This window comes from Cyrtonyx montezumae, unplaced genomic scaffold (genome assembly GCF_038088225.1).
Source record: "Cyrtonyx montezumae isolate F1298 unplaced genomic scaffold, pur_monq_1.0 scaffold_8, whole genome shotgun sequence".
NCBI classification, from domain to species: Eukaryota; Metazoa; Chordata; class Aves; order Galliformes; family Odontophoridae; genus Cyrtonyx; species Cyrtonyx montezumae.
Genome location: NW_027072089.1, coordinates 98,509,972 through 98,570,919, shown reverse-complemented (window position 1 = coordinate 98,570,919; position 60,948 = coordinate 98,509,972). Strand labels below are relative to the sequence as shown.

At 40.3% G+C, this 60,948-nt stretch overlaps 3 protein-coding genes across 3 annotated transcripts in view; 1 reads left to right on the top strand and 2 right to left on the bottom strand.

Moving 5' to 3' along the window:
* Positions 1–292: 292 nt before the first annotated feature.
* On the bottom strand, positions 293–31,491 carry EPDR1 (ependymin related 1). The gene is given in 5 exon segments (XM_065752685.1): positions 293–2,567; positions 6,110–6,318; positions 30,783–31,043; positions 31,045–31,236; positions 31,334–31,491. Coding segments are annotated over 5 exon segments (1,011 nt in total). The 3' UTR covers positions 293–2,376.
* A 330-nt stretch (positions 31,492–31,821) lies between these two features.
* Positions 31,822–41,516, top strand: SFRP4 (secreted frizzled related protein 4). The gene is made up of 6 exons (XM_065751778.1): positions 31,822–32,374; positions 32,479–32,559; positions 32,635–32,700; positions 35,413–35,611; positions 38,513–38,576; positions 40,354–41,516. Exons 1-6 carry the CDS (start codon positions 31,822–31,824, stop codon positions 40,540–40,542), a joined length of 1,152 nt encoding a protein of 383 aa, XP_065607850.1. The 3' UTR covers positions 40,543–41,516.
* An 11,218-nt stretch (positions 41,517–52,734) lies between these two features.
* NME8 (NME/NM23 family member 8) overlaps positions 52,735–60,948 on the bottom strand; it is a 16,079-nt gene continuing 7,865 nt past the window's right edge. The window contains exons 9-15 of the mRNA XM_065752882.1: positions 59,190–59,347; positions 58,317–58,495; positions 57,152–57,296; positions 56,766–56,870; positions 55,986–56,137; positions 53,362–53,506; positions 52,735–52,957 (exon numbers count right to left, since the gene is read on the bottom strand). Of these exons, the coding sequence (XP_065608954.1) occupies positions 52,735–52,957; positions 53,362–53,506; positions 55,986–56,137; positions 56,766–56,870; positions 57,152–57,296; positions 58,317–58,495; positions 59,190–59,347 (1,107 nt within the window). The remainder of the gene's footprint in view (positions 52,958–53,361; positions 53,507–55,985; positions 56,138–56,765; positions 56,871–57,151; positions 57,297–58,316; positions 58,496–59,189; positions 59,348–60,948) is intronic.

Below are 60,948 nucleotides of genomic sequence, written 5' to 3'. Positions count from 1 at the left end.
TCTGTTTTTTGACATTTCTTCGACAACTCTATTTATTGAATTTGCAGAGAATAAGGACAAAGACAACCACAATGTTTTAGAGGGACATGCTTAGCCATACAGAAACACCCTGGATGGCACTGCAAGATTTTTAAAGCATGTCTGTCTAACAGACTTCAATTCATGTTTAAAGGAATATTTAATACTATTGCTAGCAATGATATCACTGTCAGCAAAACATAATAAAAGCAATGATTACTCATCTATCTTCTTTACCACAACAAAGTAATCCCAAACAATACAGTACCACTGCTTCATGTTTGCAAGCCAGATTTATTGTATTTTCCAGACTCCAGCAAGAAACAGATATTAAGAAATACATATTAATCATTGCCCTAATGAGAACAATATGCAGTTAGCATTTAGGCTGTCGCATACAAAAGGTAAGTACAGACCAAATGCATTGTAAATTCAAGGAACCCCACACCTTTTTTTTTCAGTGAAATGGTCACAAGAGAGAAAAATTTTAATGAACTATCTAACTTTTAGTGTATATGCTTTTGTTAGGCACATGGCTAAATAAAATTCCATTCTCACCACAACTGTGAAAGGAAAATAACCACTGAACCACTTGCTTATGTACATGAGCATACAAAGCACTGTAAGACTGGCCAACATCTCTCTTCCAGATAGTGGAAGCCTTTGGGTTTGGTCATGATATGATATTATTGGCCAGTAAATTATGTATCCTATTTATGTAAAACTTCCTATCACTGTCAAATTCAATCATTTCTCTTCCCTAAAAGGTACCCTAGAAAAGCAAACTATCTGTGGGTGGAGACGAGTCCAACAGCCACCAAGGAAGTGACAGAGCTTGATAGCTTTCCACAAACCACACCAAACCTCCCAGTATTACACTGTTTTCAGTCGGATGAATACTCTACTACCTGATAGGTGTAAGAGGACAGTGACCTGGCTTTAAATATATTTGCAAATAATAAATAAAATGTAGAAGAAAAAGCCAACTTATTTCATTTGGTAAAATCTCAAAACCCTATCACCATTCCAAAGCTTTGAGGGCCTGAAGGTACATGTAGATTTGGTTTGAATTTTTCTTTTTTAAAGCAAAATATGTGCGCTTCTTGCACTTTTTTCGTTATTTATTGCCCTTACTGAAACTTTTCATTCTGCCCACCAGAATAAGATGTCAAGATAGCAAAGTTTGAAATGCTAACTAAACAACAAATACAGCAGGCATCAATGGAGTAGGTGCAAAAGAAAGCAAGATTGTCATTTTTGCTTAGATCTCAGTGCCTTCCAACCACACCATATACAAGGCATCCAAAACCTCCCTCTCTCCAATTCCTCCTCCCATCTTCCCATACCGGTTACACAACTTGGTCTTTCACAATATCTGGATTGCCAGGCTCCAGCTGAATCCTGATTTAGCCTTAGCTTATTATATACGAAGAATAGGTTTTTATTCCACAACTACTTGGAAGTGTTTCTATACTCACTGAGCAAAGAAAGACTTCTGAAGATAGTTACAAAACATTAAAGCCTTTTAGAGTGCAGTACCTCTTAATCTCTTTGCATAGGTCAAAACTAGTATTGCCTTGAAATGTGAGTGCGAAAGGAAAATATGACAAAAAAAAGTCTCCTTGCATTCTATCAGAATTTTTCACTTGCAAGTGCAAGAAAAATTTGGCTTACTTTTCTGAGGCGTCCCCCTCTCCCCTTACTTTCATGCCCTTCTCTGAAGAAACAAAAGATTCTGCATGTCAGCTAGCATTACATGAACAGGACTACTCCTGTTTCTTTGCAGAAACGAAAAAAATCAGCTCAAACATTAGACTACTGCCTTTCTGAAGGGCAGTAAGAAAAAAAAAGCAAAGCAAAGCAAAACCAAGTGAATGAATTTCCATACTTTTGATGTACACTGTCTAACATGGAATATTTTTTTGGTCAGGGATGAGATCTTGCCCAGGACATTTCCACTCAAGTCTCCAGAAGTAACAACAACAAAATCTAGCTTTTCCTACATTATGTTACCATTATTGCAGTTTGCTTATGCTTTGTCTTCTTGAGAAAATAAATAACAAAACTTTTGCAAAAGGAAAATCAGGCACAGCTTAAATAAATACTATATAAATATTATCTTAGTGGTAACTATATAATACTTCAGCTGCATCACTGAACAGATTAATGCGATGAAAGAGATCTTTTGTGTTACATACTTTACTCAGTTAAATGTTTATGTTCTCTTTCAAGAGAAAACTTATAATTCCCAAAAGAGCAACAATAAGCTTGAAAAATCAGGCTAGACGTCAGCAGTTGGCTATTAATAACTATCCTCCTGGCTAATATTTGTTTGCCCGGGGCAGCCAGTGTCCATAATCAGCATTCATCTTTCATCTTCCTTGGCTGGGCTGTCTGGCAGGTGCTGGGTGGGGTGAACACCGAGGGGTCAGCAATACCCAGCTTTAGATCAAAAAAGCGAGTGGAGGTTGTCACACTGTAGTTCTTCGTATAGGTTTCCTGCACTGGGTAGCAGTCCTTGACTGTGTAAACACCAACCCAAGATTCCACTGAAACAAAGCAGAAATTTCACTAGTTAAGATGACAAGCGTGAAGGAATGTGTTACATTGACATCAGAGCAGCCATCCCTCAGGCAAAACCTATAGGCTGGGACTACACGTATTTCTTTATGGGGCCCTATCTTTCTGAAAGCCTAAATGAAGAAATGAGAAGTAGTTTAGTAGAAGATCTGGTGAAATTTCTGAAAATCCAATGGCATTTGCAGTGAAATAGGTTGACTTTTGTTATCCTACAGGACAATAGTTGCTTATTAGCTCTACGTTCCTATCAATCTGCTTATCATGACAGCATTCCCTACTAGAAGACAGAAGACAACACCAAGAAGCACCACAAATTGGCATAATTTAGAAACTATGGTGATCTTACTCCTCAACATTTTAGTGTTACACACATTTTGAACTGTGATACAATCTTGGCATTGATATGTTGCCATTCAAGTGTATCTCTTCTGAAAATTGTCACTACTGCTTAGTTCCAGATTCAGTTGTTTTGAAAAAATCTGTTTTCTTCTCATCTTTCATGCTATTTTAATGTCAGCACTTACTCTCTTCACCTGTAAAGCACTGTCATGCTCAGGGAGTTGTCTTCTCAGAAGGTGAATTCTGATGCCTTCAATTTGGGTAGTGTAGGGACATATCACTTTACACTCTGGCTGTAACAAGTTGAAAGGTGTGATTACTGAAAACTCCATTTCACATTGTTGGACCTTAACACAGTCTCACGCAGTACAGTTCCCACAACTGTATGAGACATCCAGTTTCTTCCTGTGCATATTTCTGCTCTCACCTACACAACTAATTGATTATCTTCTGCTGTGATGGGGACTTTACACCAGAACTGACATCTTTAATGTCCTGCCTTCACAGCCTTTAGTTAAATAAAGTATTAACCACCATTCTTACCCTGATAACACTCACATCTTTAATTCAAATAAATACAACTTTGCTTCACTTTTTTTTTTTGCATCTTACTGTCTCAAAGCACAGGTTTGTCTCCAAATAAGAGGAATATTCCAAGTACAACTCTTCTCTCTCCCCTCTCTTAACTCATTCCTTCTGTTTACTAATATCTGTTCATATTATCACTGTCATGATCACTTTGATTTTTTGTAATGGCCCTTAAACATTTCTAATGGGTCACTCAGTACTTCTGGACTACATTTAATGCTGATTTCTTCCAAGTACGTGATGCAGCAAGTCTGACTTTTTTTTTAACTTATGTTTAATTCCACAACATGCTTATCTCAAGAATCACTCTGTCACTCTATTCAACCTCTGTCCTCTGTTATCACCTCTATTTTTATTTCTGCCATTAGTACAATCAAGACAGTTTCCTTTGAACACCGTTCACTTTTAAGATCTCAATTTTAAATTTATCTTATTAATCACATGCACCCCTTCTGTGATCTCTCTTTAATCCTTCTAGCATACACCACTTTATCCAATTACTTCATGTGCTTCAGATCTCTTTATAGCAGAAACTCATGAGGTTACAACATGCTTCCTCTGAGTACCATCTGTATAACATTTTTTCCAGTCTCAAGGAGGCTTATTTTCTCTCATTCGGCAGCAATCAAACACTATTTTTCTGTTCCTCCAGTATTGTTTCATATGCTGTACCACAATAGCATTATTGGAAACAGAAAAGCTCTGAGACAAAATGCACGTACAGTAACTAAAAAAAAAAAAGCCAACCAAGCAGTACACACCTCTCCAGGACATCGTAATATACCAAGAATGTCCTAATCTGAGTGAGTTTGCTTTTTAGTGTCCAGAAATGGAGGATTCTTTTCCTCAGCAAGTCCTTAATAAAAATTTTGAACGAAAAAATAAAGCAGCATATAGAGCTACAAAGGTGTCCTGCATCACCACTGAAACCTTCACAGTTTTAACAGCATAATTTCTGGAATCCATCCAGTATTATCTGAAAGGTGAATGAGTAGACAAACTCAAGACACCATTTTTTCAGAATGATCATACATAAAAGCACTGGAAATATAAAATACTACAGGATAAAAATCACACATCATTAACCGAAGGTATCAGGATATTAAGTTCCATAAAAGTTCTCAAAATATTGGATCTGAAAAACAAAATTCTTGGAGTGAGTGATAACTTGTCACTTGTAGAAAACCAGAAGATAGATCGACCTAGTTATAGAAGTCTAATGATCTTACCTTTCATTTTGTTTCTACTTCTATTAAAAAAATATATATTTTCCCCTGGCTAACTGCTCAGGTTCCGAATAATTCCATATATTTGCTGGCTATAACTATAAGTATTGCATTAGCTGAATAATACCATAAATTTCATTGGGTTTTAAAATTATTTTTATAGTTGTCTGGGTCATCACTAAACCACAGACGAAACTGAAGCCAATGTGCTAATAAACTGCTTTGCATCCAAGACCTAACATGCTGTACCTTGGAAAACTCAGCCTACTTTCTTTATGATGCAGGTGTTCACTTGCCAAGTGCAGAACTAAGCCTTGGGAGCAGATGTTTCTTACTGGTGCTGTGGATAACAAAACTTATGTATTAACAATTTCCATTGCTGCACAGCCATGTATTCTATGTCATTTCATACCAGTATGTAGATGCACATTGACAACTGCTCTGTTTCTATTTTATCTTTTAGGAGAGACACACTAGTTTGTGTTCCTAATTATAAGGTCTGCTCCAAAAATAATGCCTCTCATGTTATTATGTTGCCCTATGATGTCAGAGGCAGATACTGTTGGTTTATGGCAGTAGAGATTGCACCTTCTCATCAATATTCTGTTAGATTTTGTTGCTGTGTACCAGATGGCAGCAGCTGGGCAATCTGATCAATTGGCATCTGACATGGAAGTGCATATGAAGTGAAGGTGTGTAAATGTGGAAAAAATGGCACCCACTGACATTCACTGGTACTTGCTGACTGTTTATGGAGACCAAACAATGGATATCAGCACAGCAAGGTGGTGGTACATTTCAGCAGTGACAACAGCTACAGCAGGTCACCTCCGCTGGTGCAGATTTTTAAGAGCACAGCATGCAGGCTCTTGTACATTGCTGGTGAAAATGCATAGTAGCTAACGGTGGTGTCTACAAAGAAAAAAGTGTTTTGTAGCTGAGAGTTTGCCTTATCAAATAGTGTGCTCTTTGTATCTATTGTAATTTTCACAGAAATAAATAGGAGGCATCACTTTCTGAGTGACCTACATATATTACTGGTTATTCTATAGATCAGTTTTGCATTCAGGCTGCTGAATTCAGAGGTAAAATGAAGCTGTTCTATGCCAAACTCTGTACTATACAGAATAAAGTATAAATAAATCCCTCAGGCATACTTGATCCTGCTGAGATACAAAATATTTTCTTAATAAAATACACTGATAATAAAACACTCTGCTATACAGGGGGGATATTTATTGTGTCTTCCTGCAAACTTATGGAAACATGGAAGGCTGAGGTGAAGCAGGAACGATTTTATTTTTCCCCAGATAGTAGATGATTGTTATTATTAAGATTAAACAAAAGCATGCACATACATTTCCTGGCTGGTTTTCTGTCAGACCATTCCTGTACCATAATTTGATCTCCAGGTCCCCCGATGTAGTACTGATCTTCGAATGTTGAATTGGCAGGGATATCATATGGATCCCATGGCTCAGTCAGAGCAATCTTCGAGCAGAGCTTTGTAACTTGCTCAATCTGAAACATCACTGCATCTTTATAGAGCAATATATACTCAAAGAATCTGAAACAAACGGAAACAACAATCAATGTAGATAGTCTTTTATACTAAACAAGGAGCATCACCAATTAAGTAACCTTGCCTTGATTTCTCAGTCTAAGACCATTTTCACTTGTTTTTAACTCTGCCAAATTTTGAGAAAGGCTAACCAGTTCGGCTGAAACTTCCCATGCTGAAAGTTTGTCTCAGGGGACTCTTTCCAAAATAAATAAATCAGGCCGAACTGGCTCAGCCATTTCTGAGAACAACAGAACAACTTTTCTGAGAACAACTAAGAGAAAAACATGTTATTATTACTAGTTTTGTTTTGTTTTTTAATAGCTGTTTCATTAAAAAGCTTTAGTGCCTCCACGTTTTGGAGAAAGAACTACAGAGTTGGCAAGGGAGAGGTTTTTATAAAAAGCTGCCCGTACTTGGCTGCGTTACAAGCCTTCTGAAAAACCTGTTTGCATAGACTGAATAGATTGTAGAGGTCCCTTCCAACCCCTACAGCTCTGTGATTCTGTGATTCAATTCTCCATGAATGTAGTAGAGCCCTTCTTTGTGCTGATTAGATGTAGTATTTGCTACTCTCCAAGATGCTCTTCCATGGAAATCCATGTTGTTTAGTGAGACATGCCGGTGAAGCAAGAATAGATAGTCCCAAATGCAGGTCTGAAGAGCTTTCTCTCCTGTTAGCAAAGTTTGTCTCTGGAGATTACCAGATCATCTTCTGCATTTAGAGTAAGAGCTGACAAAGCTCTGCTCTGACAGTACAAACCTCTTCATGGACATATTCATATAGTCCATACTTACAGAAGTTGCTTCCACAAATGCTGTGACTTTACCTACGAAAAGGAGGTGATACCATTCTGACAGAGATGAAATTATTGCAAGTATGAGCTGATTTTGAATATACAACCAAAAATTCCAGGGGACTAACTTCTCTGGTGTACTTAGCATTATCAACCACATGGCAAGGTGTTCAAAACAGAGTTTAGAGCATCCCCATGAGAGCTCTGCACGTTTGGCAAAGGAGAGTTGGGATCCAAACTCTAAACTCCCCAGAACTGTGAATTCATAATTAGGAGCATCCTGTGAATTTCTCAGCTCAAGTATTTGGATACAGTATGCTGTCATTCGGTGACTCCAGAGAAAATATAGGATAGGATCAACTGCCTAGGACAGCTTCACCTTGCTCATTTTAATAGTGTCTTCCATCTGCAATTCCTTGTCCCCATCTTTTCAGAGGGATTTAAAGTTTACATAACACAGAGTTGACATCAAAACAATTTAAAATGTTAATTCCTGTGCTATACAACCATACGGAATAGGAGTCACTTCACCCACTCCTGACACAGTATCACTTAAAGGTTGCATTATGGGAAGTGTATAACACAAAATCATAGAATGATTTGGATTGGAAGGGACCTTTAAGGCCAGCTAGTTCCAAACCCCCTGCCATAGGCAGGGATACCTCCTGTTAGACCAGGTTGCTCAAAGCCCCATCCAGCCTGGCTGTGAATGCTTCCAGGGAGCTGGCATCCACAGCCTTGCTGGGAACCTGCTCCAGTGTCTCATCACCCACACAGTAAAGAATTTCTTCTTAATATCCAGTCTAAATCTTCCCTGTTCCAGTTTAAAACCATTTCCCCTTCTCTTGTTGATAAAAGCCCTTATAAAAAGCCCCTCCCTATCATTCCCATAGGCCTCCTTCAGGTACTGGAAGGCCACTATAAGGTGCCCCTAGAACCTTCTCTTCTCCAGGCTGAACAGCCCCAGCTTTCTCAGCCTGTCCTTGCAGGGGAGGTGCTCCAGACCTCTGACCATCTTCAACCATGCTAAAAGCACCTCAGCAACAATCCAAAGCATCATTTCTTGTGCTATATGCAGGATTGCTTATGCAGCTGTGTGTGGAAAGATGGGCAAGCTAAATGGAATTAGCTACATTGAACAGCAATGAAGAAAATAAGTGAACAAAGTTGACATGAGGTAAGATGGGGGCAGTCCTCTCATGCCCAACTCTGCACATCAAAAGTAGCTTATTCAGCTTTCTGTGAGGAAGTAAGTCACCAGGCACACTAACAAGATTCACATAGAGGCTGACTGCATATTAGCTTCCCTGTGGTGAACCATTCTCCTGCCTAAATCTGAAATGAAATATTCCTGTTTCTGTGATAACCATGACAGAAAGCTGGTATCAGCTGAAACTCAAAGGCCATCATCTCAGTCAAAGGCAAAGTTGCAGAGCTGAGATAATCTACTGATGAATCACTCTGTTCCTCATAGAAATCCAAGCTTGTTTTCACATAACCACATCTGTAACTTTTGCCTCATGCTCAGACCAGAGAATATAGTCACAAGAAAACCAACATACACTTATTGTTGTTTGTAACAAGGCTCTAATGTCTCAACCACTGTTCATCTGGCTGCCCAGCCACTCTCATGAGAGCAGGATAAGGGAGATGAGTCTAACAACACTTGAGATATCTGAGTAATAATACAGTTATTTTGTGAAATAACAAAACATATATATTAATTAAGCAGTATAAACTATAGGGAATAAAATATATATCTTTCATTTCTTTTTCCCTTTAAATCTTCAATTAAAACTTTTTTTCCCCACAGCAATTTGATTTGCATTTTAAAGATATTTTTTTCATGATTTCTGTTTCTTTATTGTTTCCTTTATAAATTATTTCATAGAATAAGTATATTCTGTTCTATATATTAAAACCCAAGAGTTGACATCCTTACATGAGGGACACATGCCATTTTTACTGAAATGAAACAGAAGTTCACACCCCAATTTGACAAATGCATACATTTAATTTCTAGCACATCGTTGTCTAGCGACACTGACTTCAGTAAAATGACCTAAATAATTGCAGAAAGTTAGAATCCAGAGAAGTCTGCTCTCTTGACTTTGCCTTCTATAGGCAGACAGCAATATGTGCATTACAAAATGACAACAATGACAACAAGAATTTGAAAAATGCAAACAAATCAATCTCATCACCAAACATCTCTGCAGCATACATTCCGCAAAGCAAGAGGTTCCACCACCCACATTTTTGCTTCCTGAAAAGGCAGAGGGAACAACTGTGGCACAAATACCAAAGATATGATTTGATGCACTGCTGTCATCCAACAGAGTGGCTACTGTGGCACACAGACAAGATGAGAACCACAGAGGTGGTTCTTAAACCATGAGGCTTTACTCATGTGAATGACACTGCAGGATAAGCAGGTGAATTCATTTGTACTGTATTCAACTTTGATGTACCTCACATCTAAATTTTAAGTAGAATTGCTCATGTGTGAGTCCTGAAAAGAGTGAGCACAGAAACACAAGATAGCACAGGTTCTAAGTTTAACTGCATATGAAAGGTGAAGGGTTAAACTGTTGTTTTATAAAGGGAACCACTCACCAGCCAAAATTAACAATAAAATGTGTGTGGATATACAAATTACAATCTAGCATATTTTAAAACAAAATATTTAAAAAACATTTCCTCTTTTTTTTCTGCAACAGCCAAGTCCTAAGTGTACTGCCTCTATTTGCTTTAGGCACCTGAGATTTCACTGGCTGCTTGAAGGGAAGCACAGAATCCTGAAAATAGGGTTTGGCAAAGAAACAGAGGAGGAATTATTTTTAATTAGCTTTTTCTTTTTTCTCTCTCTCTAAAGGAGTAACACATTTGTAGACTGTGCCCACTATTTTATTTTTATAACAATTTCATTCTTTAAACTTTAATTTCAAGAAAGTCATAACCCCCTCACATGGCACAATCAGGCAGATTTGCAGAAGTTACTTGGACAAGTTACTTTATTTGTCCAACTGAGATTATTTCCTTTCTTTCCTGTCCTGTTCTGTCCTACTCAGTCCTACACTTCACACCCTTTGTACACTATGCACCTAATGGAACTCTATGGCTGTTCTTAATACTCCCTTTGTCTGGGCCTGAAAATGGATGAATTCCAAGACATAAAGACACACACGTTTCTTGCTCCTATACACCAAATAATTTCTCAACATTGGAGCACATCTTATGCAAACAATCCAACTGACTTTGCTAAAAGCAAGTGGGATGCACACTGTGTTCAGTATCCCACTTTCCTGACTTAAGGAAAGTCCTTTTCTAGAGAAGAGACCAATTAACTTATCTTATTACTTGTATTTTGAATGGATCACTGAACTGCATGTTATTAATGCAATCCAAAACAATTAATTAACTTTTTTAATATTAGTGAGAAACAAAGTCATGAGACTCAAAACCATGCTACCTGCTTTGCTTCGTGTCCTGCCACAAAGGTGTCATGTCCCCGTGGTGGTCAGTGCTGAAGCATCTCAGATAGCATGCAGTCCAGCACATCCTCACCACTCCCATGATTCACTTGTCCACCTCCACATGCTGTCTTCCAACTGCCAAACCTAGAAAGAAGGAGCTGCCTAATGGCCTTTGTATGAACTAGGGGAACAGAAGAGCTGACAGCAGCAATGCCAAGGCCTATGAGATGCACTGAAACACTTCAGACAGGGTCATTTGCTAAAGAGAAACAAAATAGAGGCTTGAGGCTGAGATGGGGTGAAAGAAATTCCTTGTGCTTCAAGTTTGTATCATTCTGTTCTGCAGCTTTGGACAAGTAACTTACAGTATGGGAGCCCTGAGACTCCATTCTTGTTACTTGTTTTTTGATTGCTGTAACACCAAAGAGTCACTAATCAGAGATCAAGAACCAGTTGTGCTAGGCATTGTACTAGCAAAGAACAAAAATGCAACTCCTGTCCCTCAAAACAATAGAACAATGGTTCTCATAAAACACCTTCCTTTCTTGTGAAAGCACATGGGGTCTTATGTGTGCAGGATTTTAATCTGTTGACTCATTTCTCCCAGCTGCAGCTACTGTATCCCTAAAGCTTCCACTCACATTAGTCAGAACAGACTACCCACTAATTGTTATAAAGCAACTGAAGAAAATGAAAGCAAAATTTCATGCATTATTTGTATCGGAACTGTTGTATTGCTCAGCAGGGATTCTGACATCTGACATTTAAGGTATCAAGTTGTGTTTGCTGCAATTATTCCAAAGCTAACTTTGCCTTATTGTTTGAGATTAACCGAAAGCTTGGAACATCTGTCTGCCATTGTAGTATTATTTCATTCCTTGCCAGCTCTATTTGTAAAAGGGAATTATTAAACACTGTGAAAGAAGTCAGAAACATTTCTAACTAGAAGAAATTCTACTAAAGCCACTCCAAACAAATCCTTTGTTCTTGTGTACACACACAGGTACTTCTGTAATTCTAGAATTATCTTATATGCTTTTGATAACGTAGCCCATAAAATTATCATATCAGTACCAGACTTGTTATTGAGGAAAGATGTACCGAGTGAATGGAGACCTCTATTAGAAAGATGACTATAAAATCTCATCTTCTCACCTCCTCAGATCAAGAACATTTTCCAGGGAGCAAAGCTACTAAGCAGACATTCAGACAGTTGATAAACACTCTTCAGGTCAAAAACATTCATCTGCTTTTGGAAAGCTCTGGATATCTCATTTCAAAACTGAGAAGCATTCGCTTCTCAGTATATTTCTGGGAACTCCTTTCCTCTTTCCCACGAAGTTTCGGTAATTTCAGACTTGTGTTTTTCTTTTGGTGTATCAGACCTCAAGAACAACAGTAATTTACCATATTTGATCTCACATGTTTGGCAGCGATGCTTGACTATGGTATATTGTACAAATATAGTATTGTGCAAATACATGTGACAGCAAATGTAATCTGATACTGTGTAGAAGAAGAATTTCTTAGACTAACTTAAATGATTCACAGATTGTAAAGGCCCTTTTTTATTTTCAAGATAACCAAGCCCTACATATCAGGTATCTAACTAGCAAGGTATGTGAGGAACTCTGACAGCATTACTAGTTTTTGAAGCAGAGATAATCAGGCAGGTTGAATTCTGTTAATAATGAAGTTCATGTAGCGGGAAAGTGTTAAAAATAGGAAACAAAAACTGGAAAGCCAAAGCTACATTGCAGATATACATTTCTGAGACTTTAATTACAAAACTCAATACAAATTTTGCAATGTCTTATTCTTCTAATTGTTTATTTATTTATTTGTTTGTTTGTTTTTCCTCCAAAATTACATTAGCTGCTTGGCAAATAGTAAGGGAAATCAAGTTATTCAGTAAAAATGATGTTTCCCTGGCTGTCTCTTTTTGGCTATTTGACATTGTGTAATAAACAACCTGATCCATCAAGTGGCACCCTTGAGTACAACGCATTCCAACTTAAGTCAAAATCCAGGGAAACAATGAAGTATTGTGTATAAGGGAGCTGCGTTTTGCAAGGGTCTAAAAGATGCACTGTCCTTAATAGAAAGCACTTGTACATCTCCATAGGTAACAGTATATTCATAAACTGGAGCCCTCAGTAGACAACAGCATAGCTCAAAACATAAGGAATGAAAGATGCAGGCAGAATACCATAATGCTTTCCAATGAATCAGTGGAATCACCTCTTAGGGAACACTGCACATCCTAGTAGAGCCATATAATAGCAAAATACAGTTGAGGTCATTGATTCTTGTTCTGGGTTTGTAAAGAGGCTTGTGAGGTTTTGCTGCGCTGAGCAGGTTAACGATAGTAAAGTTTACTTGGAAGTCACAGCAGAGCTTGAAGAACCAAAAAGAATGAGGAAGGCCGGGACTCTCAGCTCAATATAAATTAAAGACCTCAGGAAGTACAGAACAGCAAGGACGGAAATGACAGAAGTACAGAACCATTTGTTTATTATGCTTTTCATTCTCTTTGCAATATATACAGAATGAAAGTAAATAATTCAATTGAAGGAACAGATGCTAAAAACTGAGACATAAAATGTTCTTTTGAGAATGCAATTATATCAAGGCACTCCCTGAGCTTGGAAAAACATAAAATAAAAAAAGTAAGAGAGAGCCAGAAAAATCATGCTTACAATGATCTAGAGTAATTCCCAAAATAAAAAAAAGATTCAGAAAAAACATTCCTGTGTTCCTGTTTTTAATTTTACTTGCAATAGTGAGATTTATCTGGAGTTACCACTCTTTTCTCTGAATCAGGCTCAGAGATAGCATATTAATTTGGATTTTAGCTCTGCCTCTGTATGACAGTATCTATTTTACACTTAAGAAAGACATAGCAAATAAGGTCCGTAATCACAAATAAATAAACTTAAACAATCTCCCCCTTGAAGCCATTAATTTTGAAATAAAAGAATAATGAAAAATAAACATCATCTTTGCATCTAGAAATGGGCATGGCACCTTCATATGCATATGTATTTTAGCTTCCACATACAGAGAAGGCTTTTCAGATACTATGAGCAGGGAACACATGAAATCCAAGAGAGCTATGTCACTCTTCACTTAGATTGTAAATTCCATCACCCACGTACTTGGCCAGTTCATTGCTCTTCAGTATGAACTCCTGTATTAAAATAATAAAGAAATTTGAAGAACAGACTGCCCTTTACAACAGATAGTGAGTATGTCTCCCTTCTGATAGAGCAAACTCTTACTTCATGGTGGAACATTCCCTGGAAAAACTTGTGAGGATGTTCACTTGTACCAGATTACTTCCCCAAGATGTAATGATTTCCATCTTCCATCTGCAATGATCTCCTTAAAAGGGATGATTCAGGTCTTTCAGATATCTGTCCAATGTAAAAAAATAAAATAAAAATAAAACACTACATCTATTTTCAAGGGATTTTGGAAGTCAGGCCAGCTAGGATAATAAGACAACACAGTCTGAAAGTTAAGTACACTTTAGCTTTCTAACATCTTTATCCAAAGATATGAGTATACTTTATTTTTAAATGAAATTTGTGGAAGATGGAGATTCACTTCACTGAAAATAAATGCAACCTGAAGTTCTGGCACTGCACTTCATTCTCCCACCCCACCTCCAATGTAAAAGTAACTTCTTTGTTTCATCCATAACTCTTTGTGCAGGTCTTTTTTCCTTCAGCAGCTGTATGTCAAAAATAATACTGTTTGCTGAGCACATAAATTAGTGACTGGATTCGAATACAAAGAGTTGTGTGCATGAAAAAGTCCAGGTGAAGTAGACAGAAAGTGTGGAAAATAAAAGAATGAAGAAGGGAATGTCCATGTGAGAGAAAATGCAGCATTAGAGACAAATATTAACTGCTCCTTGGCTACAGTGCAAATGGCATTTTGAACACATATCTGATGTCCAGTGGTACAATAAATGGCTATTTTTCAGAAAGGTAATTTAAAGTTCTGGGTCCATTAGATGTGCCTTTACTTCATACAGAGATGGACAATGTGCCTTAACAGAAACAGATTTAAGGGTGACGAATAACAAACAGATGTAAGCAGAAGACAACAGAGCAAAGCCCTGAATATAGGGAACATACTGTGATTAGGAAGTTAAAAGCATAGGATTCCAACCCTCATGTACTTGTGGAGTAGTGTCTTACATTTACCTGTTCTTCTGCCCACACCTCAATAAGCACGTAATGCTTTTAGTTCTTTCCCATTATAAAATGAAGAAAGTCCCAATCCACAAGATGCATTACTGTAGGGAAAGAAAATAGCTAAAAAGCTTCCAGTGTCAATACTGAGAAGCCATTTAAAATGGAAATACCTTCCTCCTCCAAAAAAAATGCATCATAGGCCTGGTTTCAGTCATTACTGGCTTTCTTGATGAAGACTGTACTTCAGCACCAAAACAGTTAGAAAGGTTCTCAAGTACTTTAAGAAAGATGAGATTTATCCAGATCATCTTAATCAACTGAAATGTACATGAAAAAAATGATAATCAGCATCACCATGTGCAAATTGTTAAAATGGACATGGAGTATATAAATTCACAAAGATAAAAAGTAGAATTACTCCTTGGACAATAGCATCTGTGAGTCCTGTAGATCACAGACTAAAGATAAATCTGGATATGGACCTGTTGTCAAAAAGTAAATCTCATTCTTAGGCCTATTAACAGCAGCATGATAAGCAAGACGTGGGAGGTCAATTATTAGCCCTAATGAGGTCAGAGTGGTAAGGTTCATTGTTTTGGATGCCATGTAAGGGAACAGATTGGATCTAGTCCAGAGAACAGCAGGAACAATGTGACGTTTAAAGAAGACGACCTATGAAGAAACTGGGTGTGTTTAGTCTACAAAAAACAAGACTACAGCATGACATGGTAAGCTTGTTCATCAGATAATAAGAAGAGAGCTGAGATATTCTGTATGTACAGGTGTTGCAAAGAAAAAGTTTCTTTGCAGTCTTCATAAGTTGCAAATCTTATGAGAAGGAAAGCGAGTGTCAGAGACATCCCAAATAAGCCTTTCCTTCTCCAGTAAGAAGGAACAGTTTTGATGGCAATTCAGGACCTTCTCAGCCTTATATGTAGGTGATGTTAGAATACTGACGGCTGCTTCCTTCTTCTGGTAACAGACAAGTTTCATCACTAAGTTCTGATATTGCCAGCTGTATGACTGACTTGGATCCTCAACACTGCTGCCTACTCAGAAGTACTGAACAAACTTTGGTGGTAATTTTCTGAGTCTTCCCAAAAGCAATGGTAGGGTCAAGGGATCGTGCCTCTCTACTCTGTACTAGTGAAGTCTCACCTGGAGCACAGCATCCAGATGTGGAGTCCTCAGTAAAGAAGAGTAATGGACCTGTTGGAGAGCATCCAGAGGAGAGCCACAAAAATGACCCAAGGGATGGAATGCCTCCCTTACAAGGACAGGGTAAGAGAGATCGAGTAGTTCAGCTGGGAGAAGGCTCCGAGGTGATCTGACAAGAGTCATTTCAGTACCTAAACGGGGCCATAAGAAAGGAGGGAAAGACTCTTTAGTAGGTTATGTGATGACAAGACAAGGCGAAATGGTTTCAAACTTAAGGAGGGTAGATTTAGGTTACATATAAGGAAAAACTATCTTACAGTGAGGTTGGCACTGGAACAGGTTGCCTGGAGATGTGGTAGAAGCCCCGTCCCTTGAGACACTCGAGGCCAGGCTGGACCAGGCTCTGAGCAACATGATCTTGCTGTGGATGTTTCTGTTCATCACAGGAGAGTTGGACTAGATCACCTTTAAAGGTCCCTTTCAACTCTAAGGACTGTACTATTCTATGATCTCTCTTTGCTTTTACAATTAACCCTAACTTCACCATCTCACTGTTTCCAGAGACTGAATGAGTCAAAAGATCTGCACAAACAGGTCTGGGGAGACAAGATTTAAGTGGTACATGCTTAGCATGCAGAGGGAACAATTAAAAGTCCAAACTACTTGTTAAAGCTGATCATCACAAAACTGTAGTGGCTTTTTTTCTTGTTGTGATTTTGAGGTTTTTTTTGTTCTCTATTGAGTCATTGTGCTTCTCATTATTACATCTGCAATTTCTCTACCTTTTGTGCCAGGCTTCCAGCAGTCACCACATGAGCTACTTGTAGGAACACTGTAAGCAATATCCATGACGCACTGCAAGAAACAAACAGGGAACTAGTGGCCACAAAGTGTTCAGAAATAGACACACGTAAGAGCCTGATGTGGTTTCTTTTATCCCATCAATCTTCAGCTTCCTTAAAACAATATCCTAAGGAAATGGTATTTAAGGACAACAGAAGGGAAACTACAGGAGTGAGATTCAATGACGGGTTCATCTGAAAAAAACAACCTAATGAACTGCCTTTAAATACAGTGCTGTAAATGCTACAGCAATGAAACCTGCACCACACTAGTGTCTACACTGAAAATGACAACCTACCAACGTGCTCTACACTGACAGGGCTCAGGATGTTCTAAAATCAACCAGACTGCAAATATATAAATATTGAATAGATTAACATCCATTCCAAAACTCTTTGCTTCAAAATGTTGAGTACTTGCTTGAGGGTACTCACCACAATATTGGCAGAGAATTTGCAGATTATCTGTCAGTTCATCACAGAAACAACAGTTCCTGAAAATCAGCTAAAGTAAGAGTAGCTAAGAATACATTTTTTATTTTTAAGAAGGTCTGTAGCCATTTTAATTGTATTAAAAACCTGCCATATTTATTTTCCATTCAAGGGCAGTTCTAAGAACCAATAGCAAAGAGGACAAGACCTGTAAATAATATCGGTATAAATACACAGCGCTGGCACAGCTGAAAGTTTTCCATGACTCAGGGAAAGGTCACTAGACATATTGAACATGTTTAGACTACTCATGCTGAGTAAAACATGACAGAAATAGGTTTACCATTTAGCATCTGACACGAATACGCACTAAAGTCTTCAGCAAACAGGTATGTCTGCCTCATTTTGGGGTGTTTTCCCACACACAGCTCAGCGTCATGCGTATTATATTACACTGACAGGGAGCCACAGTTGTCTTCAAGCTATATACAATGTTTCCTTTACCACTGCTATAACTTTAATAAATACTATCAAAAAAGAAAATCCTGTTTTCAAAATACAAATGACTGTATTTATATCTACCGTGCCTTATATTTGTATAATGTACCTTTCTGTTGTTAGTAATAGTGTTATTTTACAAATTCAATGAGCAAGATTTTCATATCTGACCAGTGATTTTGAACACCTTCATATTTCGGATATCCAACATTAAGATACTGGAAAAGGGCTAATTCAGAGGAGCAGTAGTCAGCATTTTAGAAAACTCACTGCATCACTGTAACCACTGAAAACTGAGATGCTCCAAATTACCAGACACCGTTTTTTTTTTTCTGTTTGAAGGCAGCATAAGAAACTCCTGAGCTCCCTCTCTAAGCCGGTGCATCTGCACAAGCCACACCTGCTTCCATCAGATTTCCCCTGCAATCTCTCTGTTACCCTGGCTATCAGGAGGTGACTGCTCTTTTCACACTGTAACAGCAGATAACATGCAACTGCCACTGTTTACAACTTCCATTTACCAGCTATGTAATTAGAGATAAATCTGGCCATATAACTCCTCCAAAATTATATATTAACGTGACCCAAAGCCCTGTGAAAGCAGCCAGGAAAAGTTTCATTGCTGTTTCTTGATGTTAGATCAGGTGTTCATTATCTTTTCCACTCAGGAAAACAGAAACAAAAACAAACAAACCTGGGGAATATTTAAAACCTAGCAGAACACAATTACCAATTTATGACAAATGGGTAACATCTTGGGATGCTGGAAGGCAAACATAACATGCACTATGTACTCTCATCTCCCAGAAAATGTGGTTCCAGAAGTTTAAACTGACTTGGAATATTCTGGGTCTCGTGATACTTGTTCTTTTCTTCATAGCTTCCTGAACTTTGTTTTTAGGCAAATTAATTAGTATCTTTATATTGTTAGCTTAAATTATTTGAAACTCAAAATTTCTTATTTATTTTCATTACGATAATATTCAATTATATGATTACTTTTTATTAAAAGCATTAAGAGTTATTTGAAACATCTTTCTGCTTTACAAATACCCTCTTTGGGGCCTTTTTAATGTAGTCACTTGCTACAGCTAACTTGACAAAAATCCTAGAACTCTGAGAGTGTGGAAACTCAGAATTCACCCATGGAAAATCCATGCAGCATTTTCATTTATCTGTTCTCTGGTCTGCTGTGTCTCCTGGCGTACTCTCTCTCTCCTGTGATCTCTGTATGGTGTTAACACTGTTGATGGACTTGGGGAGGGACAGACCTCCTTCAGCAGCACCCAGAGAGGGAGAGGATGAAGATGCAGAAGGCTTTTTCTGCCAATAAGGCCCAGTGTTGGTACTGTCTGCCCAAAGCCTTCCAAATTGCAGGCATGCCACAGGGCAGAATGGACACGATGGTATCCAGTCTGCTACGATCAGCTGCAACAAAGCTTAACTTCTACATTACCAGCTCAGGCTAATAATGACTTAAGCAAAATTTTGGCTATGTCTTTGATGCTTGTTCAGATACTACACTCACTTCTCAGCAAACGTCACACACTGTTTTTTTTGCTTTTCTTAACATTTTATGTGACATTTTCTAAAGCACAAAAGCTATCTGCGGATTTTCACAGCCCAAAATTGCACTCAGATCTTCTTTTGGAGATAAATCAAGACAAGACAGCTTATAAATGAAGCGATAAATAGCAATCAGTAGATAATTCATTAGGCCAATGAGGAAGAGAGTACTGAAAACCTGAAGAATATTTCCATGGCAAAAGAAATAACCCAGAGGACACTGAACATACTGAACAATGTTTATAGTTACTATTGCTACAGTATATAAGCATCTCAGTTACAGTACCTACCCTGCAGAGACATACATGCTTTCTAAGTGATTTTTTCCACTCTTTCAGAGGAAGGACTTTCAGTGAACCAGGCTGTGTTTCAGACATATGTTAGGTTTCCAAACACCAATAAAAGACAAGATCTTTGCAGCTGATCCACTACAAATACATTCACTGAAGCTCAGCTAAGCTGACATGGCACCAACACTTAGTGGTGTCTCCATTGGCAGCTTGTGCCTTCCTTTCACCGTGTCACTTTGACTCTGCTCGACTATGGTAAGCAGTGGGTACCCTGACTGTGTTGAATTACATCCAGTTCTGGCTTCACCTCCATGCAATTGTTTTCTACCTCAATCTAGATTACTTTACATTAAGGATTTACAAACATAAAATACCTTGTGTAAGCGGTATGTCTGTTGTGAAAACCTCTGCTCTTGCTGTTCTGTAACAAACCAAAAATTGTAAGAAAATTCAAAGAATACACAGTAATCCACAGAGAATCAATATCAAGATGTTTACACTTGGTTTTGAGACAGGCAGCCCAAGACAGTAAGTTAGTAACATAGCAAGTCTTTCCTCTTCTGCTATGTGAAGTAGTTTGATTTTGCATTTTCATTCTTCAAGAAAAAAGGGAAATAAATAAACTTAAGGCACGCCTCCCCTCTCCCATCCTTATCTCCTTTTACTGTCTTCCACATTTTTTTCCTCTACAAAAAGTGTAGCAGCCACCACACCTCCACACTTCATTAAGCACCTTACCCAATCTTCACTCTTTTCTGAGAAAGGCAAGGTAACAACCTGGTTTCACTTTGCTTTTCTGTGTTTACATGTATAGGTATTTGACACAATAAATAGAGGCTTCCTAGTCCCCAGATGACACCACAGATAAGAATAAATAAATGAAATTCTTGTACAGAAAATGCAGGCCAAGAAATATGGATCTAATTAAGCAGTGATACATTAATTTGGGAACTAATTGTAGTAAGAATTCCTCATCCTGTATGGAACTCCGTTTTCCAAATAATAAACATCCTCTGAGAATTACCATAACTGCATAGCATGAGTAAACTTTCCAGTGCTGGCTGCCTAACAGTATGGTAGAATCATAAGTTTCCTGGCAAAAAAACTATCTGAATATGATAAAACCACAGTTGCAAATGGCTGCAGGAGATACTGAAAGAATAAAAAATGAAATCTCCGTTGTGCTCACTGCATCAACTCTGTGAACCATACAAGTGTTTAGAAGTCTTTAGCACTGTTAGACACAAATCTGCTCTTCGAAAACTAGGGGAAAACTAGCCATTCCCACTCAGAAACATCCACTTCTAAAGCAAGGTGACCACAAGAGAACAGGCTGCCCAGGGAAGCTGTGGATGCCCAAGCCTTAAAGGTATTCAAGACTAGGTTGGATGGGGTCCTGGGCAACCTGGTGTAGAATGAGCAAGGGACTTGGAACTGGATGAGCTTTAAGGTCCCTTGCAACCCAAACTATTCTGTAATTATATGATTCTACAAAACTCCCAACTCTTCAGGAGCTATACACCTAGCAACAACCTTCCTGGGTTTCTCCAAATTGACAGTAACTGGCAAATGCAAATGTACCAAATGTTTTGGAACACTCTTACCTGCTGAAACACCTGATTTTCACTTGGCGTAGCAACCTTACCCTGAATTCCCACAAAGAAATGACAGGAAGACAACAAACTGCTTGTTAAGCATGACATTACTGGATCCATCAGACATGGGCAACATCAGAGACTGAAAACACACTGTAAGGGTCTTTTCATTGTGATCTCACACCATTTCTGCTCTGTAACTGGTCCCAGGCACAGAATAAGGACAGGACAAAAGCAGAGATCTATCTCCTTTATCCCACTGCTAGATAGTACTATTCTGAGTGGTGGTTTGAGGGAGCCTTCTTTTTTACATCATGAAAGCCTTAAGAAAAGTAAATTCTTCTTAAAAAAAAAAAAAACACAAAAACTATTGGAAAGCAGTTTGTTTGCAATACGCAACCTAGGATATTAGTTACAGATGCCATTCAACTTTCACTTCTTTAATGTTAACTTCAGTGAAGATGTTGACAGTGTGTTTTGAACATGTACTCAAAAAGATGAATTAATGCTTGGCAATAGCTATAAAGATGCGGACTCCCAAGAGCACTTTACTACACAAGAAGTCAATCAACAAGGGCAAGAGAAGCCATTTCTGGCATCACTTTTGAACTATTCAAGTGACCAAAACTGTATTTAATTAATTAATTAATTAATTTTAAATGGGGTAAAAAAAATAAGGTTCACTGTAACCAGCCTTAATATGTGATGTTGCAGTGCATGTGATAAGTTGGACTTCTGCACTGTTTTGTTTTCAGTCACAATATCACATTTCATTATGAACTGTCCTCTGGATACATAATACATGTAGAAAATAAGATATTCAGTAAGCATGCAGTGTTACGAAGGACAATGAAGTTTAATGAACTTCAGGAATATTTCACATTTAAAGACAATTGCAAATGCAATTAAGCTAGATGAAAATTGCTGCAACAGGTTACAGCTTCCAAAGATCCAAAAGGAGGCAGCAATCAAGATTACTACCACTCTTCCATAGCTCTAAAACTTGGTGTTTTTATGTACCCCGTAGCTTTTAGATGGCCCCTTGGGGACATAAGGGTTGGACCAAACATTTATGTAGTTCCACATGTATTTCTATGAAGTTGTGAAACATATTTTTATTTAAAGAAACACCCAGAGAGCTCTGGATTTAGACTGATTTGGTATCTGATTATATCAACAGTATCTAATAATCCAAATCTTCTTAACTGTTTAAGTGTCCCAGTTGTTTTTTTGTTGTTGTTTTTGTTTGTTTTTGTTGTTGTTTTTGTTTTTGACAGACAAATTATTATCAGAAGATCATTAAATTCTTAATTGTTTCATATGCAAGAGAAGCATGCTAAACATACATAGTGTGGCACCTGCACACCTTACTGGTGACTTTTACATTACTTTTCCAGTACAGTAGTGCCAGAAAACAACCAAAGCAGCATGGAGCTATTGAGCTGGGAGTCCCTCTGGGCTGGATTTGGCTCACAAAACACACTCTAGACCATGCTAGAATGTAAGGGCAAATTTCATTTCATAAGAAATGAAAGGGATAAAGTAGGCTTTCAGGGAATGAACAGCTAAGTAGATCCTGAGGCATGTGAAATCTTAATAGTCAAAGACTGAAAAATTGTAATGACTACAGTATGAGTACTGTACAAAAAGAAAGTGCCTGCCAAATTCACGAGCTGATGCCAGAAATTCAGAAAGTCACAAGAATCAGAAAACAAAATCTGAAATAGCAGAAATATGCCCATTGCTACGCTAGAGAAGCAAGTCTTACTGACCATATGAACACTGCTAATAAACTGTCAGAACAAAAACAAGAGCTGCAAAGATTACTACTACCTCGTTCAGTTTTTGTGGCACAAGGGATGTGTCTTTGGACATAAAGCCAGATGTGTATACATAACCTTCAAAAAACAATTAAACTGATTCTCAAATAAATGTTTTTCAAGGATCTATATTTACAAAAAATGAAAAAAAAGTTCAGATGGAAACAAGTGATTCTTTCGTAGTACCACTTGTCAAAAATTAGTACCACCTGTCAAGAATTATTTTCTGGACAAGGACAGTTGTGATGCTGTTGGAAACCTCTCATTTGCTACTGTGTATGAAAGTCTAACAGGTACTAGGCAATACAATGCTGTACACAAGGATTGTCTCACACGCTGAGCTTTCTGTTCTCTGAACTTCTGGCAGAAAACCCTGTCCTTGACCTGTGGCTCTCAGGTATCAGAAAGCAACCACACTATTGGGAAAACAGCCGTGGGAGGACAAAGTTTCTTATGGAACCTAAACTCTCCTCTCAACATACGTGCATCTCTCTCAGGACCTTAAAAATGTGGCAGTAAACAAAAACAACTGAAATAAACAGGTCTGCTTGGCAGTGGTGAGGAGAAGTCTCACTGCCCAGTGTTACATTCAGGTTATGCAATGTTGTGCAGGTATAATGCTCCTTATTCTAGGGGAGCCAAAAACGTTGCACAATGTGGCTGTGTTCCATGCAGACTTCACACCTCCCAGCAGGCCAGACACTATACCATACCTTAAAAACACCCTGAAGAAAATAATTTCCCCTTCAAGTAAAGAAGAGCAACAGATAAAAATACCTTGAGAGAGAGAACTTGGCAAGCTGCAGATGAGATTCCTTGCAAAGCAAGCTGAAGGTCATCTGAAGAAAGCTATGGAGTTGACCAGAAGGAGGGTGAGAAGCTAGAGAAAAGATTCTCTCCTCCGGACCCTATGCTGATTTGATGCTGAAAAACCTGGCTTGAAAAGAAAACCCTGCCCTCAATGTAAAAATAAAAAACTATAATAAGTGCTTGGGGCTTAATAGTTAGAGCACAGAGTTTCTAACCTGTGAATTTCTAACATTCATCATTAGATTGCCAACAGTCCCTTTCTAAAACTGTATCATCTTCTAATCTTACACATCTATTCACATGCCTCTCATTCCTGATCTTTCCTGCCCCTGGGAAGTGTGACATATTTTTCTTTGCTCGCACTCCTTTGAATTTAACTTTCTTCCATGCTACGTGAGAGAGAAGCGTATTTAACAGTTTTCCTGGATCACTCAGTATTATTCAGTATGTCACTATGCTTTCTGTGATTGAATCGTTCTATCTTATGAAATCGAATCATCAGTCCACAGTACAGTGGAGAGGATGGAAAGATATCAATCCTACTTTATGATTTCCCATCAGCTCATGACCTGGACTACAAATAATAGCACAAATTGCTACCACTCCTCTTGAGTTGTCTGTGAAAACACCCTCCAGATGAAAAACCTGCCCTATGCAGTTACTAAATGGACTAAACTGTTGCTACGTGAAGCCAGTTCTCTAACTGGCGCCAAAGATTCTCACAGATTCTCATCACAGGAACAAATCAATAGCAAAAGTAAACAATCACAGCTACAGTCTGAATACTGTTAGCAAACAAATGGATTGCAAAGTGAAATGTGAGGAAGATTAAAAAAAAAAAAAAGCATTTTGTATTTTATTAAAACATCCTGCCTCCTCCCTTAAACACTTCCTGTCCTCTAACTGGCAAACATCTACCAAAATTTATCCTTGGAAGTAGTGGTGTGGACCGGATTCAGAGGCACAGGTTTTATCACCACATCTTCCAATTCCACTCAGATGACACAACATTGAAAGCTGTCCACCAGTTATACCGTTGCTGTCATCAATAGGACTAGAGATTGAATGATGGTTTCATTGTTGGCAGTGGGGATCAGTCTCAGGAACTGAGGCTGTTTGGACTGGAAACAGACCAATGTATTTCTTCTGTATATTTCCCATCCCACATATGTTACAAATGTGCATGTAACGTAAAGCTCTGGGATGTCATCCCTGTGCCAGTGGTGAAGTCCTCATTGACTTCACTAAGCTTGCAGCTCTGTGTTTCAACAATAAGCAAGCAGTCATGTAAAGATCTTCTGCCTGTTAACCTGAACTCTTCAGCTTTTCAGCGTCTCCTAGACTGTAACACACACAGTCATCATACTCAAAACCTTTCCCTTTTTAAGAAAACACACTTCCACTGTACATGGAAGATGAACTCCGAGAGTGAAACATTCAGTGTGTCGTAGGGTCCTCCATTTCTCTCCAAATTCACAGAAGCAGCAGTAGCTCCTACAATCTGATCTTGGGACCGTGCACCATCCACTCCACACTGCAGCAAATTCCCTCACACAGTTTTAACTTTTTGGCCCTTTTACATTCAGGAGACCTAGACCCTCAATTTGAACAGATTACAATCAAAGGACTATTGTAGTAACTAGTGTTGTAACTAAGCGTCCTCTGGATGCTTTTATTCCTCTGATTTCTCCAAAAGCAATGTACAATTTTTCCTCAGCTCACAACAGTGCAAGAACTCCCATAAATTTAAAGGTTACAATTTATCCTTCCAAGAAGATGCTTTTTCTTGGGAGGTGTGATGTTGCCAGTCATGCCATTTGCCTACATCAGGCCTCAAGCTGAATAGAGCTCAGATTAATATAATGAAGATTTCTTTCACTGCGTTGTTTTAGCTGTGCAGTCATGCCATCAGTTGTGAAATCCCTGAATCTACATATTATGACAGGGATTTATCTTGTGAAAACTCTGCTCTTCTGCTTTGAGTTGCAGAAACTCAAAGTGCATATAACAACCCCAGTGGCATCCTGATTTAGCATAAAGCTTTTTCTGCCATGCCCAGTACTACAAAAGAAGCCATAAGTTTCAGTGTCCTGGACACTGCAAACACACATTACCCCTGCGAGTTCAGACAGATGAGGATCATATGATAAGGACATATCCCCACTAACTAATGGCTTCAGATGGATAATAAGGACGCAGGCCAACATCTGCTAATCTCAACAGCAGTATCATGCCAGTGGATCTCATTTAACAATGGTCTTGAGTAAAATAAAACCTCATGACGAGAAACTTTTTAAAGAACATCCAGTCAACTCTATTTGTTACTGATAGGTGGCAACAACCCCACTGCGTGTTTGGCAGGGCACGGTTTCTAAACACACTGACCAGGATCCTGACAAATTATTAGCTTGGGATCATGGACATTGCCTACCTGCACTTTCTTTCCTGTTTTGAAGGGTTTTGGATCCTGGATTTCAGTGCATTTTTTGCAGCTGGTGGTGGTGGTGTGTTCTGGTAGTGCATGAAACAGCTCCACAGTACAGAGCAGAAACAAGGGCTTTGAGAATACTACTCTACACCAAATGTGCCATCCCAAGCAGTGGAATTGTTTCATGCAATCTTGGTTACCCTTGTTTTTCTTTTCTTCTTACACAACTCTGACAGAGATTTAACAGTCCAAGGAAATTATCAAAAGCATAAAACAGAAGACAGTAAAACCACTGTAAAGGCAACAACTCCCAGACTCCTCTGATACAGTCTGCTTGTTTGTTAGCACTGCAATTCAACATCTGAAGATGTTCAACTTTCTCCTCCAAATGGTGCTTTCATCTCTTCCCACTCAGCACGACTGTAATAATGACTAGCGGGGCTGACAACACTGAGAACTTAGAAAATGTTTTTTGCCTCTCATGAACAGAAGCTGCTACGCTGCTTTCTCCAGATTTGGGCCTATCACCAGCATTGGGCACCTGAAGGAATTTGGCATGTATGGGATGGAAGGAAACTTAGGTTTGAATAATCTTCCCTTAGGTCTTATTCTCAAAAGTGACTTACATACATAGCAGCTTATGAAGCATTTCAGATCCCAAGAATGCACATCAGATACAGAGAAACTGCTGAAAACTCAGTTCTTTGTTCCACTGCAAATTAAGGGTCTCATAAGTCTGCATGCTCTACATAATCTTAAAAAATGGGGTTTGGGTTCCCAAGTCTCTTGGCCAATTTAGAAAGTTTTACCCATGACCATATTCCATTCCCCTAAACGTTAAGCTGAAGAAACCACTCCCAAAACCAAGTCTGGGAAACAAATTTGCAGCAACTCGGCGTAGGTCAATACTTAGCCTGTTGAGTCACCATAATGACCACAGAACGGATGGATTATATGATTTTAATAGGTCAGACACCACTGTTTTTTCCTTTACAATCACATATCCTAAAGCAACTAAGAATTAGCTTGAGATAAGTCAGACACACGTGCCCATGTGCTGTTTACTTTGAAAAGTTATCATCTTTTCTCCAGAAAGATGGTCTTACATTTGCACCTGATCAGATAGTGCTTCTCTCCAGTCAAGGACAGGGCTTGGCACGCACATGCAAACAGCCTGCAGGAACAAAGGATGTATTTCTCCATATGCATTTGTCATATATATTGTCACTCTGTTGTACTTGCAGCTTCTGCAGCCTAGTGAGTCAATTCTGCTCAAAACTGTGCTTGCCTTTTGCAGTTACCATAAAAATTAAGGAAATTACCACCATGCAGCTCCATTTTTAAACAAGTGCTTATACCTCTGGTCTGCTTTTTTCTTTTTCCTACTCAGCAGTTGTGCTGTTAAGATGATAAAACACTGCAGTCTCAATTACAAAAGCATCCCAATTTGCTGTGCAGGTACAATAAATGCATGTGGTCCACGGAACTTACTGTTAAAAGGCATTCAACAGAAGAAAGAAATGAACTTTCTTCCTCCAAGTGATTTGCTGATAACACGGAAAAACTTTCTCCCCCTCTACATTTTTTATACGTCGAACTGTGCATCCTCTGAAAATCACTCTGCAAAAAGCACTAAGAGTGAAACACTCTGAATACAGCACATGACAGCTCAACCCTCAAACAATACTGGTGTGCTCTCCATCCCAGCTGAGCACCAATCCCTATGAGTAGCTTCAGCAGTGACAAGATGTACATTTCTTGCTCTATTTCTCCAAGAAGATGAAGGATGATGCATGATGTGTGACATTCTGGAAGACTGAAACTAGCCACAAGGCTGTCAGTTGGGTCTGAGGTTTAGACCTTGGTAGTGACAGGACTTAGTACAGTGAGGGCACATTTAAATCTGAACCCATAGTGAGAGCTCAGCTTACAACAAAGCAAACACCTGGAACCAACAGTAAAGCTGTGCTGAGATCACCACCTGCTCTGTGAAGTGTTCAGTGACCGTGGTCTCAAAAGGCTGGACAGGAGCAAAGTGTAATACACACACAGAGGGGAAGTAACTATGCAGGAGACAATAAAGAATTAAAAGTCACTCCACGTTTAACAGATTCTGTGACACAGCTCCACCTAAGGGCTCCAGGGAACCATTCCAATCATTCTAAACAGGGAAGATACAGTGGGGCAAGGTACACTGGGGAAAATGTAAGGTGAACAGCGAGATGCAGAGCGTAGCAAAGGCTGGAGCTGTAAGACAAGTGAAAAAGAAAGTTTAGTAATGAATCCAGCTGGAATAGGTTCTCCAAAAATCTCAGCTTCAGATCGTAATCAATAGTTAATTAAGCTCCAAGCAGCAGCACAAGCAGTCAACACCACTACCCACAGGAACACCAGTAAGCAAGCTGGAACAACCACGTGGTAGTTGTTCAGGCAGCCTGTGACCAGACAGGACAGCCTCTATCAACCCGATAATTGGACATCAGCTACTCAGGAGACAACTGGTCAGTAAAGAAGTGAAGTTAATGAAGCACTGATAGGCTAATTACCTTATGGTTACTTTTCAGGAGTTTAACAAGAACAGAGGGTTGAAGTAGGTATAAAAATGTTGCAAAGCAAATGACATGAATTTGAAACATACCTCCACAAGGAAAACTGAAGTTTTTAAGTTTTCCAGTGGTTAGGAACCTGCAAACCACTTGACACAGGCAGATCTTTGTGCCCTTGATCAACCTCAGTAACAACAGAGCTGTGTCCCATTGTGTCCCACATTGCTAGAATTCAGAAAACACGTTGTATAGAAATTTGGTCATTGGCCAACCTTGATTGCTGCATCTTATAGGAGCAAATGTGTTTATGAGAATTCATACTGAAACTTCATCAGGGACAAAGACAGGACTATTTTTCTTGTTGCTATCGTAGTCACTGCCTCAGTGTAATACTCCTCTTCTTGCCAGCATCAAAGTAGAGTGAGGGAGATGTTTTTCCCCCAAAGGCAAGATAAATCCTCTTGTCTCTAACTTCTGAAAGCTCTGACTTATGACTCACAGTGTCCATTGTGAAGTGAAGCTGTGCTCTCAGCCCCAGATCCAACCCAACATATGCTAAAATCGATGGGAGCCTTCCCGCTGACTCTGACAGAAGCAGGGTCACGCCCTGCGCAGACATGAGCCACGCTCCTAACAAAACCGCCCTCTGCTTTTGGATGGCAGAAAGCACGGCAGGTCTCAGAACGGCGGAGATGCCTGAGGTCAAGGCTTGTCTGCAATGATAAACCAAGGCAGGCAAAACCAACAGAGCAAGCGGCCAGCACACCTGTCTGCACCCCACCCTGCACTAGCACTATCTTCAGCCCAGACAAAACAGAGTCCAGAGTAAATATTTGTCAAAAACGTAATGAGACTGTATCTTGCCAGAGCCCAGAATCTGGCCCTGAGTGGAAAATGTAAAATAATTAGCCCATCTTAAAATAAAGTCTTCATATAAAATAAACACGGGCCTAAAGAAGGCTGCTCAGTGCAGCTCAGAAGCTAGACAAAACTTGCATCAGGCCTTGCAGAGAAGCTTTACGCTTGTTGAATGTGCAGATCAACACTGAAATTCTGAAAGAAGGGATGCAGGAGTATGGGCAGTGTCAGACTGCATTTGTATGTCAGCAGAACACGGATAAACTCTATGCTCCCTTGAACACTCATCATACATTTCCTATTAAAAACAGTAAGGGGAAAAATGATTGGTAAAAGTGAATCTTAACAATGTGATTTGTGTAAAACTGTTCTGAGGTTGTCAGAGAAAGGAGTGAGGGGAAGCACTGCAGAAAGATGAAAGCACTGAATGTGTTGTGTTGATAAGGAATCGATTATAGGCAGGAAGAAGCCAGGAGCAAAAACAAATATTGATCTTTCAAAAGCAGAGAACTTTCTGGTTGGATGATACATCATTTTTGCATTGCTGTGCTCCTTGGCTTAGCCCAGAGCAGATGCAGTTACGAGAACAAGTTTGGGTGGAAGAGGCAGTGTGGCAGCCCCGTGTGCTGGTACATCTTAGCGTGGTGTCAGAGGGACCGTCGCTCAGGGGCCTGATCGCTGCTTCCGTGGCTCCATGCTGAGGAGACACTGGCCCTTCTGCAAGATGCTTCTTCCTGATTTTCCAACGTTAACAACAGGGAGGTCCTGCGGGGCCATGCAGCTTGTGTGCTGTGTGCGAGCACCGAGCACAGGTACCAGCTGCGTGCGCAACCCTGCGTTGCATTCACGTCAGGAGGAACGGGGAATGGCCAGAGGGGACGTGACTCAAGCTCGCCAGCAACTTCCCACGGTAATATTATTCAGCAATATCACTCCTAGCTCTAAGGGTGATTTTTGTTACATTACACCCTAAGGGTCGGACGCAGCACACACACACATGCACACACACACACACTGCGGGTGCCTCCTGCCAGCCCCTTCCCTCCCCCCGTGACAAGCCAACCCCGCAGCCCCGCCTCTCGCGCGCTTCTGAGGGACCCCGACCCGTGGGGCAGGAGGAGGACCCCGGCCCCTTCCCCCGCCACCTACTTCTTGCAGGGGATGAGCGCCTTCCTCTCCTCCAGGATGCGGAGGCGCTGGTTGAGGCCGTCGTAAGAGACGGCGGCCCGCGTATTGCGGCCCGTGCCGTGCTCGTAGCGCACGCTGCGCCCTTCCCACTGCCCCGGCGCCCGGCACGGCTCGGCCCCCGCCCCGCCGCGCGCCATGAGGCCGCCCAGCAGCAGCAGCGGCAGCAGCGGCAGCGCCATGCTCCGCGCCGCACTGCGCGCCCGCCGCGAGAACGGGGGGGGCTGAGGGAAGGAGGGGCGGGGGCGGCCCGCCCCCAACCCGGTCCGCGTCGCCTCCGCCGGCGGCGCGCTGCGTGCGCCCGTCACGCACACGCGCGCAAATGTCGCCCTTGGGTCCCAGCGTGGCCGCTGGGCACCGCGTCCCCACTCGCACGCGCTCACGCGCACGAAATGCCGCCCGCTCGCAGCCTGCTGGGCTGGGGTGGGGGGGGGGATGTTCCCAGTGCCGCCAGCGGGGTTACGCGGGCACGAGGGGAATGCTGCGCGGAGGGAGCGAAATATTTCCCCACAGACACTGTCACAGTGCCTCTCCGGGGCACGCCCAAACCCTGCCCCAGGGCGCTCCGACTCCGCGAGGAAAACGAGGCACCGGAGGGTCCCGCCAGGCTTGAGGCCCAGCGGCGGCAGCGCCTCCTCCTCCCGTCGGTGCCGAGCTGACGGAGCTGCTTCATAAGCCCCTGGACGCGTACGGGACTCCGCACCAAAGCTTTTCGGAGCTTGGGGGGGACGGACCCACGGGGGACGGACGCGCGTGCGTTTGTATGGCTTCGCCCTCCTCCCCCCCCCGCACTTCCACGTCCAGGAACGCGTTACACAGATGAGAGAGGGGCGCGGTGATGTCGGCGGGGATTACGGCGCTGGAGGTGATGTCACACGGTGCCTGCCCGGCGCGCACACGCACGCACACACGCACACCCCCTCCGGAGCGGCGGGGCTTCCCGGGGAGCGGATCGGCCCCACGTCACGCGTGCCGCCGGTATAAATGCCGTCCCGCGATTTCCATGGATGTCGGCGCCGCTCCCGACACCGAGTGCAGCCGGACTCAGGGGCGGCGGCGGCGGAGGAGGAGAAGGAGGCGGCGGCGGCGGCTGAGGAGGCGGAGGAGGAGGAGGATGCTGCGCGCCTTGGTGGCCGTGTCCCTGTGGCTGCGGGTGAGCCCGCGGGCGCAGGGAGCGCCGTGCGAGGCTGTGCGCATCCCCATGTGCCGCCCCATGCCCTGGAACATCACCCGTATGCCCAACCACCTCCACCACAGCACGCAGGAGAACGCCGTGCTGGCCATCGAGCAGTACGAGGAGCTGGTGGGCACCGGCTGCAGCCCGGTACTCTCCTTCTTCCTCTGCGCCATGTACGCGCCCATCTGCACTCTGGAGTTCCTCTACGACCCCATCAAGCCTTGCCGCTCCGTCTGCCAACGCGCCCGCGACGGCTGCGAGCCCATCATGCGCCGCTACAATCACAGCTGGCCCGACAGCCTGGCCTGCGACGACCTCCCCGTCTACGACCGCGGAGTCTGCATCTCCCCCGAGGCCATCGTCACCGACCTGCCCGAGGGTGGGTGAGAGCCCGGCCGGGGGCGGCGGGGCAGCGGGGGGCGGCCCCTGACCCCGCGGCATGCCCCCCCGGCCCCGACCCCTCGACAGCCCCTCTGTTTGCAGATGGGAAGTGGACGGACTTCACGCAGGGCGTGCTGGTGCCGGACAGATCCCCGCAGCCCGAGTGCAGGAGCCGCGGCCAGGGTGAGCCTGGGGGGCCTCCCCACCTCCCCTTCCCGCCCCGCACCCCGTAACCGCTCCCCTTCTCTCCCCCCGAAGAGCGATGCAGGTGCAAAAAGACGAAGCCTACGCTGTCTACCTACCTGGCCAAGAACTACAGTTACAGTAAGTGCTGCCTGCTTCGCCCTGTTCTGTTTCGCACCCCTGTGCTTGCCCCCACTCCAGGCCACATCTCCAAACCTCTGGTGCTGAGGCTTCCCCATCCCAACACTTTTCATGGGCAGCAGTGACCAGCACACAGGCGGTCACTGTTTCCCACTTTTCTGGGGAAAAGCAGAATTTTGCTGTGATGGGACCAGCGGGTCACCCTGCAGGAATAGCATTCCCTTCTGTAAGGGGCACTGCAGCGAGTATGGCTGAGCGTGACCTGGTGCTGCTTGGGCAGTTCCTGTGCTTCTCCAGAGGCTGGAATTAACAGATTTATCACCTAAATAGAGCTTTTAAATGTAAACAAAGCCACAGTGAGGTAAAACTTTTTTTTATTACACGTGTACATTCTTTTACTCGCTAGCCAGAGCTTCATCTGGTGGGAAGCCATTGCAGGTTAACTGAATTCAGTGACAATTTGCAGCAGCCAGGTGAGGAGTTGGCTGAGAGTTTTCATGTTGCATGACATTCTGGCAGTACAAGTAAATGTTCACCGTACCCCCTACCCTCCTGTCCTGTCCGTGGGTTTTCTAATGCTGAGCATTAGGAAAAACACTAGTTAACATTGGTTACATACCAGATTAAACATCTGTAATGTCAATAGAAAAATCCCCGTTAAAAGTGAATTGAACATGTAGTATGAGACTTTGCAATTCTTGGGCTTTTTCTCAGGGAAAAGCTGTTTCTTTGAGGGAAGTATTCAATTCTCTTGTAGTAGAGATGTTATATGCAGTTGATTCCTGTTTATTTGATAGCAAATGAATGGCAGTTTGTAGTTAGTAGCTTCTTGGTTAGTACATGGAAAAAAAGTCCAAGTCAGTTTGGTGAGAGTAATCAAATTGAGCTGCTGACTTAGAAAGGGTATTGCAAACTTTCTTGTCAGGGCATTTTGATTCATTTATATAGTAAATTCTTTTTATGTAATTCTTAGCCCTTCTTACATCACTGTAAGGATGTGTTCAGATGAGACAGCAAATTTTCACACTGATCAGAAGTATATGTAAACAAAGTGGTATAAAATGGTTGTTCTGACATGAAATGTGGGTGTTAGCCGTGCAAATTCTGATTGCGGGGGCTTCAGTGAGAGTGTTACTTGAATAAAAACTGAGCTGGGTTCCATCATTTAGAAAAGATTGAAGGATTTCATCTCACTGAATTTGTAAAATCAAGATTTTGTTGTTGAGAGGTAGGTTTTTATACAGCATCTTTGAAAATAGGTAGGCATTTTCACATGGAAGAGGGACTGAGAAACAAGACAAGGGAGAGCAAGTTGCAAATAAAAAGCACATTTTCCTGAAATACTTTAAAGTAATACTTAGAACGAATTGTATTTCTAGCTGGTTGGAACTTTTCTTTTTTGTTAAAACTGTGAGCACCATAGCTGATTATAGGCCCATAGCCGTTTTGATAGGTGTAATTTTAAAATGCTTTCATAAATCATTCCATACATCATATGTCTTTTGTGCTATCAATATGAAGCCAACATCTGCATTCGTTACAGAAAATTCCACCTATTTAAATAAAAAATAAGTGAATATTTTCAAAACAATCCCTCTTATGTGGGAGCTGAAATTTTGATCAGACTTGAAAAATGAATTTTGAGTCTCTAAAACTGAAATTCTCTTTCTTCTTCACAGAAGAATGGTGTGACTATTCAGTAATAAGACCCTTCCTCTTTTGATGGTTCCTAGAGACAAAGTTGCTTATTTTGTTGGGTTTTTCCCATCTGGTGCTCAGCACAGTGCAGTGGCAGATACTCCCAGGTTGCTCAGGTTTGAAGACAGTCAGGTATCTACCTCAGAGCCATCTGCAGAACTTCTGCTTAACTTTGTAGTTATGTGGAGTTCTTCAGTAAAAGGTAAAAATCTGGATGCTTGTGCATTCTTATCATAGAACGGCCTGAGTTGAGAAGGACCTCAGAAATCATCTAGTTATAACCCCTGTGCTGTGGGCACAGTCACCATCCACTAGAGCAGGCTGCCCAGAGCCACATCCAGCCTTGCCTTGAATGCCTCCAGGAATGGGGCAGCCACAACCTCTCTGGGCAGCCTGTTCTAGTGTGTCACTGCCCCCTGACTTTTTCAGAGTTTATTTTATATGCGAATGTCACTACTACTATGTAATCTGAATATAAAAGAAGAAAAAGTTATTAACTGAGTACAGGGAGGAAATCCCAAGACTCTTCACTTCTGAGTACTTGTCAAGCCTTCCTTTCTTATATTTAAGAGAAGACGTGAGTTATTGGATACAACCTATGGTAAAATGCTGTTGATAAGGTTGTATACTGTCTGTGAGGTTAAATCATTCACTGCTTGATTGGAAGCAGCAACACATGGTGTAGGACAGCCCAGATATATGTGAGGAGTTGCTCTCAACTGACTCACAAGAGCTGCCTGTGCGTGTGATTCCCAGCTAGGTTGCCTGGCCTGATCTGGCAGAGCTTTAAGCACATGTTTCATTTCACAGTTGTCAACAGTCCTACTGAAAACCAAAATCGGGATCAGTCCTCTGTTATTCTAAGCCACTGTATGTGCCCACACATGAAGAAAGAGCTCTAGTTTCACAGCCAAAACAACAGCTTTCAGTTTAATGTGTTTTATTTAATTTTAGGTGGTGTTCAAATTTTTGAGACTGTTTATTGTTCTTACGCCACCGTTTTTCTTCTTGCAGTCATTCATGCGAAAGTAAAAAGTGTGGAGAGGGGGAACTGCAACGAGATAACAACTGTGGTTGAAGTAAAAGACATCCTGAAGTCCTCAACGCCAATTACTCAGTCCCAAGTGCCTCTCCTGACCAATTCATCCTGCCAGTGCCCACCGCTGCAGCCGAAGCAGGATGTCCTTATCATGTGCTACGAGTGGCGCTCCAGGTGGGCACCTGCGGTGTGGTTCAGTGTGATGGGAGGGAAGGAGGGCAACACAGCTCCCTTTCTGGTCATTTGGCAAACCTACTGTTAATACTACACCTCCATGTCGCAATTACCTTCGCAATGACCTTTTTTCCACCTGATTAATCTCACCTGTAACCCACAAACCATGGTTTTGTTGGGTGTTGGTGGCCAACTGCCAGATTCAATGCAGGCAGTGGAGGCAACTCCAGCTATCTGAGTCCGTTCTCTAGGACTGCTGCAGGTACAGGCTCCCAGCCCACTGGTGGCCTGTGCTGGTAGAATGGTGTAGTGGCTCAGAGGAAAGCAGAATTCTGTCCCAAGGGAAGAGATGGGAATCCACAGGACACAGAGCCAGCCCTTCTTCCCTGTCCTGCCTGGGCTTCGGACTGATGCCATCAGCGAGATGTTTCTCGTCCCACAGCTATGCTGGGACCAGCCAAAGCTGCAGCCACTGGAGCTGTGCCTCCCGGATGGCAGATGAAAAGTAAATATGTTCAGAGCAGCTTGCCAGTTCTGCTGTATGATTAAAAGTCAAAACAAAACTGACTTTACCAGACCTTTTTTTCTGGCAGTCAGCCTAGCCCCAGGCATGGAAGGGAATCCAGCATGCTGGTCTAGAGGAGAGGAAGCAGTGGACCGCAGCATGCTTTTCTTTTTGGGTTCTTGAGGCAGAAGGCAACATCCCATCCATTAGCACCTCAAAGTAATGGTAGCAGTGATGCTAGTAGGACAGCTTGTGGTGTGATTGGTACATGTGCTTCCATGCTGTGGGTTGGAGGTAAGATTGTTTGTAAAATGTACAAGCTGGTTTTGTATATCACTGCTAACAGAACAGAAAGAACATGAGCAGCTGTAAGGATTATAAAACATCTACGTGCAGAGCTTAATGGACCTTGTCCATACTTGCAACCATTTTTTTTGTGTTGATACTTTAAAAGGATTTTAGAAGTGTTTCCAACACTTAAGTTGCCATCTGATACTTTATTATTATAGGTTTATTATATAATAATAATAATAATAACTTTATTATTATAGGTTTTTTGGGGGGGAGCTAAGGAACTCACAGGTGTTTTATTATTTATTATTACAAGTATTTTATTATTACACATCACCTTCCCCCTCTAGATCTGGAAGTATTTTACAAAGATTAATTTAGAACCCTCTAATTGTGTTAGTTTGTGTTATGGAGAGGTGCTCTGGGTGCCGTGTAGAAATAGCACGACTGAGATAGATACCAGATTGCTCTGAGCTGCAGGGCTTCTCTGGAGTGAATCCTCAGCAGGTTCTTAGGAGTTTTCAAACGTTAAAGCTCCTCATCATCTTCTCCTTTACTGTGGAGAATGCACAATTGCTAAATATATTGTGGTGGTTTTTAATTTCATATGAAGTTGCAAAAGCAGCATAAGCTATTATATGTGTTTTCTGTTGAGCTCAGTGGTATGTAAACGGAAAGTTTTGAGTTACAGTAACTTTCTGAATGTCAGAAACAAAATGGGTGGAAGCTGCAGTTCTCCTGAAATCAATGACAAAATGCCCATCGCCCATACATAGGATTAGGATTTAATTCAAGAACTTGATTTGAACAGCAGCTGCATCAGGTGAACATCACATCATGGTTTCATTCATCCTGCTGTGGCTATAGCTTGGATCCTGTCTGTGTTTCTCTGACTTGTCCTTGGAAGAAAGAAGAGATGTATATCATGGTGGTCACGGTTCTCCTGGCTTGCACTCTGGCTGCTTCCTGATTGGGCAAAGTGTGGAATCAGTGACTAAGGGCTCTCAGTGGCAACCCTTTGTACTCCTTTGGATGTAGTGAACATGGTTCACGGACACTGGGGAGTCAGATCCTGCTGTATGGTGTGAATCCCACCTGCTGGCAAAGTGCTGTGCAAATTGTGCACCTTTATATTTTTGTTCTGATGTCTTCACCAACACTGCTGTGTAAGGGGGGTCCTCCAACATTACAGAAATAATAATTGAGCATATTAAGTCCCAAGATAAAAAAAATAGAGAAGAAAAGGGAAATATTGAAAATAGTTATCACTAGAGAAAATGCAGAAACTCCATCATCCTTCCTCTATAAAATAGTTGTTTCAACCTTGGGACTCAGAAGGTGTGCTTTAGAATAAACTCTCTTAGAAGCTTTGTAAGGCATACACCATTTAATAATTACACTTTTGTACAATTCATTTTATAATATCTTGATTTAGTATTTTCATACAGGAGCTGGCCAGATTGCATTGGTAGACATATACTGATACCCATACTTGTTCCAAATTCACTTTGAAACTCTCATTAAGTAATTACATGTAACACATAAATAATGTAATCCTAACATATTAGGAGGTAGCAATGGAGACAAGTGGTCAGGTAGTGTTACCATTTGTCAGAGAAGCTCTGTTAACTAGTGCATATAAACCTAAATGTTTTTTCAGCAAAGAAGTCAAATACATTAATTTAAACTTTGCATAGACACTCGTTGGACATAAGCAGAAATCTATGAGATAAAGGCACTTAAACAGTTTCATAGAATGTTATCCAACTCATCATTTTTTGTTAACAGCAATCAAGGCAGGCCAATTTCCCCCCTTGGGACAGTGGCAGGTGAGAACAAAGAGCTCCAAATGTTTTCTCAGTACTACTTATGGACTGTAGCTTTGGCTCTAGAACATAAAGGAAAGTGTTGAAAGTGTCTTTTTTCTTTTTTATTTTTGGTATGTTTTCTTTTTTGAAAACCTGAAATACATTTCTGCCCATCTTCCTGTATGCAGAAACTATTGATACCTGCTAGTTTGTTTCAGTATCAGTCAGTGTTAAACCACCTGGAATGACATCTCAGGAATCAAAACCAAAACTATCTGCTTGTTTCCTGATTTTCAGGCTGATGCTTCTTGATGGATGTCTAGTGGAGAAATGGAAGGATCAATTAAACAAAAGATTTAAGGTAAATACATCCAAAGAGAAGAATGTTAATACTCTTGGTAAAAAGTCAAACACCATTGTGGATTTTTCAGTGTATAATAACTTGCTTGAACTTTACATATGCAGAACACCTATTATTTTTTTCACTTCAACATTTTAATACTTCCAGAAATCAGACTGCTTATCTATGCTTAGTTATATATAAAAGTAAGTGAAAAACTGAAAACTCATCTTGAATTTTAAGGTCTTCAGAATTTTAGTTCTATTTTATCTGCCAAGTGTCCCTGAGTAGGATGTTGTCTTAGTGAAGTAGCTGCTTCATGATAAGCAGATGAATATATAGTCCACACTCGGTAAGAAGGGTAGTTAAAGTCCACTCCACCTGATGAAAGGGCTTTCATGAATTAAAGAGTGCAGTCCTGAGACACAGACTACTCACCAGCTATGTCTAGCTAAAGATCCACTGCAGGTATTGTGCTTCCCCTCACTGCTTTCAAGGAATGTTGGAGGAAAAAGTCTAACCCTTACTTGTTTTCACACTCTGACTGTAAACTATAATATAAAGGGAACAACGTGTGCCTCTTCCTCACACTTCTGGAGATGAAAGAGATTTCTGTAGTTCAGAAAAGGTTTCAGAGCATTAAAGACATATAAGTATGCTTAATATATATATGTGCCCACAGATGATACAGAGCAGGAAGAAGGTTGCATGTTTCTATTTGTAGAAGCTTTTAGATTACAGACCAACTTCTTTCAGGCAACTGTACTTGATGCTTTCATCATCCTCCTTTCTCCTCACTTACTCATGTGAAACCTATTCATGAAAAAGAAAATGGACTGTAAAAAGTAAATATATTGCAATTGCAGATTAAACCAGGCAGGATTTGGGAGATTACTGACGTATAACTTGGACTCTTGAAATCCCAAAAAAACAAATTGCAAAATAAACTACGTCTAAAAGCATATGTCCTTCCTTCTGATGTTAGTAGCTTCATAAATTAAATTCTCACTTAAACAAGTGATTCACACTTAAATGCCTGCTGACAGTTTTAGTTTGATAAAGATGTGTATGATGACTCTGCCTACATGAATATAGCCAGTATGGAGCTAGGTATTGCAGTGGATTAGTTTAAAATCCATCATTCATATCTGAAGACTTAATCCAACATTTATCTTGAATTACTGATTAAAATGAGTGTTTTGAGCTGTCCCTGAACCACAAAAAGCATCTGTTAACATAACCACAACGTGGCTGACTCCTTTTCTAGTCAGTCTGAGTAGCAACCAGGTCATTGCAGAGGGATCAAACAGGAAAGCTACATAGCATTGCTCTTTCTCTGATCACTGGGCAAAGCCCCTTCTTTGAGAGTTTCAGACAAAAAAGTTCATTAGTAGAAGGAAAAGGTGAGGACCTTCTTGATCTCCCACTATCTACTCTTTTCTTAAAACACGTGTCACTGTTCCTAGAGGACAAAGAGTGCTGCAGTGTTGCAGATCTCCATATTTTGGACCACCTAGCCACTTTAAAAACCCCTGATTTGTGGAAAGGTATGAGAAGCACACTCATATGGAGCGCACAGGAGGGATCTGCAATTGTCATTTTCTTCAGCTAATGTGGTGGAAATACCTTCACCCAGGAATATGTGTCAGGTTCCCACTACAGCCAGCTGTAACATACTGAGCTTGATGGCTGTGCAGAACAGAGCACAAAGCTGTTGAGATCTGTGGCTCTGGATAGCTTTGATTTAGATGTAATTATTTATGGTAATGTCTTTCCCTCTTTTTCTGCCCTTCCACAGAGATGGGAACAGAGACTGCAAGAACAAAAGCTGCGAACAGCCCGCAGTAAGAATCAGAATGCAGGACGCAGTGGTCGGAGCGGGGCCCCAAAACCATCAAATAAGAACAGCAACACACTGGTTAGCGGCCCCAAAAAGGCCACTAAAGCAAGAAATGGCCAGAAAGAAACAAACACTAAGAAAGTATGAGTGTGACATTTCTGGAGAGAAAGGAAAGGTTTTTCGTACACGATGAGGGTCACAATCTGGCTTGACTGGCATGCTTTATTAATCCAGAACTCATCAACTTAGAAACTCCACATAGACATTTTTGCTGCACTTTACTTTTAAAGGTTTGCTTTTCCTTTCAAGCCACTTGCAAGCCGCAGAGTGTAGGTTTGCACTAATACGTGGTAGGCATATTCAGGCTGACTGAGCTTTATCTTAGGGCTCTCATTTGCAATTCTAGGTAGAGCTGTCTTGGCTGCTAGAGGTTTTAACTGTGTCCCTGTTACCCTGCCAGAGGTGGGGAGGGCTGCACAAGGCATCTCTTCTCTGCTCAGAAAGTGCACTTTGCAGTGGGGTGTGTTAGTTGGCAAGTTACTCTGTGAGTGAATCTGGTGAGTTGAGAAACATGGCAGCTGAGGAGCAGCAGAGAAATTTAACTTCTGGCAGAGAGCTGCACTAACTACTACAGCTGCTGTAGCTCAATCTGTCTGCTATTTGGAATCAGCTCTTACTCAGAGCAGTCAAAAGCATAGTTTACCAATAAAGCATCTGGGTATGCTTTATGTGATTATTTACTTTTTATGAGTGCCAGAAATATGCTTACAGTGTTAGTTTTTGACTTTATTTGTGTAGCAAAAATGCCTTGAAAGCAAACTAATTTTTTTATTATTATTACTGTACTTCAGGCTGCCTTCTGTTGTTATAACTTCAAATATATTTAAACATCTAATTGAAAAAAATCGGTATTTTTTACAAGGACAGATTAAAGTGAAGCAGATCTGCAGAATTCTTAAAAATAATGTATGTTTGCTGTAATATATCTTTGTTACAAAAACTGGAAGAGAAGAATTGCTCTAAACATAACTGACAGCTACTGAACTGTATTAACAAAGAGGGCTTCATGTGGCTCCATGTCCACGTGGATTGTTTTTTATCATTTGATACCAAATAAATAAATAAATAGACTAATAAATAAGAAAGATGTCTTGTCCCTATTCATGAACTTCTGAAAACAACTACCCTGGTTCTGTTTTGTTCACTGGAAAGTAACATTTACCCTGCAGGCTGTTGCGGACAAAGCAGATGCTGATATTTATGTAGTAATTTTTACTGGCTTGTCTAGCTGTGAGTTATGAAAATAGCATAGTGATAGCATTTAGTGAGTTATGAAAATAGCAAATGTGATAGAAATTTAAGTGGCATAATACCAACGTAGCATTTATGCTTTTCCTGCCCAGGCTTTACCTGGATACAGCAGTATGGCTAGCACAGTCTTAATTTCTGTCAACAAATAAGGAGATCACCTTCATTGACACTGTGAATTCCAAAGCAGTTTGCATGGATGAATTTTGAGGCAGAATACACTGGAGTGACTTTGGTAGTAGCAGTAACACATTTAGCTACACGCTAACACAAGCCGAAGACGTGAATCCTAATTTAGAATACTTAAAACAAAGGGGATAGAAATGGAGAAGAAAAAATTTTAAATAGCTTAGAGGGTAGTTTAGGGAAAAAAAAACAACAACAAATGATCATAGGTTGAGTTTTGAACTGCTGTGTAAAACAAGAAAAGGTCACCGTATGAATGTAGGTCTTTCCTCCTAACGCTGGGCAGATGTGGACATTTATCTCTATGGGACATCTGCGGAATAAGATACAAAATTCAGTCCAGGTGCCAGAAATGCCGAGATTCATTGGCTATAATGAGAACTGTGTGTGTTTAACATGTCAGAAAAAGCAGACCACAAACTTCAGTGCCTGAATTACAGACTATAGGTAAAATTTTAACCCTGTGGAATGAAATGGAAAACAATAAATTGCAATGAAAGGGGGCGATATTTCAGTGCAGGTGACTACATCAGGCAAGTTTGAAAATGATGACTTCAGTAAGCACAATCTAAAAGGTAAATATGATTGGAAAGTTTCTAAATTTTTCCATCGTGTATCAGGAGTTCTTAAACTTTGATTTCTTATTTATGTCAAAGTACTCCAGTAAATATATGTAAGGATAACTAATCAAAATTGATCACAGTCCTATCAGTGTGATGCAGAAGAAACAAATACAAAAACCATGATATTTTACTTAACAAGTTTAAATATGAATATAGCCAGGCCCAAGCTTGTTTTATTGAATGAACCCTTTGAACAGACAGCCAGACTCCATACTGACTTTATGTACTGTTTTTCAACTTTTAGAACTTTTTTTATATCAGGAAAATAAAATGCTTAAATTATTTTCTACAGAGAATTTTCACCACTTCTTTTGCAAGCTACCATCATTACAGTATGTGCTCCATTATGCTGGAATAAGCTTTGATGCACCAAGCCTGGTATTTCCAAATTCCATTCATATATGCTTCATGCTGACTAAGCTAACTTTCATTCTGTTGTGGTGAAGATACTGAAGACGGAAAGACAGTACAACAAAAAACAGAGGATATCATCATACAAAGGACAGATGTGCAAGCAGGGGAAATGGATTAGTAAGGTTTTCCCAAATCTGTTCTTTCTGGTTTTTGTTTGTTTGGTTGGTTGTTTTTGATGAAGCCATGAATCAGCTCAATTCAGTACAAATATAACTCAACCCATTTTGAAAATCCCTTACACTTCTTAACTTCCTGCAACATGAAATGCCAGCTGAATGCAGACTCAGAACATCCCCGTCCTCCATCCTGCTGCCCTTACCTTACAAAGATGTGAGACAGATGTCAGAGCAGCAAGAGCTGTTATCCTCCCGCAGCCCCACTCACCCCTTCTCTCCAGCATGTGGCAAGAAGTCAAACTCAGGTGTCTGGTGTCACACTGGGGCACCCCAGCACTGGAGTCACAGAACCTAGATTCAGCAGAGTGGACAAGCAGATCGTTGATGGATCAAAGTAATTATCGCACCAATTTAAAGCTGAAATATTTGCAGTGTCAAATGCTTTTTCTCAGTATTACAACTGCCATCCTAGTGAGGGTCTTGGCTTTTTTTTGTTCTCGTATAAAATAAAAATGGCCTGGAACATTGAACAGATGTTTCTAGTGAGCGTCCTGCTACCTCCCACACATATGTAGCCAATTTAGTAAGAATATTTTTACTGAATGTTCTACCCTCAATTCCGAAAGGAATGAAACCTGAAAAAATATTTGTTCTGATTGTGAATAATTGGCTTCATTTTAGAGAGTCACTGTAAATGCAAATCAGAACTCTTATGAACCACATAAAAAAAAGAAAAACAAAACAAGAACAAAAAAAAGCAAAACATAACCTCCCTGCCAACAGAACTTGAATGACCCGGTCACTTTAACTCAATTCAGTGTTGTAATTTTATTACTTTTGTCCAGTCACTGCATATAACTGAGAAATACTTCCTGGACAAACAAAAAGAAGATTTTCTAGTCCAAAATACTCAAACAGCTCTTAAATTATGTTCTTTGCTGTTGTAACCTAGATTTCAAATGAATGGAACCTGAAAAAATATTTATTGCAATTATGCACAATTGACCCACATTTTTTGGTTGTGCTTAGTAGTTGGATGTAAAAGCACATCTGAAAATGTTTCCTCAACCACATTTTTCTAGTAAACCATATCAGGTTCATTTAATTTTGTAAATAAATACAAATTTATCGATATCAGTCAACAAATGTTTTTCCACTGATAATAGAAAGCAGTAGCATACAAGAACCTGCAAATGAGTATTTAATTTCTATCGTGCTTCAGTACTTCTCATTAAATATAGAGAAGACTCTGTGGAAACACTACATTTAATTTCTCCTGCTGTCATATTTCCTGTAACATCTCTGAAATTGAGCACCAGCCTTATTAGAGGGTGAAACAGGATTTTGAGCTTGCTTGTTGGATATACAGGAAATTCAGGGTGTTCCGAGTAGCCTATTAATGTCAGACCAGCTCCTGTTGTGACCAAACTGGATCAAACTGTAGAGTAATAAGCACATCTGAACAGGAGGATGCTCTTTTTCTCTAGCTGAGAGTCTGGAAATCAAAACATAAATGTATCTTACTTACAAAATGTCGTATGTTACAGATAGAAGGTTCATGGATATATGGGAGGGATGAAGAGATGCCCCAAATTGGCCAACATGTGGGTATTTTGCTTCCTTCTAGTTACAGTACAATGAAAACTTCCAGTTTTAGATTCTAAGATGACATTCGTATTTATTCTCTGAGCAAATTAATCAGAAATCTAATTACTCACAAAGAATTGTGGATAAAGTCAACAGGTACTTGCAAGACCTGACCTGTCAGCAGAGGAAAACCAGTTCAGCAGTACAAAACCACAAGCTTATTGACTCCATCTTCAAGGCAAAAAAAGCTCTTTTCCCAGTTTCCATATTTATTATGCAGAAATACAGTACAAATACTAGAATTAGGCATACTAAGGCTCCTTAAACTGTATTGTGAAATTAAGATCTTGCTTGTTTATCATTCTAAGGTGAAACAGATCTTCAATATATTCTTAGTGTCAAATTATGATTTCATTAATGTTCCTAAGCAAGGAAATATGTGGTCTGTTATACAGATAAACATGCCCTGTGGTTCCAGTAATCTTCTGCTAGGATAAATATCTGAAAGATAATCATGTTATCTTTTGTTATTGCTGGAAAAATTTTTGTCAAATTTCTGCAACACCTAATTCTACAGTGAACAACAAGACATTTTCTAAATAAATGGTTGTGACAGTCATGTTCTAGCCACATCACATTTTGGCCACAACAACCCCAGGCAACATTAGAGGCTTAGGGCAGAGTGGCTGGAAGATTTATGAAATTCTGATAATTCTACAGAAGTCTGCATCTCAGAGACACAGCCTTCACGAATCTGAATCTCCATCAGCTAACTTCTACTGTCTTGAAAAATGTCTTCTAAATTATTCTTTTCCAAAGCTGTTGAAGGAGCTTACATTTGCAAACATATTTAGGAGAAACAAATAAATAACAATAAATAAAATGTTCTCATATTTCAGTCTGAGTTTGGAATATTATGCAATTTATGCCTACTGTTCAATAGGCTACACTAAAATATTATTCAAAGACTGCACAGTATTTCAGTGTAAACTATTGAATCATTTTAACCAAACACAATACAAGGATCATGAGTGACAGACATGAATATATGAGCCCAGATAAATGCAGTCCTTCCATAGCTAGCAGTTGAAATGAACAGGAAAAAAAAAACTGTATTGCTTGAGAGTGATGTAACGGAGGATGAGAAGTGATGGTTAAACAAACAAGTATATGCAGTTAAACAAACAAACTCAGTATATGCAATGATATTAAAGTTATCCAGGCAGAAATAGTGCACAACTAAAAAGAAAATTCTAAGACTAGTATGATAGATAACCCACACTATTCAAAACATGTGTAGGATACCTAAAAAATATTTGCTGTTTGGTTGTGAACTTCCATCAGAAGTTTCACTAACTACTAGAGAGACATAAACACAGGATGCTGTTTCAGCATTTCTGGTCCCATAAGAAAAATAATCCCATCTAAATTTTCAGCATTATATTTGCCCCGGTGGTAGACAAGCCACTTAACTATAGCAAGGATCATGGGAAATAAACTGAATTGACATGTCTGAAATCATCCTATTCAGGCCTTTTCTGGGACTGCTTCTGGGCTTAAAGTATAACACACTGGCACCCAAAAGATCCAGAGCACTGCAATAATGCGAGGAAGAACAGTTTTAATTGTTTTTTTGAAGTAGAAAATTAAGCCAAAGAACATATGGCAGTTCTGAGGAATGCTTCTCAGAAGTCAGCTCACTGAGGTGAGATATAAATTCTGCACTAATCAAAACTTCCTACTGGCTAACCTCAAATAGAGCTTATTGCAATAAAGAAGCTGTAGGTGAAAATGGGCCACCAGGAGAATACTCAGTCCAACTCCTGCTAGAAGAATGTCTATAATAACAAATTAACAAATGCCCCATCACAACAGAAATATTTGTCAGGAAGTTCTTTAGAACAGCAGCTACATTAAATACCATAGGAGCAGCAAGGAAAGTATGAGAAAACTTCATTATTCACGGACTTTGCATTTATAACCAATGCAATAAAGTAAACCACTTTAATTGATTACCATTCCTTAGTATCTCAAACTTCAGCAGACTTGGACAGAAAAAGTGAGAAAGCATCAGCTACTGAAGGATATTCATGTTCTTCATGAAAGCCAACCAAATTAGACTGAGACAGGATATGAACTCATCAGTTTGTCAAGAATGTGTATTTCAAGATTAGCTGTACATAAGGGCTGACTTTATACTTTCCTTCATCTGATCTATTTGAGTTGAGTAAGTGGGCTGGAAGGGACCATCTATCCTATCTGTGACAGAAACAATTAGAAGATGATAAGAGGAAGGGTAAATAAGCAATACAATTGTTTGTCAGGGCCCCGAGGGAATCAATAGGCCCCGATAGTCATAAGCAGTCTCTCCTGGGGTTCACAGCCATGCTGTCTGCTGCAGATGAGACCTGGGCTTAATCGTAGCCTGAACCAGGATTGTACTTCTTGTCTCTGGCTCCCTTTCCTGTTTCTCCAGGCAGGACACTTGAGTGGGTGTTGGACCCAGTTCCCATTCTGCTTTGCCTGAGCTGCTAATGGACCTTGTTCTGCCAGTATGAGGTGTGGCTGCTCTGCTAACAAGGGCACAGCTTTCAGCATTTCTCCTTTGTAGGCTGCCTGAACAGGAGGACTTTAGCTACCTCAAGAGTTTCCAACCTTTTGGATTAGGTAAAGAAGAGCTATCTTGGGCTGCATAAAAAAAATAACTTATGTCCCCCCTAAAGTAATGTCTCCTATTTATTTCCATACAGACTACAACAGATACAAAGAACATAGCAACGCTATCTGAATTTAGACAGTATATCAAACTGCATGACACTGTTCACTATAACTGAATCAGCACTACCCTGTGCACTACCTGTGTACAAATTTCAGCCCAGACAGAGCCAATTGCACACCACTGTATTTGCTGTGAGTGACAGGTGTCAGGAGTCAGTCCAGGACGTTCAAGGGGTAGAGGTGCCATCGTGATGCTGTGGTGTTATGGTTTTGTGATTTTTGTTGTATTGTTGATATTTCACATCATAACATCATGTGGTGTATGGGATGGACGGGTGGACGGCAGCCACAGGCAGGCTGAGCTGGGCCGTGAGTGGGACACATCTGCTGGAACTGCTGATGTCACCCAGGGAAGGGCAGTCAGAGGGTATTTTAAACAGAAATATTTTGCATTAGTTCTGTGCCTGTCCTGACAAATGCTTACTTTTGTTTTCAGTTTGAGTGTCTCAATTCAGTAACCAGACCGTTGTTGAAAGTGAAATCCTGTGAGTTTTCTAATTCTGTAGAATTACATTTTCTGCATCCAAAAGGGCCTCTTTCCCGTGTTCTTGATGATGTGTGTGTGAAATATCCCTGCCACATAACAGAGGGTGCTGAGGCAGGGCAAGGGGACAGCCCCAGTGCTGTGTGCAGTGCGGTGGCTGCTCCTCGGGCTGGAAATGGGGCAGCGTGTCCTGCTGTGGGGTACTTTCATGAGAGTATGAGACAAGGAGGAGATGTGGGAACCTATGTGCAAACTCTAAGGCTCCTAAAGCAGAGAGAATTATTGTGTTCCTTTCTAAAAAAGAAAAGAAATATATTTTGTTTTGTGCTTTTGACGTTTTAATAATAGTGTATTCTTTTGATTCTTGATTTTCCTATCTTGAAAGAAAAGTCCAGAAAGACCAGACCTTTATGCTGAAGTTCAGCACTTTTTCCTACCGGAACTGAACCCTGGCTCTCCACAGGAGCTGCTGCATCTGTGATTCCTTTGACTTTTCCTCTTGACCTGGGCAGTGATGAGGAAGGATGGGCTCAGGGTAGCCTTGGCTGTTAAGAAAGGGATGATCAGGAAATGGAGACTCTCTGTGACCTGACAGGATGGCCCTGAGTTGGGCTCTCCTGGCTGAGGGTAAACTTACGGGATCCTCACGCCCCTGCAGTGTTTGAGGCCTCCAGCAGTCAAGGTCCCTCTGCCAGACTCGTCCTTCTGCCCCAGCACAGCAGCTCTGAGGATGGCAGTTCCTGCCCTGCTTTCTTCCTCAGGACTTGATGAACAAGAGGTGAGAGGATGTGGGGTGGGATGAGGAAGGGGGAAGGGAAGGAATGGCTCATAGGAGCCTTGGCTGTGAAAAGAATGATAAGGAAATGGAGGCTCCACGTGAGCCTGTGGCCGTGAGCTGGGGCTCTCCCAGGTAAGGGCAAATTTAGAGGACAGGAGGATCAGCGCTGGCATCGAGGTGGCCATCTCATGGGAGGTGGATGGATCCTGGTACCCTTGCAATGAAATTTGGGGCACAACCTCTTCCTGGTCAGCCTGGCAGCGACAGAATGATGTCCTGTGTGCCCCAATGGAGGTGGATCCACTTCCATCAGGTCATCCTCTGATGAGGCTCGATGTCATCACCCATTTCCATCTGCTGCCTCTTCTTAACATGTCTGCTCCATCCCACCCTCAAAAGCAAGGAGAAATATATCTCTTTTGAGATGCCACGGTGGGTCTGTATCTGTCTGGGTCAGCACAGGGACTGCTGTTGGGGGCTGCTCAGTGGCCATAGCAACAGGATCTGAGTGCCACATTCTGGCCTAAACATAGTGGCTGACAGCTGGGGCCTGCGGCCATTTCTGGGAGGCAGTAGCAGGAATGCAGGCAGAGGGTCGGGGCAGGGGGTTCTCATGCACCTGCAGCTGCCTGGGGTGGAGCCGTCCTGGTGCCCACAGCAGCAGAGGAGGAGCAAAGTGTACTGACACCCCTCGGACAGACGAAGGAGATGCAGTAATTAAAACCTGCTGAGTTTAAGGGGTTGTATGGGCTGTCCTTTGCCATCCGTCATCTCTGGCCCTGGAGCATGAGAAGTGGCATCTCTTCTGTCCTGATGTCAGAAGAGGGGTGGGGAGGAGAGGACCTGGGGTTCTTATGGCAGTTGCACTGGGACTGCAGGGGGTACATTGGAGGGCCTGTGAGGTCCCTGGGGCCTGGTGCTGGGGTTTTCCAGCAGGAGGACAGGAAAGCCGATTAGGGGTTGCTGTCCTCAGCCTGTTCTCTACTTGGGCACAGAATGGTGGCTGAAGGTGAAGCCAGGCCCTCGATGGCAGTGCACAGAGAACAGCTGGTTAGGCAGCTGTAGTCAATGCTGAGATCTGTCCTGAGCCTTCTCAGAGCTAAGCAGAGGCAGCTCCCTCAGGCTGCCCTGGGATGCCATGTGCCCTGGGGCCTCCCCAGCCCTCAGTCCCTGGGATGGGCCCATAGATTGATGGACCAAAGGTGAAAATGATAAACCTTGCTGCTTCAGCTTTGCCTGTCCAAATCAGGAACAAGCCTCAGAGATGACCTGAGGCTTCAGGCATTTTTTCCATGTCCAGATACAAGCTGCTACTCTTCTTTTGAGCCTGTGTTGAGCTACTGGTCATATATTATTTTATTTTTTATTCCTAAATCTATCCTATGCTGCTCCTGGCATTGTCTTCCCAAGTACATTATAGAATGTAACCTCAAGAGAATTTTTATCTTCCTCTGTCCTTTAATATACACTGTGAATAATTTTGTTAGCTTGGTGCAATACGTACTGTATCCTTTTTCCAGTGTAGGGATTTATGTTGTGTGGCAGATGTTAGGAATCTTTTTTGAATAACTGAACGGTAATCATCAGTAATACCACAGCTACTCAGAAAATAATGGCTTCAACTATTTTATTTTGTCCTATGTGAGAGGAGGATGTTGGTGGTATGGTAGTAGGGTTTGAGCCTTCTCAACAATATTTCATTACATTTTGTTGCCATGTGACAGATGGTACACAAGACTAATAAAATGGTGTCTGACAAAGAAAAGAATATGATGCAAAAGTGTGGAACTGAATTCCTCCATGTGGAAAAAAGTGTACCTGTTAACATTTATCAACTCTTTCTAGAGTGTTTATGGAGACCAAACAGTGGATGTTATTGCACTGAAAATTGAACTGTGTGGGCAAAATTTTCCTAGCAATGACACTGTCATAGCAGTTGTGAAACAGTGAGTCACTGCTGCTGGTGCAGATTTTTACTAGCATGGCTTGCAGACTCCTGTTTATCACTTGAGTAAATGCATAGCTAATGGTGGCGACTGTTGAAAAAAGTGTTTTGTACCTGAGAATTTGCTCTATCAAATAGTGTTATTTTCCTCTTTGCATCTGTTGTAGCTACCACAGAAATAAATAAGAAGCATTACTTCTAGTGCAGCTGACTTAGATTATGCTCTTAACAAGCGTTGGTATTTTCCTTACAACTCCTAAATAAAAAGAAATTATTAGTGCTGCTTACCAGATCTAGCAGACATATTCCCATACTGAAATGTTATGCAAGTCCTTATGATGGTTGTTACCTCTTAGTTTGGAAAACTCTCTCACTTTATTTGATTTATTAGCTTCAATTCCAATTATGTTGTATTATATCACATTCTGCTAGTATCCTTAGTAAATTATTCTTTCCCCTTAGCTCATTCCTGCTGTTTTTCTCATCTAGTCCTATCTTCCTACCTTTTTCCTCTCCCTTTCCCCCTTCACAGGGCATGGGTCCGTATGTCTCTTTGCCCCATGTCATAGAACTAGGCCAAACTGGGCTGAACCATGATGGGCAGTGCTGTCAGACACTAAATCAGGCAGTAGTAGATCAGGCTGCCCAGGGCCCCATCCAACCTGACCTTGAGCACCTCCAGGGATGGGGCATCCACAGTTTCTCTGGGCAGCCTGTGCCAGCGCATCACCACACTCCCACTGAAAAGTTTTCCCCTGACATCTTAATCTAAATCTCCCCTCTTATTTTCTAATCATTCCTCCTTGTTTTATCACAATCTACATGAAATAAATTGATTTCCCTCCTGTTTATAAGGTCCCTTTAAGTACTTTTCTCTAGGCTTTTACCTTTTCTTCTTCTTCTTCTCCTTCTTCTTCTTCTTCTCCTTCTTCTCTTTTCCTTTCTTTTTTCTCTTTTGCATTTAAAATGCATTATACTTTTCATTATAGATGTGTTTTAGTTTGATTTTTAACTAAAATAGTTAAAGGAAATAGGTTACCAGTTTCATTCTGGAAGAACGTATGAATTTAAAATAAGAATATAGTCACTTAGAACATTTCTTCAGAGATATGTGTCCTACTGCATTTTTAAAAGTTTGATTCCTTACACAGCTGTCAGCTGGTTTTTCTCAATAAAGATCCTTTGATCCTGCTCTTTTACTACTGATTAATTAATAACACTACCAGCTATCTGCAAGTTTTGTTTTGCTGGAGAGCTCAGTTTCAGACACACAGAATGCAATTAAGAAACTTAATAATCTCTATGGGCAGAAAAAAAGGATAGATCAGTATTTCAAATATTTCCCTCCTAAGACTATAGTTTTTGATGGACAATAAGCAGGATTCTGAAGGAATGTAGTAGTGAAAGATGATACAACCCAAGGCAACAGTCGCAAATGAAGACTTGGTAGGTTCTGTTTGGATATTAGGAAAAGTGTTCTACTAGGAATTTGATGTGCCATGGGAATCTGTTACTTGTATGTAGTGAAATCTTCACCTTTGCTGGCTTTCATGACATGGCCAGGAAAAGCCACTGCTGTCCTGATTGGTTGTTGGCAGTAGGCTGTAAAGCAGGAGGCTGGACTAGATGGTGTACAGAGGTCGCCTTCAACCAGCTTCTCCACTGTTCAGTGTAATTCATTCATGTTTCTGGTCAGTTTCTTGGCAAAGAACTCTTTCAGTGCAACAAACATAAAGCTTTGCAAAGCCAGTGAAGTTTGGTTGAAGTGTTTACAGCAGGTATGTCACTAACAGTGTTTTAAGGACCTTCCTTGACCTGGTTTTTTAAGATAATTATACACAAAACACATCACACTCGTGGGCTATTTTAAAAGCATGTATTTGTTGAAGAGATATACCAAGCATACATGAATAAATCACTGCTAACATCAAATGTCTAGCAGCTATCACTTGTTACATAGATAGTCTTTATAGCATAGAAATTGGCTCATAAGAAAAGATGGATGAAATATGGAGGAAAATAGGTGTATGTACCTACATGTTAAGTTAAATATAAGTGACTAGGCACACAAATGTTTCTATTGACTTGACTTTAAATTTTAAAAATCATACACTAATTGTTCAGTCTATATCAATCTCACCAAATACATACTCAATGCTTTTCAGCGCATGTTCTCTATTAGATGACCCATGAACAGCATTGGACAAAATATTTTGTGCAAACTGAGCTCGAATTGATTCAGGAAAACTCTTCTTTGCCATTTCTGGATCTGTTGGACCCATTAATTTCCTCCACTCTTGGACAGCATTTTCCTTTGTTAAGACCATTACCACCGATGGGCCCCTGTAAAATCAGAATATGGAAGTTTTTCCACTATTGTGAATGCAGATTTAGCTTTAACTTCAGAGATACTGTGAAGGTTTATGTGAAACACTTTTATCAACAGTTATACAAAGATACTGTGATAAAAATATCTATCTTGCATGAAATGAGTTCTTTGAGAAACAAATCCAAAATAATTACTGTCCATAATTTTGGAAAGAGTTGTAAATTTTCATTTTAAAGTAAGGGCACTTAATGCTAAAAAGTAATCATAAAACACTGAAAAATTGATTGAACTTCCCTGAGAAAGTATCAGAGTATAAAATCCTTTCCCACATAAGGAATTTAATGTTTCTTTGAGTCTGTAAATTCAAAGATGTGATGCATACTTTACATAACTCAGTACTGTATAGCTAGTTACTTACTCAGTCATACATGTCACTAGCTCTTCAAAAAAGGGCTTTCCTTCATGGTCTTTATAAAACTGTGTAGCCATTTCACGAGTTAAAGCTTCTTCTTTAATTTTTGAGATAGTAAATCCAGCATCTGTAACTTTTTGCATAATTTCATCTAGAAGAATAACAATCACATTCACTCTTGTTTAAAGTAACTAGCTCAAATCAAAAAGAAAAAAAATGCAAAAAACACTAAATGTTTGAGAAAAAAAATACACCTACTATTTAAAATAAAACAAACCATCAGTATCTATTAAAATTTTACTTACAATGTCAAGCAATAGTCAACGATATTACAAACGCTTTAAAGTTTCTACAAAATATAATAAACTGCTGTCACAGAACAGAACCATCTCTATGCAGGTCACAAACCTCTGTTGTTGCTAATTATACTAGTAGCATTCATCATTATTTCTGACACTGGACAGAATGTGGAATGTAGTTGCAATGCTACATCACACACCAGTTGGCCTGATAAAATAAATCTAGATTGCTACAGGAGGGGAAGAAAGACTAACAAAGCCAATGATGAGTTAACAATTAGAAAGACTACTGTACTAGGAAAGAAAAGAAGAATGCTAACAAGAGGTTTTTGAGCCAGAGGTTAAAAAAAAATGTGGAAGCAAAATCCTTAGGCGAGATTCCATGCTTTTCTTTTTACTTTGACCTTTTCTTCTCGTTCTGTGTCTGATGGCAAGTTAAACTAAGGACAGAACAAAGAAAGCAATAAGCAGAATTACAACCCTGAACTTTATGAGAGCCAACTTTTACCTCTTCAGGGACCTGCTTGGAGGTATCCTATGGGTCAGAGCATTGGAAGGTAAGGGGCATCAAAGAGTTGGTTGACTTTCAAGCAACAGTTACTCCAAGCTCAAGATCAGTGCACCCCTAAGAGTAAGAAATCAGGCAAAAGTAGTAGAAGACCTGCAAGGATGAACAAGAAGCTTATGAAAAATCTCAAATGGAAGAAAGAAATCTATGAAATGTAGACACAGGGTCTGGCTACTTGGGAGGAATATAGAAACGCTGTCAGGGCATGCAAAGATGCCACAAGGAAGGCTAAGGCCCACTTGGAATTAAATCTGGTGAGGGAGGTCAAGGACAACAAGAAAGGATTCTCAGGAATCCCAGACCCTGGAGGTAAGAGAGAAAGCCTGGGGAAAGGAAGATTTTCCCTTGGTTGAGGAGGATCTGGTCAGAGAACATTCAGGTGGTGCAGAGTTCAGTTGGAGGCCTGTAGCTAGCAGTGTTCCCAGGAGCTGGTACTGGGTCCAGTCTTGTTCAACATCTTCATTAGTGACTTGGATGTTGGGATAGAATGCATCCTCAGCAAGTGTGCTCTTGATACAAAGCTGGGAGAAGCTGCTGACACACCAGAAGATTGTGCTGCTATTCAGTGAGACCTGGACAGTCTGGAGAGTTGGGCAGTGAGGAACCTGATGAGAGTCAATGATGGCAAGTACAGAGTCCTACACTTGGGGAGAAATAACTGCACGCATCATTACAGGTTAGGTGCTGACCTACTGAAAAGGAGCACTGCAGAGAAGGACCTGGGTGTTCTAGTGGGCACCAGGTTGGCCATGATCCAGCAGGTTGTTGATGTGGCCAAGAAGGCCAGTGGTAGCCTAGGGTGCATTCAAAAGAGCATGGCCACTAGGCTGAGGGAAGTGATTCTCCCATTCTACTCTGCCCAGGAGTAGAAGAGACTACATCTAGATGCTTTTATATGCAACCTACTGTAGGGAGCCTGCTTTATTAGGGAGTTGGACTAGGTATCTCCAGAAGTCCCTTCCAGTCTCTGTGATTTTGTGGTTCTGTGATACTATGATTGTACAGAAAACCACCAAACTCAGCAATGGCTCATTTTGAGTCAGCAGAGAAGTGTCTGAAAATCAGTAGCATGATTTCGGAAAGCCTCTCTGTCCTTAAAAGAACACTGAACATCTAGTTTGGACATGTGTCTGGCTTTTAAACAGTTTAACTTAGCTAAAAATTTTTTCACTTCAATTCAACAGTATTCCTGTGAAGAAAGAGTTGTAGGCTACTTAAGCAAAGAAATGGCACCTTTGAAACCTTGATACGAATTATGCAAGTCCTGTAAAAGCATTTATTTGCATGGAAAAAGCATTTCATAGAATAAATAAAATGCATCTGGCATGATTTACTGCAGTGTACACTGCTAATATTTTGTAGAAATGTATGGGAACTGCTGAATCACGGCCTGAACCACTGATTGATCACCTAAGGCGAACACTGAGTCAGCTGCAGGAGCACAGATGAAGGCAATACACCTGTGTGACCCGAAAGAGGTGCAGTCTGACTCCACCTCTCCCAAACCCCATTTAAGGGCTGACCACAACTGGGGAAGGTTGTCTTGTTGTAGATTCCCTCCTCTATGGAATCCTGGATGAATCTTGACCATCAGTGACAGGTGAGCCTTTCTTTATTTACTGGTTATCTTTATTCCATCTGGATAAGCCATACAAAATATACCATCCACCTTCATTATTTTGTGTGGGTACTATTCTTTCGGGTTATTTGCCCTAGAAGAAATAACATCTGAACACGTAGCCTATGCTTTCTATGTCACTTACCTTTGTGATTTCTAACAGCAGCAGGTTTGATTAATGCCAAAGTGTGCTCCCGAGGGAAGAAGAACTCTAATTCTTTCTGAGCTTCGTCAGGTGAAGAACTACCATGCAGCTGATTAATAGCTATGTTTTTGACTGCATACTTCGCACGTAAGCTAGGAGATTAGAGCAGTGAAATTATTTAAGTTATCTTGTGCTTTAACTATGACTAACTGTAACATTAGTATTGAAGTTGATCTGGCAAATTAAATTATCTTCGATCTCCCTGGAGGTGTAAGAATCTGCCTACAGATGGAGCAATCAATTTTTTAATTAGCCACATGAAATACTTCCCTTCCTGTCATCTTCTTATATTTTGAAGACAATACCAGTTTTTGCTTAATGAAAAAGCACTTCTGCCAACAAGTAAGATATCACAGCAACTTATTAGAACAATGCTGCAAGCAGGAGAGAAAATAAGGTGTTAATTCCTTAAATATGTGAAGAAACTCAGTCACAAATAACACAATCCACCAATGACCTGTTTTCCTTAATCTAAGAAAACAGGCATTTGGTTTAAAAAACAATGGTGCTATTTCAAATAGAACTAACAAAAAATCAATACTGAAGTACTCTTACTGTAATTCCTTTCATCCAAGAAAACTTTAACAAGCTGCAGAAATGTACATTAGCTTCCTGATGATGGCAGTATAGTTACACCAGTTGGAATATGATATTCATTGAGATGAAGAACACGAAGGTGAACTAGAAGCTGAGGATGACAGGTTTTTTTTTATGTACTACCTGTTTGGATTCTTCTTTGCCTCTTCAATAGTCTTTGGACCTAATAAATCTCTCCAGCGTGCTATAGCATTTTCTCGTGTTAGAGCAAGTACAAGGGTTGGACCACTGTAAAATAGAAAACCGACATCAGAAGCATCAAATACTACACTTTATGTAACTGGCAAAAAGAACTTGATCACATGTAGTTGAGGCCAGGAAAACAAAGCCTATGAATGAAACCAATATTAAAATATTGGCTAAAACCAATATCTTTTCAAACAGCTACAGTCTAATAAAACATCACAAAGCATAAATAAATTTTAATTTCAAAGTTCACATTCAATTATTTGTTGTGAAAATTTCAGTGTCATTTACAAATCCAGAGTCTCATTTTTCATTCCCCTTACCTGGTCATTTGCTCTAGCAGGGCTGGGAAATAGTCTTCATTTTCATGTTCTTTATAAAATTCACGTGCTTGTTCTTCAGATAGCATTATTTCCTTCTGCATTGCTACCTCAAAGCCATCATCCTTTATGCTTTGCATAATGGAATCTGTTTAATTATTGAAATAATGCTAAATCACTAACCTCTCATCAATTCATACATTTGTGAAGAAATGAAATGGGCGTTCTAGTAACAGTGTTAATATTTTACAAGAGAGTTAATTTCTAAGCTGAAGAATAGAAAGCTAATTTAAGGCAACTGCTAGATGTTCTCGGTAGCTGCCTGGACACTCATAAAGCTGATGCTCACTTTCTTAAGGTTGTCTCTCATTTCAGAAATCTCAGTAGGAATCTGACTGAGAAATTCAATATGCATTGCAATCAATGAAAGAAAATATGGAGATTTTACATAGATATTAATTTAATCAAGCCTTATATAAACATATGCATAAATATCAGGCACAAGTCAAAACTATGATTCTCTATACACAGGACTGCAAAAGCGGTCTTGGAAAACTACTGGGTAGTAATCAAGAAAATAAATACATGGGAAGGTCAAAATTCTAGTTTTAAAAATCTTTTTATATCAATTCCAGTACAGAAATTATTGAATTTAAATAAGAAAGCTAACTATGATTTAGCAAGAAATATAAATATACATAAGAAACTTATTTGAATGGAGCTTCATAGTAATGGGGTAGATTTTCTAATCCAATCTGTAAACACCTTGTCTGGATAGACTTATGTGTGAGCAGCAGTATCTTATGCAATGTAGCACATCCTGACGTCAGATCTTCTTCACACTTGCCATTGATCTACACTAGACCTGTCAGTCAGGGATAGTACCAGCTACTATATTATGGTGGGAGGTACAATGTTATAGTATACTTAGAAAAATGCTAGCTTCTCTGAGACATCTTCTAAAGGAACAAAATGATTTTGACATTTATATTCTAAATGTACATGGCTAACGAGTTTGATAATTTCTTCCTGATAAAGATTTCTGATAGCTTAATGCTGAGCAGAAAGTATAATCTAACTCCTTTCACTGGTAGAGTTAAAATTCTTGAAATTCAAAATATGAGACTTTTTATTTGCCCTAGATGGAAAAGATAGTTTTAAAACTTACTCCGTCTTTCCCTCAGGACACAAGGTCTAATTAAGGCCAATGTCTTTTCGAATTTTTGGTCTGTGTTTTTTGTATCAAAATTTGGGAAAAAGAAGGCAAGTTGCCTGCTAGCATCTTCAAAACTGTCTGGTACATCGCATATATTTGATATAGTCTCATTTTCTTCAGTTTCTTGCAGCCTAGAAAGACATAGTGATGCCATAATTTAGTGAGGTTACAACAAGTTTTCTTGGAACTAAGATTTTTAAATACTGCTATGCGTAAATCTAAATACGATGCTCAGTACAATATCTGTATTTTTGTAAATGCTATGTTGTCTTGGGCTGTGTATGCAACTAACATCCTATTAAATGTTCTCCTAAATACTTGTTATAAGAGCAAAACAGGCATTCCAAGATATCATGACTATGAACAGCAATCTACTTACGTATCTCTGTTAAAAACAAAACCAAAAACCAACCAACCAAACTGCAACCCCTCCCACTTGTTTGCTGTATATAGTGATCCCAGCATGCTTCAGTCACTTTGTCTTAGTGAACTAGTATGAAGTTGAATTGCATTGACTACACCAACTTTGAAGCACAGCACTGTTCTTAGGCAACTCATTCAATTCTAGTTCTAAATTAGCAAGAGAACAGTGCCCTTTGCTTATCTTTCCCTGGGATACATGGAGTTTCTATGTTTCCCACAGAACATATAGATAATGTAATGATGTGTAATGATGGTCTTGTAAAAGACCACATAAAGAACTCTGACTGCTCACTGAGTCCTGTCCACATAGGCATGTACAAGTACGTAAGAGTAACTCTTTGTTTTTTATGCTTTTGGAATACTGTAACTGAACTGCATATTCCAGTTGACATTGATATTTACCTGTTTGTCTCTTCAGCCTTGGTCTCATCAGGCATGCTTTCACTTGTTTCATGTAGTTCTTTCCAGAGAGGAATAGCATCTGTTGCTTTTCCTTTGGTGATTATCAGAATGTGGCATGGTCCGCTCATCATGAATTGAACAAAATCATCAAAATCAGGCTAAAAAATGTAATTTTTTTTTGCCATGAATTTCATGAACTCTGACTTCATCATCAGAATTGAAACCATCCTTTTTTAAGTAACTACACTTCTCTTCTAAAAAAAATTCATATGTTATTCAAAACCTTATCAAACGGTTTGAAAGACTTTTTGATCCACCATTGAGAAAATAAAATGATAAAGTATCTAAAATGCAATTAATTGAGATAAATGAAGTAATAAAAGTAAATCAAGCAAGCACTATATATTCTTCCAGTTTAAAGTGCAGATGATGAGGGAGAAAATGATCTAGAAATTAATTCAATGTGATCAAATGCTATACTTGCAATAGCACTTACCACATGCTGCAATAAAATTTCATGCATAATTTTTGAAACCAAAAATCAAGTAGCTCATGGGAAATACAGAATAAAATATTTGCAAGAAATGTGCTTGCTTTTCCATCGTTGCCTTTGCCATGTTCTTTTTACTCCTCCAGTTTCAATCTTCAATCATGTGAATTGACATTTTAATCAGAAAATAACTTTCTAAGTTCTTGAAAGTTTTTAATATTTTCTTCATCACCTTTTTCATCAATATTAGAATTGCATTAACTTTTCTAAAATATGACTATCTTTTCTCTATCAGCCACCCTCATATGGTTGTGCATGATATATTATTCCTTTGGTAATATGAGGATGACATATTCATATGTATTGCTTTTGTCTTTCAGTCACCTTCATATCTACACATCCATGCAAACCACTTTACAAGATGAAAAACCTCAAAGAAAACACTGAATGAAATACATTTAGTACATTGCATAAAGTGAGTATGCTTGGCTGTCTTTAAAAATACTCTCATTCATATCAGAAGAAATAGATATGGCTATTAGACATGGCTCTCCTGGCTTCATCTTTAAAAAGGAACATCTTCCAATTATACCTGATTGAGTCTCAATTCTATTATAATCAGTAGTCCCTGAACCTTCAACAGGTTAGCACAGCATTAAATCAGAATTTTTCCCACTGAGCACAAAGTCTATATTCTATCTTGTTACTTCAACATACTTATTTTTCAGCTTAGAATTACACTTCAAGGATGGCAAATAACGTAACAGGCCTCTTAGCACACACAGAGCCCTTTGAACTGCTTCTGATAGCCTGACTATTCTAATGTTGACTGCAGTTTACTACAGTCTGGTAGTGCTGTAATGTATCAAACACTATACGCTTTCTTCTTGTCTTCCTCTTATGTCTTCCACTGCATCTAACTAATCTCAAATTTGGCTGCTATTCTCATGAAGACAACATACACCTGTGTTTCAAAACTGCCTCTGTCTGTCTAAACTAGAATCCCACGTTGCTGAACCAAGCTCTTCATAATTCCTCATATTTACCCTGTTACCTCCTTTCTAAATGACAGTGCAATAATTTGATCATTACTATCTGTTTTTCCCTATGGCTTCAGTAAAAACAGTCTTATTTCACTCTCATTCATTTTGTAGCACTGCAGGAACGTTTTCTCAGCTTCTTGTTTGATTATATCAGCCCTTTATTTTTACCTTGGTACCTCTGATAATGTCAAACAATCTATCTGCATATAATTCCATACTACTTTAT

Coding starts and splice junctions, on each gene's coding strand:
- SFRP4 (XM_065751778.1), top strand. CDS start 31,822: ATGGATGTCGGCGCCGCTCCCGACACCGAGTGCAGCCGGACTCAGGGG. Junction 32,560..32,634: donor GTGCAGGAGCCGCGGCCAGG/GTGAGCCTGGGG, acceptor CTCCCCCCGAAG/AGCGATGCAGGTGCAAAAAG. Junction 35,612..38,512: donor TGCTACGAGTGGCGCTCCAG/GTGGGCACCTGC, acceptor CCTGATTTTCAG/GCTGATGCTTCTTGATGGAT.